Source organism: Papaver somniferum, chromosome 10 (assembly GCF_003573695.1).
Source record: "Papaver somniferum cultivar HN1 chromosome 10, ASM357369v1, whole genome shotgun sequence".
Taxonomy (NCBI): domain Eukaryota; kingdom Viridiplantae; phylum Streptophyta; class Magnoliopsida; order Ranunculales; family Papaveraceae; genus Papaver; species Papaver somniferum.
In genome coordinates, this window is record NC_039367.1 from 108,423,658 (window position 1) to 108,495,746 (window position 72,089).

At 36.9% G+C, this 72,089-nt stretch overlaps 3 protein-coding genes across 4 annotated transcripts; 1 reads left to right on the top strand and 2 right to left on the bottom strand.

Moving 5' to 3' along the window:
* Positions 1–24,718: 24,718 nt before the first annotated feature.
* Positions 24,719–32,020, top strand: LOC113318066. Of its 2 annotated transcripts, none has more exons than XM_026566194.1 (19): positions 24,719–25,371; positions 25,577–25,635; positions 25,773–25,854; positions 25,929–25,996; positions 26,146–26,215; positions 26,321–26,402; positions 26,776–26,840; positions 26,991–28,034; positions 28,306–28,368; positions 28,448–28,494; positions 28,603–28,648; positions 29,545–29,618; positions 29,953–30,066; positions 30,189–30,270; positions 30,406–30,531; positions 30,955–31,035; positions 31,174–31,299; positions 31,474–31,558; positions 31,653–32,020. In XM_026566194.1, the coding sequence occupies exons 1-19, from the start codon at positions 25,039–25,041 to the stop codon at positions 31,661–31,663; spliced, it is 2,658 nt and encodes an 885-aa protein (XP_026421979.1). In that variant the 5' UTR covers positions 24,719–25,038; the 3' UTR covers positions 31,664–32,020. The 2 variants fall into 2 exon arrangements, with proteins under 2 accessions (XP_026421979.1, XP_026421978.1); XM_026566193.1 differs by having other exon boundaries at positions 24,720–25,371; positions 29,545–29,624.
* Positions 32,021–57,075: 25,055 nt separating this feature from the next.
* Positions 57,076–58,454, bottom strand: LOC113316069 (uncharacterized protein At2g29880-like). The gene is made up of 4 exons (XM_026564301.1): positions 58,375–58,454; positions 58,164–58,246; positions 57,925–58,100; positions 57,076–57,648 (listed from the first exon to the last, which is right to left on the bottom strand). Exons 1-4 carry the CDS (start codon positions 58,452–58,454, stop codon positions 57,076–57,078), a joined length of 912 nt encoding a protein of 303 aa, XP_026420086.1.
* Positions 58,455–58,720: 266 nt separating this feature from the next.
* LOC113316070 (protein ALP1-like) lies at positions 58,721–59,845 on the bottom strand. Its single transcript, XM_026564302.1, has 3 exons — positions 59,645–59,845; positions 59,302–59,527; positions 58,721–59,199 (listed from the first exon to the last, which is right to left on the bottom strand). The coding sequence occupies exons 1-3, from the start codon at positions 59,843–59,845 to the stop codon at positions 58,721–58,723; spliced, it is 906 nt and encodes a 301-aa protein (XP_026420087.1).
* Between the last annotated feature and the right edge of the window lie 12,244 nt (positions 59,846–72,089).

The following is a 72,089-nucleotide window of genomic DNA, read 5'->3' on the forward strand; positions in this document are numbered from 1 at the left end:
ATTTGTTTATACATATGTAATAAGTGTTTTGTCACTAAAATTGACAAAGGAGGAGATTGTTAGAGCATAGCTCGGTTGAACTCACCAAGCATTGGTATGTCAAGTTTGGTTGTCATATTTTAGTGTGTCAAAACTCATCTAAAGTCGCTTGATTAAATACTAGAGTCAACTTCGTTTAGGTTAGACTAGAATGTCTAGGAATGTTGAGATATACAAGTATTACTCCAAAGACCTGAAGAATGTGAACAAATGGCGAACTACAACGAAGACATCATCTTTCCACTTGAGGTTAGTAATATTGACTTGACTGTTTTATTCCCAACGTATTTTTCAAATCGTGCTATATTGAAAATATAACTGCGAAGCTGTATATAATGTACATATTGTATAATACTCTAGTGATGTGACATGATCATACCAATTCTAAACTTATTGTTCAAAGATATTCCTTAGTAATCAAGGTGATCCTGTGCCGAAATAAATTGAGAATCTTTTAATTAAGGTTTTTGGTTTTATATGCTTTAATTACCAGCAATTAAATGCATATCTCTAGAGAATAAAAATTATTAATGTGCATTTACTAATTGGAGATTTTTTATTGAGAGATTTTGGAAATATTGGACAATCATTTATTGGAATTATGAAAACCGAATTTTGCTATTCATTGCATATCTTGAGAATATTTTCGGTTTTGGAAATTCCTTGATGTCCAAATACCCTTGGTCTATAAATACCTACGTTTGAATTTCTAGCAAACTATCACAAGAGCTAGGCAAACTTCATTTCTTGTTGTTTCTAGTGGAGCTGTCTATTTGGAGAGGAAAGTATCCTAATTAGGTGAAATCTCTTACGACCGCTCGTTTAAATACTTCTACGCAATCAAGAAGTTGTACGAGTACCGTTGGTGGGAAACTAGATAATTGCAGTGTTATTAGTTTTCGATTAATTTGATTGACTAACAGTTGTTGAAACTTTGATTTCACCTAGTTTGTTTATTCCTGAGAATCTTCTCTTCTGATATAAGATTCACTCAAACCAGATCGAAGTATCGACGAGATCTTTAGAATTGTTGTTAGATCTAAAGACATCTTGTGATAATCCATTGTTAACAGACTCCGTTCTGTGAGTGATTGATCACAAGAGATTCAAGTGTTGTTGTGCAGGTTATTGAAGATTAAAGAAGATTTGAAGACAAAAAAGATTTCTTGGTTTTGGTATCTTGTGAATTGTGTGCACAAACCTTGATCGGCAGGGATCCAACTAGAGACAGATTTATTCAACTGATTAGTTGCGTGAGATCAGCATCTCTTTATAGTTTCTCTTTGAGATCTATATTGATTGATTGCGAATCTAGACTTGACTATTTTGATAGTTAAAGTTAGATTGATCTAACCATGCAAACGAGTATATTAGATTAAACGGAACAGCCTTTGCGTATGACTTAAGATATCTTTATCTTGAAAAGAATCTAAGGAGTTGTTACCAAACAGATTTGTTGTTCCTTTACTGTTTGGAACACGATCCAAAGGAATTGTACCAGTACGTAACTCTTGAAGTCGGAAGCGCAGGGATACTGAGCGAACTTAGTAGCTAGGGGTAGTCTGCTTGGTCTCAACCATAAAAAGTTGGTTTAGATTTTGTGAGCGGATTAATTCTAAGAGTATTCAAATCTGGACTAGGTCCCGGGGTTTTTCTGCGTTTGCAGTTTCCTCGTTAAAAAAATCTTGTTGTGTCTTTTACTTTGATTTCCGCATTATAATAAAGTAAAATACACATACATTAACTCCTTCATACTTGATAGTGATCCTATAGAGTTTGGTTATCACCGAACCTATTATCAAGTATCACACTTTGATTGTCGTTTCGTCTCGATCTTGTATCCATAGTCAATCACACAAGTTATCTTGTTATCGTATTGTCTCGATCTTGTATCCATAGACGATCACAAAAATTGTGAATACCGAAGTTGTTGTATTCTCTCGACTTTTTCCATATACGATCACACTTGGTAAGAGGACTTATAGGTTGAAACAAAAAGATTGTGGTGTATTTGGGTACCCTCGTCTTTTCAAGCTCTAACTCCTAGCTTACCTTTAGGGGGAGTAAAAGCTTATGTTATTCAAATGTTAACAACGACATTTATTGGTTGAATATATGTAGGTTATTGTGATGTTGAAACTTGGACTCAAGCGTATGAAGAATGAGTTATTTTGTAATTCGTTTAGCTCGATATGTAATAAGATTTTGTCACTAAAATTGACAAATGAGGAAATTGTTAGAGCATAGCTCGGTTGAAATCACCAAGCGTTGGTATATCAAATTTGATTATCATATTTGTATCAAAACTTATCCAGGGTCGTTTGATTAAATACTATAGTCAACTTCGTTTAGGTTAGACTAGAAAGTCTAGGAATGTGGAGACATATAATTATTACTCCGAATACCCGAAGAATGTGAATAAGTAGCGAACTACAACGACGACATCTTCCTTCCACTTGATGTTAGTAATATTGACTTGAACTATTTCATTCCTAACATATCTTTCAAGTCTTGCTATATTGAAAACATAAATGCGAAGCTGTATATATTGTACATATTGTATAATACTCTAGTGATGTGACATGATCATAATAGTATGATCAAAGTATTAAGGATTTATACTAAGAAGTACAATGCTTATCTTATGAACTTTGTAGATATGACATCAACATAATCTTGTATATAGTGTTATGATTTTGTGTATGGATTATGGTGAAGATTTCATCCTAGGATACAATGTTTTACATTTTTTTAAAGGAAGTACATTCATGAACTTGTTTCGTGAATCGAAAGGGAAATCAATAGGCTTGTTGGCCCGGCTATTCATTGCATATGTTTGGATGATCAATATGAGTGAGTTGGTAGAACCAATCTTAACTCAGGTTATGTATCTTGGTATAACTAATCACAATGCCTAGACTTATGATTTGGTATGACTGGTTCTGGTAATTGGTGTAATGGATCCTAAGTAATCACCATGAGTGGTATGATCGATCCGTGTAATTGGTGTGACTGATCCTAGTAATTGGTGTGACTGATCCTTGTAATTGGTGTAACCGATCCTAGTGACTGATGTGACCGATCACAAGTGGGTACCATATTTAGGTATAACCGATCATAGTGATTAGTATAACCGATCTGAACCCATGTATGTGACTTGGAAGGACCGAACACAACTAACCATTGTAATTTGGTATGACCAATCACATAGTAGTCTCGGAATACTGGCAAACCATGTAAATATGAAATAAGGATTTGCAGTGAAAAGATGTCAACACACTTGTAACACGAGCAGTAAATCTTATCGTTTATTTTTCAATGATATTCCTTGGTACTCAAGGTGATCATGTGCCGAAATAAATTAAGAATCTTTTAATTAAGGTTTTTAGTTTTATATGCTTAATTACCAGCAATTAATGCATAACTCTTGACAACAAAATTAGTAATGTGCATTTCCTAATTGAAGATTCTCTATTGAGAGATTTCGGAAATATTGGACCAACATTTATTGGAATTATGAAAAAACGAATTTGGGCATTCATTGCATATCTTGAGAATATTTTCGGTTTTGGAAATACCTTGGTGTCCAAACATCCTGGGTCTATAGGTATTTCTAGCAAACTATCCTAAGAGCCATGCAAACTTCATTCTTGTTGTTTCTGGTGGAGCCGTCTATTCGGAGAGGAAAGTATCCTAATTAGGTGAAATCTCTTACGATCGCTCGTTTAAATATTTTTGTGGGATCAAGAAGCTCTACGAGTACCGTTGGTGGGAAACTAGATAATTGCAGTGTTATTAGTTTTCGATTTGATTTGATTGACTAACGGATGTTGAAACTTTGATTGCACCTAGTTTGTTTATGCTTGAGAATCTTCTCTTCTGATATAAGATTCACTCAGACTAGATCAAAGTATCTGTTGTTAGATCTAAAGACATCTTGTGATAATCCATTGTTAACAGACTCCGTTTTGTGCGTGATTGATCACAAAAGATTCAAGTGGTGTTGTGAAGGTATTTGAAGATAAATGAATATTTGAAGACGAAGAAGAATTCTTATTAGTTTTCGTATCTTGTGGATTTAGTGCACAAACCTTGATCGGCTGGGATCCAACTAGAATCAGTTTATATTTGATAGATCTGATTGATTAGTTGCGTGAGATCGACATTCTCTATATTTCTCTTTGAGATCTATATTGATTGAGTCTGAATCTATACTTGACTATTTCGGTAGTTATAGTTAGATTAAACATAAGACCCTTTGTCAACGACTCATATATATATATCTTGTAGCGAGATTGATTAGAGTGGTTACCAAACAGATTCTTCATTTGTTATTTGGAATACGATCCAAAGGACTTGCTATTCACGTGCGTGACTCTAGAAGTCGAAGGCGCAGGGATACTGAGGGAACTAAGTAGCTAGGGGTAGTCTGCTTGGTCTCAACTATACGAAGTTGGTATTAGATTTTGTATAGCTGCTTAATTGTGAGAGTATTCAAAACTGGACTAGGTCCCGGGGTTTTTCTGCATCTGTGGTTTCCTCGTTAACAAAATCTTTCTGTATCATTTACATTTCTATTCCGCAATTATAATTGTTTTTATTATAATTTAAAGTAAATTACACTTATACGTTAACTCGGTAATTCTTGATAGTGATCCTATAGAGTTTGGTTATTTCCGAACCTATTATCAAGTAACACACTTTGTTGTTGTATTGTCTCGATCTTGTATCCATATTCCATCACACAAGTTATCTTGTTGTCGTATTGTCTCGATCTCATATCCACCGGCGATCACACGAAGTGTGAACCGAAATGTCGTATTGTCTCGACTCTGTCCATAGACGATCACATTCGGTAGAGGACTTATAGGTTGATAAATAAAAGATTATGGTGTATTTGGGTACCCTCGTCTTTTCATCTTCTTTAGTAGGTACCGAAGTGCTGCATGATCGGAATATACAATCACTTTTGTACCCACCAAATATGATCTAAAGTTTTCTAGTGCAAACACTATAGCAAATAATTCTTTCTCGGCGGTAGAATAGTTGATTTGTGCATCATTTAGGGTCCTATATGCATAGTCAATCACCTGAGACAGCTTGTCTACTCTTTGACCCAAAAAAAAACTCTAACTGCGTAGTCACCTGCATCACACATTAATTCAAACGGTAAGCTCCAATCTGGTGACTTGATAATTGGTGCAGTTGTCAACAATTCTTTCAACTTGTCAAAGGCATCCTTGCACTCCTTGTTGAAGTCAAAAACAACCTCTTTTTGCAATAATTTGGACATTGGCATTGAGATTTTGGAAAAATCCTTGATAAGTCGCCTGTAAAAACATGCATGGCCAAAAAACGAGAGAATCTCCCTCACCGAAGTGGGATATTGTAAGTTTCTTATTAAGTCTATCTTTGCTTTGTCAACTTCGAGCCCTCGAGAGGACACAATGTGACCGAGCACTATATCATGGTTTACCAAAGTGGCATTTCTCCCAATTAAGAACAAGGTTAGTGTCTATGCATCTTTTTAGCACAAGTTCAAGATTTTGTAAACAAATATCAAATGAATTTCCATAAACACTACAATCATCCATAAATACCTCAATGATGCGTTCCACGTAGTCATAAAATATACGAACCATACACCTCCGAAATGTGACAGGTGTATTGCAAAGACCAAACGACATCCGTTTATAGGCAAACGTACCAAAAGGAAAAGTAAAAGTAGTCTTCTATTGATCCTCCGGTGCAATAATAATCTGATTGTACCCCGAATAACTGTCCAAAAAGCAATAATGTGAATGTCCCGCTAACCTCTCTAACATCTGGTCAATGAAAGGCAAGGGAAAGTGATCCTTTCCGGTTGCGGTATTAAGCTTTCTGTAGTCTATGCACGCTCTCCATCCTGTTTGAAATCTTGTAGGAACAAGTTCTTCATCTTGATTTCTAACAATAGTGACGCCTGATTTCTAAGGAACCACTTGAACCGGGCTAACCCATTTGCTTTCACAAATTGGGTAAATCACCCCCACACTTAGCCATTTGAGGATCTCTTTCTTCACGACCTCCATCATTGGGGGTTAATCCTTCACTGAGAATTACGTACCAGCTTAATATCATCTTCCATTAGCATTCTATGCATGCATATGGATGGACTAATGCCTTTGATATCAGCAATTGTCCAACCAATAGCCGTTTTTTGCTTTTTCAGAACCCTAAGTAGACGTTATTCTTGTATTAGGGTGAGGTTTTTTGCAATAATCACCGGAAGTTCTTCTTTATCACCCAAGTACACGTACCTTAAGTGGTCCGGAAGCGGCTTAAATTTTAGTTTCGGTGCCTGCACAATAGAAGGTAACAGAACCTCATTATTTATGGGTAAAGAAATATAAGAAATATTATCCGGTTTAGCTTCTTATAGTGTCGTTAAAGCGCCACAAATATCCATTAGTTCTTTGGCTAAGTCAACGTCTAGGTTCGGGTGCCCATAAATGTCCAAATCAATGCTATTCCGTAATACAACTCCAAGTTTATCTTCACCGTTCAAATCAAATATTCGTTGTGCTAACGAACCAGTAACATCAATAGAAAAAGCTGAGTGAACATCACTAGGATAGCACATGGTTTCAAATATATTGAACCGTATGATCTCCTTATCAAATTCCATAGTGAGTGTACCACTATCGACATCAATCTTCGCTTTTGTAGTTTTCATAAATGGTCTCCCGAGAAGTAACGAAGTAGATGAAGTATTTTTTCCGTCCTGCATATCCACGATATAAAAATCAGCCGGAAAGATTAACTCATTCACTTGGACTAACACGTCCTCCACGACTCATTTAGGATATATATTGGACTTGTTTGCCAATTGAATAGTAATCCTTGTATATTTTAAAGGTCAAAGATTCAAAGAATCATAAACATTGGCTGACATAACACTTATGGAAGCTTCCAAATCAAGAAAAACATGCTCAAATCGTTGTTTACCAATGGTAACCGGGACTGTGAAACCACCAGGATCTGTACACTTAGCATGCATCTTCTTCAGTATCATAGTTGTACCACTTTCTCCCACCTGAGTAATTTCATTAGCAATCAACTTATCCTTCCTTGTACACAAATCCTTCAAAACCTTGGCATACCTGGGTACCAATCTGATGGCCTTAATAAATGGAATGTTGATTTGTATCTTGCTGAAAATATCCACGATCTCCTTGTCTTGAGCGTCTTTCTTGGATTTGGCAAAACGACTAGGAAAAGGAGGTGGCATGGTAAAAATGGGTAACGTGTCCTAATGTTGTCCGTTTGGGATTTGCTTTTCCTTAGGTATGGTTTCCGGCTCTACTTCCTTCTCAATATCATCACTAGGTACACATATTGGGTACGTGTACCCACTGGATTCCGAAACCGCAGTTGTTCATGTATCCAGATTTGAATCTCCTGTTTGTCTTCCGCTACTTAATGTCACCACATTAACATGTTATCTTGGGTTCACAAAAGGATGAGATGGAAATTTTGTTGATGCTTGTGCCTCTAATCTGCTCACTGTTGTAGCCAAATTCCCCACTTGAGTTCGCAAGTCTTTAATTGCATTATCAGTATTTAATTGACTCTGTTGACTTTGTTGGAACATGGTATGAGCATGTCAAGCCTAGAGTCTTGATTCTGAGGTTGTTGTTGTTGTTGAAAACCACTATGTCGCCCATAAGGATTAGGAGATGCTGCTTACTTGTTGGCATAACTGAAATTGGGATGATCTTTCCAACCAAGGTTATAAGTATTCGAACATGGATCATACATTTGCCTCTGATTTGGGAAAACAACATTTACCTCAACATGTTCGTCGTATAAAGGAATGATACATGTTGTCATTCTTTGTACTACCTTTTTTATATTGTTCATCCGTTGCTCTGACTGTGAAGTTTCTTCTATCTCGCTAACTCTTCTGACATTTGAGTTGTTTCTGGTATAGAATTGTTGAGCATTCGAAGCCATACTTTCAATCAAAGTAGTTTCCTGCAATATTGTCTTTTCAGCAAGTGAACCACTAGCAGCTGCATCAATCAAGTTTCGTTTCTCTGGAAGTAATCCTTCGTAGAAATATTGAATAATGAGTGTTGGAGATATGTTGTGGTGAGGACAACTTGCCACTAGTCTTTTGTACCTCTCTCAATATTCATAAAGAGACTCCCTAGTAATCTACAGAATACCACTAATCTCTTTACGAACAGAGGTTGTCTTAGAAGCAGGAAAATACTTCTCTAGAAATAGATTTTTCATCTCAGTCCATGTTGTAATACTTCCTGAAATACAACCATTTTTCTGCTAGATCTATTAAAGAGAGTGGGAAATCTTGCATCATTGTCGTATCACTGTCTTCGGCACCTTGCCTGAGACTTGTCATCTTGTGCTGGAACATCTGAAGATGACGGTTCAGATCTTCCCCAGGATGTCCCTTGAACTGCGGTAGATGGTGAATACTATTCGACTTCAGCTCCACTGTGTCAGATAGGTTAATAGAAAATAGTTGTGAATCTAAGCATGAAGATGTCAACTATCGAAGCTTCTTCTCCTGAGGTTGAGGTGGTGGAGGATTTACACCGTTCGTCATGTCTAATGTAGACGGTTCTTGTTGTGGTTATTAATGCGCTTGCAGTACCGTTCCCTTACGAGTTTGAATTCCGCACCTTGGGTAATCCCAATATTTCGATGCCAGAGATTAGGTACCTGAAACCAAAAATCTAGAAAACGAAAATATAAAAACAAAATTAAAACTAATAATAATAATAATAACTAAAGCTACCGACTGCTCCCCGGAAGTGATGCCAAAATTTGATGGTTGTCATAAGTGCAATCAAATTAAATCACTTATTTCCACACAATTAACTGGTAATATAATGGAGCAAGGATCGTTCCCACGAAGATCAGTGAGTTTTAGTTGTCAAAGTGTCACAAAAGGGGGTTTGTTTTAGATTTTAAACAAAATAAAATAATCAAAGCAAATAAAGTTGAGTTGTAATCAATAGAGAGAGATATGATCGAGGAATCCTTCCTCGTTACTAAACCGTTAATGAGTTAATATATTCATCTATTCATCATTGATCATAGATTATCACCAACCGTAGGAAAGCAGCTTGAGCAGTGATATCCTCTAAAGTCCTTTGGTCACTGGATACAGAAGCGCTCGAATATCAGATTCTATTCGTCGAAACCACCAAGTAGTAGCGAACTCAAGGTGTAGCTTGATTGAATGCTTTATGTTTGTGACTTGGGTCAATCCTAGTAGTTAAACTCTTAGCGCAAGGTCCACTTTCTAGTGTTGTTTCCACACGCGATCGCTCCACAAAATCCCTCTGCAAGGTTTCACGTTCTCTACTTGTGTATATGTTATTCAACAATTACACGGATATCCTAACCCTTTACTATCTTTATATTAATCAAGAAACTGATTTAGTTGGCCACCTTGAACAATCAATTAACCAATCATAAACATTCCTTATAGTAGAAACAAACGATAATCATATGAAGAAATAAAAATAGATTCATATATTAATTTAAATCAAGTTTAGAACTATTCATCCTCAATAAATAGGTGTTTAGACACTCATGGATTTATAAACATCCATGATATACATATAACAAAACTAAAGAGATAACGTTACGAAAGAGGAACCGCTTTGAAACCCTAACTTTCGCTCCGTGTGTAGTTTCTTCTCTCCAAGCCTTATAATTTCGTGTCCCCTTTATATCTATTTATTCATGGCCTAATACCTCTTTATATAGGTTTACATTCCTTGGCCTTCAAGTATCTAAGTTGGTTCAAGAACCCGACCCTAAACTACGAAAGAAAACCCTAAAAGATAGTTCGTGAATTTTAGCCTTCATAGTTTGCGTACCAGTTTGCAAACTCTTTTAGTAGAAAAGTGTCCAGAAAATTTTTAGTTTGAAAACCGGTTTTCAAACTCTTTTTTCCACGAAATCATAGTTCACAAACCAGTTTGCGAACTTTCATGTCTTCGGTTTCGATAAAAAAGCTTGTTTTTCCCATAACTTCTTCGTCTGAACTCGGAATAACCTCATTCTTTTTGCATTCTTTTTGTAATTGAATTATATTTAAGATGGTGATGAGAAATCATTAATTTGAATGATTTAATCTTGGTATTTGGCCTGTATCTTGATTTTGAGCATCTTTGCTCCGTTTCACTTCTTCCTAGCATCTTTGACTTGGGCACTTGGGTACTAGAATAATTATCTTCTTAGATATTTTTAACACCTTTTAGTTACTTTTGAGATGATTTACATAATAGAGATAAATAAAAGAAAACAAGAGTAATAATACGAAAATATGCAAACATAATAGCTAAAACAAGTATGGAATGGACACTAAAATCATACTCCCTCTGTTCCTTTTTAATAAGATGGTTTCTCTAAATAAATGTTTCAAAAAAATAGGTTGGTTTCCTAATTGGGAAAGTCAAATGTTACTTTAATTTTCTGGGACCACTTTTTCTCTTAACTTATTTTGATGACAAGTGTCATGTAGACCATTTCACTTTACTTCTTTTGATGACAAGTGTCATGGGGACCATTTCACTTCACTTCTTTTATTGACAAGTATCATGAGGACCACTTTCAATGATTATTTATCTTAATTTCCTTAAATTTCTCTAAAAACAAAATCAGCCTATTAAAAAGGAACGGAGGGAGTATGACTTATGCACTTATCAATGAAGAATGAGTTAAGAGAACGTTATATAATGTAATATCTTCATATTTTAATTCGTGTATTCTCCATATGTATTAGTGATTTGCCACTAAAATTGACAAAGGGGTAGATTGTTAGAGCATTGCTCGGTTGAACCTGCCAAGCGTTGAAATGTCAAGGTTGGTTGTCATATTTTAGTATAAAAACTCAAAGTCGCTTGATTAGATTACTAAAACAAATTCTTTAGGTTATAATAGAAAGTCTAGAAATGTTGAGACATATAAGTATTACTCTGAAGATGTATCTACATCAATGAAGACATCATCCTTCAACTTGAGGTTAGTAATACAAGACTTGACTTGTTTCCATAAATATTTACGTTACCTTAAAGTCGTTTAGATTGAAAACATGACATGCAAATTTATATATACAAAACTCTGGTATTAAAGACTTGATCATTTTATTATGATCAAAGTGTCAAGGAAGTATATACAAGTTGTTTCACAACTTTGGTATATTGAACTACGAAGTATAACGCCTATTTATTGAACTTCGTAATAACGACATAGACATAATCTTTGTAACTTGTTACTAGATTGTATGATGAAATTAAGACTTATTTCATGCCTAAAAAACTATGTTTGGTTACATGAGTTTAAGGAAGTACACTTCCGAACTTGTTTCGTAGTTGAAATAAATCAATACGTTGGTGGTCTGGTTCATATTAGGAATCTATAGCAGGACCGATCCCTATGCTTTGGGGATCTCTAGCAGGGACTATCCCTGTTGGGATATCTAGTAGAACTGATCCCATCCTATTGGGGATCTCTAGCATAACCGATCCCCATGGTAAAACTTATTTCCGATCTCACGTACACTTTAGGGTTTTTCTGAGTTTGGAAGTTGGGTTTGCAAAATAGGAAAGTTCAATATGTCGATATTGTGAGTAATTTGAACATGTGTATAAACCTTATCTTTTATTGTTCAAAGACATTCTTTTATACCCAAGGTGAGATCCCAAACCAAAATGTTTGAGAAACTTTTATTAAGATTTCTGAATGTATATGTTTTATTTTTCCAGCAAGAAAAACTTATCTTTGGAAGATGTATTAGTTAAGTATCTTGTATGCTAGCTAATATTGAGTTGTAATCCAAGAGGGATTTCGGTATCACAGTTGGATATTGGTTGGAATAAGACAAAACCGAATTTTGGTGTTTATTGCATATCTAGAGAATATTTTAGGGTACTGAAATTCCTTGGTGTCCAAATTACCTTGGTCTATAAATAGTCAAGTTTTTCTTCTTACATACAAACTTATTCTGAGGCATACACTTCACTTTGTAGTCACTGTTGTAGGCAACTAATAGTATTACTTGTAATACTATCTTGGAGAGGAAAGTAACCTAATTAGGAGAAATCTCTTACGTCCGGTAGTTTAAAATCTCCTGTGGGATCAAGAAGCATCTAGATAGTATCATTGGTGTAAAACTAGAATTTGTTTTGTGGAACTTGAAGTTGTGGCCGACTCAAAAAAGGACGAAGCAATAAAATGAAGATCGAAAAAAGTATGAATTAGGAATTCCCTGGGGGTATTTTTGGATCAACGGTGTTAAGCTAAAGTACAAGGGGCTAACTAAACTAATACTTCGACTACTACACCAACTTGAGGCAAACTTCTAAAATTAAAGCCTGGAAATACTAACATTTGAAATTAATTTAAATAAAATACAGAAAGAGCCCTTCGGCACCATAGAAACACCAGAACAGAACTTTTTTAAAAATAAAAAAATAAAAAGGGTATTCAAATGGGAATTTAAGCTTCAAAACAAATTTTTGAACCTTCGAGAGCCACCAGAAAGAGACAAGGAAAGGGGTTTTGAAAACAATCTCTAGAAAGGGTATCATAATTTCAAAGATCTCATACTTATATTAATGAAAAACATTTAAACGACAAAATAAAAAAGATCAAACCCCAAATAAAGATTAAGATCAAGAAGACTGATCCAAATAAAAGAAAACAGAGAAAAGATGAGATATTGAGACACACAAAAGTGAGTCGATTTTACTTTTTAATTTCTTTTGAAACCAAAGACGAGGAGGTCGATACCCCAATAACAGATCAAGAAGATTCACCATGTAAGAAGGAGAAGAGGAAATAAGATTTTTGAAAACATTTTTTCTTAAAATTAAATACCACAGAGTCGGAGATCAAAAAAACAATTTCCAATAAAACACATCTTTCCTTTCTCAAGATCATTCAGGGATTGAAGAAGAAAGAGGCAACAAAATCAGGGATGAAAAGATAAAGATAAGACATGAAAACCCATTTTTAATAGCCAAAAAAGAGGATAGAAAATTAAAATGGAGGAGAAGATCAAAGATCATAAGAAGCAAAGGGGAAAGGCGAAAAGAAGCTAAAATGGATCTCAGAAAGAAAAGACCAGAGAAAACCCTTACCCAAATAATATTCCAAAGAAGGAGCAGTAATAGGGAGATTATAGAAAACATAAAATTATAACAAATCCAAGAAGAAAAGGAGTAAAGAAAGCGGAACAGAAGGAGGAAACTGATTCATAGAACAACAAAGAAGAAAAAGGAAAAAAAAAAAAAAGAACCACTCTAGCAAAGAAGAATAGAACAAAAGGAGACTAGATCAGTTTCCTCCTCCTGTTCCGCCAGAACCAGCATCACCACCCCACCACCACCGCCGCGGCCATCACCAAGACCACCGCCACCGCCAACATCTCCATCACTACCGGTGCCACCGTCGCCACCACCACTATCGTCATCACCACCACCATCGTCATCGTCGCCGCCGTCACCACCACCGCTCTCACCACCACCTAACCCTGAACCCTAAAATCCCTAACCCTCAACCCTCAAGGGATATTATTGTTTTTTTCTCACATATGTAAAGTCATATGTGTACCAAATCTACTACTTAACTTGCTAGGATGGAAAAGTTAACAGATTGGGGCATTTCTAACATTTTTTAAAAATTGGGGGAATTTCCGCAACCATGCCTCCAAATTTGGGCATTTTGACTAGTTTTCCTATTAAAAAAAGGCTTTCGACATTTGCGTACTATAGTGGTGGGTATTTGTTTTTTTTTTTTTTTGCTAAGTCCAATAGTTCATTAAAGCAAAAAAATGTAATTACAAGAATTACAAGGAGGGCTCAAGGCCCCCCACCCCCATAAACCAAAGGGGTTAAAAAAATAATTGCAAAGATAACTCAAAAAGTTCCAAAAAAGCTAACACAAAATAAATAACATCAAGAGAATACTCAAGGAAATTAATAACGTCTATATCCTACTCCTCTCAAACATCCCTTATTTCCAATTATAAAGTTTCTCCTCTTAGACGGTAACCCGAAAGAATTTCTGTCAAAAGCTCTGAATCTCCATAATCTTCATACTCTTCATAAATATCATCGTACTCATCTTCATACGAAGTGTAATTACCAGGAACAAGTTTAATAGTAGATTGAACTTTTTTCTTAGTTGAAACTCTAATAATTAGCTCCTTTTTTTCTTTAAAATAATTTTTTCTATAGGCTGGATTTCTAATGAAATTAGCACGAACCTCATCATTCTTAATATTGTTTGCTTCATCTAGCTCCTCCTTGGTGAAAATATTTTCATTCTTGTCTGATTCACGATGTTTCCTTAGGGCCTCCATTTTTGCACGAAAAGCTATTTTCTTCCCTTCATCTAAAAAAATAGCTCTTTATCACTAATTGTTGCACTAACGGAGATATCACTAACCGTGCCCTGATCATCCAAAAGAGTACCCCACTCTTTCGAGTTTCTTACTTCAGCTGCCATGTTAGTTGCCGTGTTTGTCGCGTTAATTACAATAACACCATCATCAATTTCCTTACAGGCACTTGCCTGAAAATCCTCCTACACATATCCGACCTCCTCATCATCTCGAAAGCCCAGTTCTGAGCTACGAGCTTCATAAGAATTATTGCTTACTATTTCCGACCTGAGTAACTCATTCACCAACGGAGTAAAAGTGAAAGACGTACCTTTAGTCTTATTTATTCCTGACGAGTGTTTATACTTAACCGACTACCAATCATCTGTAAGATTAGCGCTTGCTTAGAATCATCATTCCCATTACCATCAGTAATAGCAGTATTAACCTCTACAACACCAGTAAATATCACCAGCCTGTTTTCACTAGTTACCTGATTTGCATAGGCTGTATGGGCAGCTGCAGCCTTTTTAGCGTTTTCCAAATCATCAGAAGCCTTGCGCATAGCTTCAGATATCGCAATATCATCTTCAGATTGTTTGGAATTCACCAAACTCGCATGATTACCATCAACCCCTTCATTAACTTCTGGTAACACAGGTGCAGAATTATCCTTCCTTTTTTGCCACTTCTTACCAACATTTGGCTCATACCTTCCTTTGATAATAGTCTTCTCTCCCAAGACCTGATGTTGTTGTTTTCCGTTGTTCCCTTCAGTTCTAACCAACTGCTTTTTGCATTCAACATCAGATTGTCCAAAGGTGTTACACTTTGAACATAACTTAGGGTATTTTTGGATATCAATGTACTGCCAAAACTCCTTTCTACCCGCAGTTAGATGTATTCTTTCTAGAATATGTTTAGAAAAATCAATATCTATTAGGACTGAAGCAAAAACAACATAATCAAGCTATAAAGTTTTTTCATCCACATCAATTGGATTTCCCAGAATTTTCCCAATTATAAGCAAAGACTTTTCAGTCTAAAGCTCAAGAGGTAATTCCGGAAACATAACCCAAACAACAACATGGGATGTTGTGGATGGGGAAAAACGATTTGCTGGTTTTTACGGAATTGAAGAGTCGACCGTGTGGAGACTCCTTGAACCGAACGAAATGTTGAACCTCACACAGATGCACTGCAAGAAGGGAGTGCTTTAAGTTCGAGAGATCAATCTGTAAGACCCCAGCCTAAACCAAGAACAATGGTCGTTCCAGAGTCAATTCGGTCACAAGAGAGGATGGGTTGATCTGTAGGAGGGAAGCTGAGAAATACGTGAGATGAATGGTGATCTGAGATTGTAGGTGTGTTGTGAATTCAGCGTGAAAATGCTCTGAATGATTGAATTTTGCTCAATTGAGAGTAATTTCTGTGAGTTCGTGTAGACGAAAGATTGTTTGTATTAACTTTGATGAGAAATTGCTCGTCTTGGCGAATGTTGTTCGAGTGTTCGAAAACTTCTGTCTTTTCAATCAAGATTCAGAGACATTTTATAATGCCGTAGTTGAAAACACCCATGATCCCATGAAGTGTGACAGTTGCTGGAATCAGAGAATGGGAAATGGGGAAATCGTGTTAAAACCAATTACTCATCGTGCAGAGACTTGGTTAACTTTCCACCCACTACTTTGCTGACTCTTCCAACTGATTGCACGACTTGCTCACATTCTCATCGTGGGTGAACACACGTGTCGTAGACCGCCAGACCAAAACTCTAGTTAGTATCCCCCCACGTGACACGATTGAAATCTCGTGATTGTGGAGTCAGTTGATGAATTTATGGGACGATGAGTCCATGTATTGCTGAGTTGAACATGTGTGCAAATGTTTCTAAACTCATGAATTTAATGTGTCTGCTGAGACGAGGTATCATTATAACCTAAGACGAGCAAAACTGTGTTGCTAAATTGTTGAATATTGATAGTTGAACCAATATTCTTTGATTTGAGCAAATATTGCTAGTCTGAGCGAATATTGCTAATTGAGTAAATATTTCCGGTTCGAGCGAATATTGCTAGTTAGAGCAAATATTGCTAGTTTGAACAAATATTGTTCTTTTGATGAATTGTTGGTAACTGGACCAAACAAAATGTTAATTTAAGTTACTGACTGCTGAGTCGGGAAAAATAAATATGAATATCAATTATGGAATCAACATAAAATTATCAGAGTGTTCGAATCTGCACAGAATCACGTTTCTGCAGAGCTCTGGATTCAAAACCCTAATTTTACCGAAATTATGATTTATTGCAAATCAACACGGGACCGGATACATGGGATGACGGGTTCACCATATAACGCCCAGATGCTCGAATGAGCAAAAAATACCAAAGTCTCTTGAGGACCAGTTAGTGAAAGAATGATTAAATGCTGGTTTAATCATTTACTGAAATAATGCTCGTGTGAGCAACAAATCATAAAACCTGATGTACAAAATATGAGGGGACGATCAAGAGTTCATGAGACCGGATCTTGATGGTCGTGGGACCATATGGTCGTTTGATCGAACTTCCAATTGTTTGGAAAGAGTTCGAACCTAATATGAGCAACTGAGCAAATTAGGTTAAAATCATTAAAATATGCGGGACCAGTTGTTTGCAAGCCTCAGGGTCACCCTTGGTCGGTCAAGGGGATGTGCCCGTGTCACCATAGTGTCCGTGCTTCAGTCCTGAGAATTTTGATATTTTCTGATGCACGTTTGAGCAACATTTGGAGAAAATATGCAAAATCCATGGTTTTGCTGAAACCGGCAAAAATACATGAGATGATGAAAATAATAAATAAACAAGGAATCACAAGGTGTGGGACAGGCCACGGCTAGGGAATGGCCAGCCGGCTGACACGCGGTCCCACATGCTTTTCCCAGTTTTATGTGATTTTATGTATTTTTCTCTGATTTAAGGGAAATTCCATGAAACTGGAGAGTTTGGCGAAATTAGGGAACTTCCATGAGATGAGAGACATAAATTAAAATATAAAACAGGAAATGGGAGTGTGGGACCGGCAATGGCCGTCGCATGGACGGCCAGCCAATGGGCGCGACCCCCAAGGCACTCTCTTCCCAATTTTATGTAATTTTGATGATTTTAGATAATTTTTCATAAAATCAAAGGGATTTGTTGAAAACCAAGATATTTTGTTGAAATCAGGGAGTTTTCATGAAATCAGGAAACCAAACACCAAATAATAATAAAATAATAGGCGTGTGGGACCGGCTAGGGCATGGCCGGCCGGCTAGAGCCCGATCCCACAAGTTTTCCTAATTTTTTTAATATTTTCCATGATTTTAGAGAAAATACATGAAATTAGGTAATTTTAGGGAAAATTCATAAAATCAAGAAATTTTCATAATTTGATAAGGAATAATAAAATAATGGGACGTGAGGTGTGGGACCGGCCACGGCCGGCTAGTGCTCGGTCCCGCGACACCTTTCCCTAATTTTATTATTTTTGGATAAAATCATGTGATTTAGATAAGAATACATGAAATTAGGAAATTTTCATGATTTTAGGGAAAATTCATAAAATCAAGGAATTTTCATAATTTGAGAAAAATAATAAAATAATGGAGACGTGAGGAGTGGGACCGACCACAGCCAAGACATGGTCGACTGGTGCTCGGTCCCGCGACACCTTTCCCTAATTTTATTATTTTTTGATAAAATCATGTGATTTAGATAATTTCTTTGAAATAAAGGAAATTTGCTCGAACGAGAGGATTTTCATGAGATCGTGAAAATAGTAAAAATATGGTAAAATATAAAATTTGGCGCGGGACTAGTCACGGCATGACTGGCCGGCTGGTGAGCCTAGTCCCCTGGCGCTTTTGTTTAATATATTATTATTATTATTTTCCCTTCCTATTTTGCATAGGTTCCTCGTTCGTTCGTATTTTTAAAATGCTCGTTCGTGCATTCAAAATGCTGGTCTGTGTATTATTTGCTAATTACACTTGCACCATTTTTTCAGGGCTTATTCGATGCCCAGATGCCTGTTTCATTGAATATTTATTACTAACCTGTGGAATTCTGCTGGGAAGAACCACGGATTGAAGAACGAAATATAACGGGGAATCGTAGAATATTGCTGAATATTCAGGCAATTAATTGACGACTCGTAGAATATTGCTGGATATTCAGACGATAGCTCGTAGAATATTGCTGGATATTCAGACAATTTAAGATAATTAATTGCTGGCTCTGTACTAGAAGGGCTTTCTGTCTAGGAGCATTAATTATCTGAGGGTTGAGCAATATGAACTTGCTGGAGTGTCATATTCCCCTTGCATAGTCGGGGAAAACCTGGTTACATCCCGAATACGTTGTCGCTCTATACTAGCAGACATGCTGTCTAGGAGCCGCCCAATCTTTCGATTCTATACATTATGAGATGTGACGTGGCCTCAGCTGAGAGACTGCACATCTTCATCTTCTCTGAGAGACTTTCTCCATCAGAGGTGGCATGAGCTTTCATGCACAGAGACATGAGTCTCGATACTCATCCGATTGCCGGATCCGGAGTAATTACTGAAATTGCTCAGTATTCATGAGATGTGTCGTGGCCTCAGCTGAGAGACTACACATCTACATGTACTCTGAGAGACGGCCTTCTCAGTCAGAGTTTTTATGGCATGAGCTTTCATGCTTAGAGACATGAGTCTCAATACTCATCCGATTGTCGGATCCGGAGTAATTACTGAAATTTCTCATTATTCATGAGATGTGTCGTGGTCTCAGCTGAGAGACTACACATCCACATCTTCTCTGAGAGAACTTTATCAATCATAGGTTTTATGGCATGAGCTTTCATGCTTTATTGAGAGACATGAGCCTCAATACTCATCTGATTGCCGGATCCGGAGTAATTACTGAAATTGCTCAGTATTCATGAGATGTGTCGTGGTCTCAGCTGAGAGACTACACATCCACATCTTCTCTGAGAGAACTTTCTCAATCAGAGGTTTTATGGCATGAGATTTCATGCTTTATTGAGAGACATGAGCCTCAATACTCATCCGATTGCCGGATCCGGAGTATACTTTTACAATTTTACCCTTTGTCGAAAATCCACCATCTACAGATGTACGCTGTTTGTTAGGGTTGAAACCTGGATACCAATCCTGAAGCTTCAACAAGTGATTGTTAACAGTTGCGGTTGGTCCATTATGAATCTTCTCTTTATCCTCAGCACATGAAGGCATAACAATGAAAAAATCCTTATCCATTGGAAGGAACTTAACACGTTCAAGTTTCCATTGTTCCAAAAGTTGTTTTTTAACTTCAGAAAACTTCAATCCCGTGAAATCTAACCTAGCAATGGAGCTGTGCTGAAATCTTTTGCAACCTTCTTGAAAGTATTCCAATGGGATTTTTAACGCAGGTTCTCCCTCCTTTGAAGTTGGGTTATGTAACTTGGGAAGATCTACAGATTTTGGTATTAGGGTTATATTTCCCTTGAGTATATCAACAAACGAACCTTGACCACCAATTGATTTGGCAGTCCCAGATGATGTAGCAACTACAAGAGATGATTCAATCATCGAAAATGCTATATGTCCACCATTCCCTTCCACCATTAAATGTCATTGTATATATAATTTGAGTACAAATTGTTGGCCTCACATTGAAAGTTAGGCCAAAAGCTTGAATTCTAGAGCTTCTAGCCCCCCAACCAATATGAATTGAGAGTTTTGAGATCTTTTCGGTATACATGATCAATATTTAGATACCAAAACTACTCACCAAGCTAAACCGATACCCTAATTCGTGAGCACGAAAATAAAACCCTAATTTCCATTTCTGCAACCGATTTCCCTCTGCCTATTTTTCTTTGTTTCTACAATACCAAGAAACGTGTGTTGCCGATTTCCCTCTGCCGGTTCTTCTTCATTTTTATAGCACAAAGAAACGCATGCCTGCTGCTTTCTTTTTTCTTCTTATTTGGTTTTTACAACAACATCCAAACCTGTTAGCATGCGTAGAGAACAAAGGAGCTTCCGAGTTCTTTTTAATGGCATGAGACCTAAAATCTTTGCTGCTTCTTTTCTTCTTTGTATTCTTCTTCTTCTTCTTTCATTTTTACAACAACATCCAAAGGCGTCAAGGTACTCTCTTTGTCAATTTTGTTTGGTTGTCAATTTATTTCGAGATTATTAAGTTTTGAAATACATGGTACCTTTTCGTGAATTTTATTTTAGACTATTAATATTCAACTCAGCTACTTAGGATGTAGAATCCAATCGTTTTTGTCCAACATGAATCACTTTTGAGGTAATATTATTTGGGCATATCGTATTGATGTAAATTTTTGAGTTTCTATGTTTATTGATATTCTTAGTAGTCTCTTATGTAATGGAAGTTGATTATCAGGTTCCTAACTTCTATTGCAATGGTGATACGTCAAACAAATGAAAAGATGACGCTTGCTCATGCAACAAGTGCACAATGTATTTAAGGTACAAACTTATTCCGTCGGCATATGGTGAATCTTATTCCGCCAAATGTTAACACCACATATTGGTCCTTAAAGTTGCTACCAGTTAAGTCATTATTGAAGGAGTGGATGCCTGGACAGTAGTAGCTGCTATGGTTGTTAGGTGAACGAGGTGTGCTTTCTATATCCATAGAGTAACGCATACAATAGTAGATGAGCAAGATGCAAACGCTTGAATGGTATGCATGTATATCACAATCAGTATATAAAGTAGTAATCTATAGGAATTATTACTCAAAGAGGGATAACCTAAAATGACCTGACACGGTACTGAAAAAATGTCTCAAGCAGCGATGGGATAGGAATCTTTGTTTACTGAATTATTTTATAGATGTAACTTGAGATTTTTTCCCCCCCTGCGCTTTGCTATACGTAAATCATCTGGCGTGTATTGTTTTTGTAAATAGTAGATTCATATGAGTTTTTTCCCCCTTTACTTTGGTATACTTGATTACTGGCATATGAGTTTTCCCCCCTTTACTTTGCTATATTTTACCATTCATAAGTATTCGTAAGTGGTTGATCCAGATGACCTATGTTTTCTCCTTTGCTTTGATACGTAAATCATCCGGTATGTATTGTTTTTTAATATGATGTATCCATATGAGTTGTTTTTCTCCTTTTCCTTTACTGTATTTGATCATGTATTATGTATTTATTTATTTTTGAAATATTTTGTATAATATGCTTTGATTGTCGATGCGAGTTAATGTTTATGATTCACCAATGGTTGAGTTTCCATTAAATCCTATTTTCAAAAAAAATGTCAGCTCCATGTTCTCATCTTAACCTTATCTTATAGGTTGTTCTTAATAAGATATTAAGGGAAAACAAGAGCTTGCAGCCCAATGAAATATGTCAGGTAAAGGGTGTAAGTGGCGCGAAGGTACGTACTTGGGTGTTTTCATACCAGTTTATACTTGGGAAATTTAAGTTTGAGGGTGAATGTCTGAGCTGAAGTTTTGGAGAGCTTGATTGCCTCTTTCTCTGTATAACTGATGTAGCTCACGCAGATTGGAGGGTGGATGCGTGATCATATAGATCTTTCAAATCCACCCCTATAAGAACATCATTAAGCTCCCTGATTCAGGGGGTACCACAACATATTTAATATGAATGCAGTATTGGGATGCATGGATTCACTCTCCCAAATCGTGGGTCATGAACGTCATGCCTAAGCGTGTTTAATCTGATGAGTAAGTTTCTTTATATCTTTTAATCTGACGAGTAAGTTTCTTTTATCTCGAATGACAAGCTTTAGAGTGTAAAACGAGTACAAGGCTCTTTAGGCGCTTATATAATTTTTGTATTGTTGGTTAAATAATAATCATCACCCTTTTGTTCACCAACAGCAGAATTATATATGACCCGGAACTATGCACCATGGGTAAGAAGTCTTGGTTAGCTAGATAAAATTCACCATGGTTAACTATGCATCATGGGTAAGAAGTCTTGGTTAGCCAGATAAAATTCATTCTGGGATGATCCAAAGTGAATTTATTTAATATTTTTCTTCCTATGCCCCTGGTGTCATCCGCAGATTGAGTCTATTAGACATCTTTTACTTTATTGCAGTATGGAGAGAGCAGTTTGATTTGTTCTTTTACCTGAATCAGTATTTTATGTCGATTTATCCAACTCAGTTCATCAACCGATAAAGAATCGGGATAATCACGCGTACGATCAGTATATTTCATTTCAAAATCCTTATATGATCAACTTGGCATCTCTAGAAACACAAATGTTTTATAGTGTTCCAACATAAAAGTCCTGATCTGAGAGCTAAAAATTCACATTATGTTCCTCTTATAAGATGGACCTCATCTCATATCATCAACATTCTCATAATAAATCTATTAGGTCTCATCGTAATAATCTGTATTAGACTCATGCACCTCCATCCAATTGGGTAAAATTACACTTTGATGCAGCTTTTAATACTGACACTAAAAAAGCTGGTATTGGTTTGATACTTGATGACTCTGCGGATGGGTTTATGGCAGGGAAAGCAGAAACTAATACTGCTACAGCCTACAAGCGCAGAGCAGGCTGAGGAATTAGAGTTATTTGAAGCTGCACAATGGTTCAAGGATCTGAACTTACCACCATCTTCAAATACAGTCTTCTGTGAAAGAGATTGTAAATATAAATCGAACATCTGTTAGGATAGAAAACTATCTATGGCAAATTGTCGATATCGGCTGGGTAGTTTGTCCTCCGAGATTTAGTGTACGGGGAATTCACTAACGGTTAACTTCATATGACATAAGTTTGTGATATTTTTCAAATAGAAAAAAAGAAAGAAAAAACAAATGATTTACCCCCTCATCTTGCATCCGATTTTCATTGTTTTTGTTTGTTGTTGTTTTTACATTGAATTCTTCATTTGCTCAACTTGCCTCCAATTTTCATTAATTTAACGGAGAAACTCCTTAATATGATAGCGTTGTGATAAAATACAAATAAGATGATGCGATCTGTTTGGTTTAATAAGCTGATTTTATTACTCCAGAGTACAGTAGAAACTCTATAAATTAATGTTGTCGGGACCATCAAAATTTATTAATTAAACGAGATATTAATTAATCGATAAATTAATAATTAATAATTAATATTTTATTAACTTATAGATAAATTTCATATTACAAGTTAGATAAAATTGATGCTGTCGTCATTGTAAACTTCGATCAACAGATAACACAAGTTTAGACAATTTAGATGAACATACAGACAGTGAAATCACTCAAGACTTGCGAAATCTGATCGAGAAATTGGGCTATCGCAATTCAATGAATGTCGAAGATGTCCTAAATTGTCCGAAAGGAAATGAGGTTACACAGTTGTTGACTGATGAAGAAATAATCAAGAGCGTTATGGGACTTGATAAAGATGTAGAAGAAGATGATGAAAGTTCAAAAATAGAGCCCCCCTCATGAAACGAGGTTACTAAAGCGACAATAACATTGAATAATTTCTTGCTGAGCTATGAGAAAACAACACCAAAACAATGATAAGATAAATTAGAGATGAAATTCAATGCAATATTGATTAAATCATTTTTCAAAAAGTCTGCATAAATCACTAATGTATTGAATATATATATATATATATATGCATTATTAATTTATATTTCATATGGGGTCTACATAGGTCATCAAAAATGTATTATCTTATAATTATAGCGAATTATTAATTTGGCGCGTTGTCCCCGACTCGGGACCCGCCAAAAATATTATTTAAGAGAGTTTATTAAATAATCGAGTATTAATTAAAAGAATTTCTACTGTAATTAACTATTTTACTTTTACAAAGTAGATATAAATCTAATCTTGGATGACCAATTTATAAAAAAGATTAAAGTTTATGAAGTCTAATCTTGGAGTCAAATATTAGCAATTTATATGTTTTCGCCGCTATAACTATTTGATCTGCTAATACTACATTTTGACACAATCTGAGAGACCCATATCTTCATTTTTCAGCGCCAATTACACTACAATTAACTTAGCCCCGTGCAATGCACGTGCAAGACACTAGTGCAGGTAGTGGTCTAATGTCACATAAAAGAACCCCTGCTAATCTTAATCCAAGAGATTTAGGGCCAAGATCTATGCCATATAATGGTGGAAGGGAATGGGGAAGAGAGTGGAGGAAGTATAGCACGATCGATCAATCATCTTAAACCAACCGTAGTTGATTAAGATGATCAGAAACGTGAAAAAAACAAAACCCTAAACGTGAAAAAACTAAGAAAACCAAAATCGCCTATGAGAGGAAATTTCCGACATTCTCTTTCCTCATAAAATCGCCTTCTTTCCTCAGTGGCGAGTATCGGCGGCTACCGGGAAACGACAGAATTTTGATCACTCAAATTACCCCGCGAAAGTATACCATTCGCCCCACACTCCCTCTCTCTCTCTCAACATCTAGAACCTGAAGCTCCGAGGAAGAGTAGAGAGTGGCAGTGAATGTAATTTAACGGATAAGTAGAAGAATTTTTAAAGGACTTTTATCCCTCCTCTCTGAGTCTCTGAGCTACTATGGCTTCTCTGAGAAATCACCCATTTCCACTTTTACACTGCTTTTACTCTTCTTCCTCTACTTCCCCTAATAGAATTCTTCACTTTCCAAACCCTAATTTGGCATCTACGACGACCACTATCGATAAGGCGAAGGCTAGGGTTTTCAATTTAATTTATAATAGTAAAAATGTAAATTCTTCATTTTATTGCTATTGCAAACAGAATTCTACTGAAGAATTGGAACTCATAGAAGAGAAAGATGATAAAGAAGAGATTGGAAGAACTCCTTTTGATATTAGTCTTGCTGTTGTTCTCGCTGGTTTTGCATTTGAAGCCTATTCGAGTCCCCCGGTAAACTCTTAAACTCCACTTCATTACTTTTCCTAAAATTTTTAGTTTTTGCATCTTCATGTTTTTTTTTAGAAATGGCCGGGACGGTGATGTGAATTTGAATTACTGACCTCAAGGAGAGTCTGTTCCTGTCCCACTAAGCTACTCCTAATTGGTTTCATCTTCATTTTTTTTTTTTTTTTTTTTTTTTTTGTTATTGGTGCAGGAAAATTTAGGCAAGCGAGAGGTGGATGCAGCTGGGTGCCAGACGGTGTTTCTGTCCGAGTAAGCCGCTTAATTGCTTAAGTTTATCTTCTCATATATATTGGATTTTATGTCTGTAAAATAAGTTTTGTTGTTACGAGCTTTATTTTTATTGGTTCATCTGGATGAATTTTAAGCTTCAAGGATCACTTCTGTAGGTCGTTTATACGTGAGGCTTATGATGGGGAATTATTAATAAAACTTAAGAAAGGGGTTAATTTTCCTGCTATGGATCCATGGGTAGGAATGGCTGCTATATAATCTCTCTTCTTTTTATGTTATCATGCAAAAAGCTAACATAGTGGATGTCTTAGGGAACAAGCGATCCGTATGTGGTCCTGCAAATAGATGGACAAGTTGTCAAAAGCAAAGTTAAATGGGCGTAAGTGTTTCTCTTTTCCGTGTTGTAATGCTAAGCTGTACATATCGTAGTAAAGATTTAATGTTGTTTATTTTCTCATGGAGATGTTGAAGTTATTTTTGTTTATGCACCGCTCTGATTATCTCGGGTGAATAATGGAACAACTCTAGGACAAAAGACCCAACATGGAATGAAGACCTCAAGTTAAATATAAAGACACCACCAAACACAGACCTTCAGGTTTTAATCAAGCCATGTTAACTATGTTAAGTGCTTATCTTTTGGAGTTGCATTAGTTTCACCTTGTTTTCTTTAAAAAATTTGTTGTTGTCTTTCAACATTCAGGTTGCAGCTTGGGATGCAAACCTTGTGACACCCCATAAACGCATGGGTAACGCAGACGTCAGTCTGAAGTCTTTATGTGACGGTGAGAAATGCTACTGGAATGCTCTTTTAACGAACCTTATCTTGGCAACAGGAGTCCTTTAATTTCATGAATCTCCGTCCCTTTAGTTCTATAGGGTGGACGTATATATACTTCTAGTGTAAGATATTGCTCGGTTTATTTCTTGTTTTCCTATGTAGGCAAAGTAATCTGACCGAAGAAGATCTTAGTTAAAATATGGAGTGTTATATATTAGCAAGTCTATCGGTGACATGATTTTTGTTTATTTACAGATTGTAAATTAATAAGGGGGTGTAAATGATAGAGTTATTATTGCTGAGCCCATTAGTTTTGGGGAAAAAGCTGTGCGCAGCTTTTATTAGAATGTACAAGTGATAAAAATGTGTTTTACCAGGAGACTTGCATGAAGTTCTGGTAGAATTGGGGGGAATGGGAGGAGGTGGAATGATACAACTGGAGGTAAGGGTTATATGCAGAACTTTGTTTCTCCAGCAAAGTGAACGGTGTTGTGGATTCTATTATTACAATCACAGTAATGCTATCTTTAGGACATCCAAGTATGTTATTGACATGGAAAGGTTTTGTTGTTTCTGATGGGAATTTTTTCAGGTGAAGTATAAAAGCTTTGACGAAGTTGATGATGAGAAACAGCATTGGAAGATACCTTTCATTTCAGATCTTCTAGAAAAAAATAATTTGGGATCTGCTCTAGAAAACGTCCTTGGCACCGATACTGTTCAAGCACGCCAATTTGTGGAATATGCATTTGGGAAGTTTAAATCATTTGATTTTGAAAACCAGAAGAACGAAATTGTTAAGTCTGGTAATCATGATATGGAAAGCTCTGAAAATTCAAAAAGTTCAGCTGGACTGTCAGATACACTTTTGTCGCTGGAAAATGGTCTAGACAGTTCTCCAGATGGCTTGAGCACTAACAAAGGTGACAGCTTCATGGGAAGTCAAATAGATAATGATGCGAAAGGTGACGAATTTACCTCAGAGACTCAAGTTGCTAAATCTGCACAGTCAGATTACTATTTGTGGAACAATTTTGCTGATGTGCTGAATCACAATATTATCCATAAGCTGGGTATCCCCTTTCCTGATCTAATGGGATGGGATGGATCTGACTTGTTGAACAGGATTGGTTTACAGTCGAAGCGGGCTGCAGAAGCCGAGTATGTTGAATCAGGGCTTGCTGCTCCTGAACGTCGAGCTGGTGATGATGAAAAAAGTGAACAATCATCCGCAGACAGAGTAGTTCAATCTTCAGTTTCTGATATTAAGAAAGCATCATGGGATGTCTTAAGGCAAACCGATTCAATTTTAGGAGCAATAGTACTGCTGACCACAACGTTTTCTCAACAGATGAAAGAAACAGATTCTGTAGGAGAGATTGAAGCCGAGAGCGATTCTTCTACGCCACTGCTAGATGATATTCCAAAAAACTCCTCGAGTGAAAGTAGTCTTATACCTGTTGATGAATCATCATTGGATAAACAGAAAGCGGAAGAAACAAAGGCACTTTTCTCAACTGCAGAAAGTGCCATGGAAGCCTGGGCTATGCTTGCAACATCATTAGGGCAACAAAGTTTTATTAAATCTGAATTTGAGAAGATATGCTTCCTTGATAATGAATCGACCGATACTCAGGTTAGATTTCTTAAACAATCAGATACTAGTGCACGGCAATCATTTCTTATGAAGAAATTCTTTTGTAATTCTCTGGCCTTCATGGAGAGGGAGACTTGGGGTGAAGCATGAAGACCTGTAGCATGTTTTTGTTAAGACATATGAAAGTTATCCTCACTATATATTTATATTCATCGAATTTGGACACCTAACTGAGAAGATCAGACCTGTAGCCTGTATTAAACAAATAAAGTTCTCCTTGCTTGTTGTAACTAAATCCGCCTAATTGTAGGTAGCAGTATGGCGTGATACTTCACGGAGAAGATTAATCATTGCTTTCCGAGGGACTGAACAAGTAAGTTAACATTCAGTGGTCACTTGGCTAGACTCAGTTGTTCTTACTTAATATAAAAACTCTATTGATGTTTGGCCAGGTGAGATGGAAGGATTTACGAACTGATTTAATGCTGGCTCCTGCCGGGTAAATTATATAGTTTTGAAGGAAGGTTAATGTACCCTATAGGATATAGCACTATTCTCTTGTTGATATTAACTAGTATCGTCTTCATTTGTTGTGGGCAACCTACAGGCTTAATCCCGAGCGAATAGGTGGCGACTTCAAGCAAGAAATCCAAGTAAGCCCCTCTGGGATTGATTTTTTGCTTTTTATAAAAGCACTTTGAAAATCTATTTTAGCTAAACTTTTTTTCGCACATGTACGATTAGTAAACTATTTTCAAAGTGGTTTGCTTGAAAAGTATTTTTAGCCTTAGGTCCATTAACATATTTCAAATTTATAAAACTTTACCCTACATGTAATATTCATTTCTTCTCAAACTTTATACAATCGATGTTGTTTCATCTTGTTCTCCATTTATCCTATTTACTTCTCTATGACATTATCTTATTCAGTTATTCTCCATTTCGTTAAGAATAATAAATACAATATTGAGAGTTGAAAGATGATTGGAATATAATTAATATGTTTTCACAGAATTATAATCTTTATTTGATAAATGATGTTAATTTTTTTGACAATAAAAATAAAAGAAAAACTAATAATAAAAATAATAACATTGATAATAATTTTTTTCAACTTGTTGCTAGGCTCCCATCTAGTTTCTTGTAAAAGAATACTTTTCCTTTTTTAAATAAAATCCTTTTTTCATAGCATTAATTAATAATAACAATAAGACTAAATTATTTAGAAAGGCATGTCTGTTTTTATCATTTGACACAACAACAATTGAACCCAATAATTTACGAGCACTTTTTAAAATTGCTTCACTTCTTATTAGATTAGTTAACGATACACTCATCTGTTTTGCTCCCTGAATACAACACCAAACAACAGAAAAACACTTTTTCCAAAACCGCAGCATTTTCAAACTAGGCCTAAATGCTTCGGAGCTTATTGATCACAAAAATTTCTAAAACTGTTCTACTAATACTTTATATTATATTTGCTTAATATTCTAGATGTTGAATATCTTCTTTTGCAGGCATCAATGAAACTGTTTTTTTTTTCCAGGTCCATAGTGGTTTCCTAAGTGCCTATGATTCAGTCAGGAATAAGCTCATGTCTATCATAAAGCTATCAATCGGGTTTGAGTTAGTACCACTATCTTATAGATTAGCAGTCCACATTCAATTATGTCGAGTAAATTATTTAGATATCGTAAGAAGTTGGAAATCATATATGTAGAAACGACATACATAGCCATCCAGAATTTCTACAGGTGCACTCTTTTGTAGAAAACTAACTTGTGACACTAATAAAATTAGTTGCTTTTTACTTTGTTTTAGCTATATGACCATAGCATTAGAAAAGTGGTAAGGATGCTTTTCTGAGCAAAATTTCATTCTATTCCTGTCTTGAGTTTGTTGTAGTAGCATTTCTTTTTTGTTATTTTTAGAGAAGATTTTTGTTTGATTTCAGAGATGATAGTGTGGAAGGCGAGCCCAAATGGCATATTTATGCAACTGGGCACAGTTTAGGTGGTGCATTAGCTACTCTTCTCGCTCTTGAACTTTCATCTAGTCAAATGGCAAAGTAAGTGTAACTATTGGTTTTGATTATCTAATAAATACTTGTAGATAATAATTGGGAAGGGGATTGAGTAAGCTTGTAACATTTATAACTATCTAATTTCTTGTTTCAATGGCTTTATGTAGGCATGGTGCTATTTATATGACCATGTATAACTTCGGTTCTCCAAGGGTTGGTAACAGAAGATTTGTTGATATATATAATGAGGTAAAAACCTTCACGCATCCATTCCGGCTCAATACTAAACACCTCTTCCTACCTTGAGTTGCTTCTGTTTCTGTCTGTATAGAGGTGTATGCCATCTTCTATACATGTTTAATATTTTGGTATTGACATTTCCAGAAAGTTAAGGATAGCTGGAGAATTGTGAACCACAGAGACATTATACCAACAATTCCTCGGCTGATGGGCTATTGCCATGTTGCTCAACCTATATATCTCGCATCTGGTGATCTTAGTGATGCTTTTGTGAGTTAACTATGATATCTCTGACCATTTCTGTTTAGATTATATATTAGAGTTTGTAAATGCTTAGAATGCTTGTCATCTCTATGAAATGTTTTGAATTCCTTGACGCTTCCGTTCATGATTAGCATTAAGCTGCGACAAAGTAATTCTTCTTTTACGAACGTGTAGTCTTACCTATAATATTAATGGGTCAACTTTTGTTGATGATCACCAATGATTGTTCAGGACTGGTGCTTATCCAATGGATAATAATATCAAGATTGAGGAACGTGAAAGGAACTGAGATCATATTATTAGTTAGTTGACTGCAGGGTTTTGATGTTCTGATAATTGAAGACTTTGATGTGTCAATGCAATTAAATGTTTATCTATTTCCATTTCCAACCATAAGCAGGTAGTTATAAGTTGACTGTGTCATCTCAGGCAAATATGGAAAATATAGCTGATGGATACCAAGGAGACGTGATTGGAGAGTACACACCGGGCATTCTTGTCAGCGAATTTGTACGTTTCTCGACTTGAAATTCTTTTCACTTATGCTTATGTATCAGACTTATTTCATTGAACCTAAAATTGGGAAACAGATCACAAATGAATTGGTTTTTCTTACACCTGTTTATATTTGGATCTCTTTTTGTGTAGATGAAAGGTGAAAAACAACTAATCAGAAAGATACTAGAGACTGAAATTAATATCTTCCGGTCAATAAGAGATGGAAGTGCTCTTATGCAGCATATGGAGGACTTCTATTACGTAACACTACTTGAGGTACCCTATCTTTTGCTTTAGTAAATGATTAAAACTAATTCTAAATGATACATCAATTGAATGCAAAACTTCAACGCATAATTCTATTATGAGTCATACTGACACACATGTTTTAGAGCTTACATATAAACATTTCTGCTAGTTGACTTTTGATACTCCATATTTTTTTTGCAGAATGTTAAGTCAAATTTTCAAACAAGTAATTCAAACTCCAGTGGAGAAGGTAGTTTGCCAAGCAGTTCAAATTCCAGTGGAAAAGGTACTTTATCAAGCAGTCAAATTTGCTATATTATCTCGTTTTCTTAGATTTTAAATCATTTTCATTTATGATTTTCTTTTATTTCTTACTATAGCTGACACATAAATGGATAGGGAGCAAAGACTTTTGCTTTTGGCAGCACTGACAACTGAATTTCAGTTCCTGTATTTCCCATGCTGTCAAGGGAATCTCTACTTCCCTGCATATTTTCCTAGCAATTGAATCCACAACCCTCAACTGCGAAAAAAGACTTGCACATCGAATCAAATCAACAAAGCTCATTTCTATGTCTGTTTACAGTGTTACTAGTTTATATTGGGTATGTTATAATCAATTTAGTGTAAAATTTGTCATTCTGTTACAACAAGAATTAGCCCCAAAGCAGCATAAAAATTCATATTGACTCAATAAAAGTCTTGTGTAAAAACCAATTTACACATGGAATGATTTCAAGCTCATTGATCATACATCAATATCATCACACATCTGCTCTGTGGATACATCACTTCAATTTCAAGCACATCGATACACTATCCATTTCCAATTACTTGGGCATTGTAGGGTGACATTTGATATTGTTATCTGATTTATTTTCACAAGTGCAAGCGTAGAGAAATACGTTTCGCGACATTTTTACTTCTTTTTGCATGGCTCATCATTCTTGAGCTTTGCCTGAGTATATCAACTTTTGTCTTCATTTTTCTCCCCTCTTCTTCACTGGCAGCTAATTGTGCTTTTAAGACTGCGGTTGTTTCCTCCTTGGCCTTCACCTCCCTCTGGAGTTCTTCGATTGTCTCATCTTCTACTCTCCAGTATCCTCTTCCCCCTGCAAGCCGAAATGCATCATAAATTTCTTGAAGAGATAAACAGGCTAAGGAAAAATAACAAGCAGCAAAACCAAATTTTTGTTTAATCCATTGTTCATTTTATCTAATTTAGCCAAATTTGACGGAAACATGATGGAACCATGTCTTAGTAGATGTAGGATCAGAATCTCGCAGCAATGATATCTCATCGAAATTATTAACAACACAACACGACAGTGTCGCAGAATAGCTTCAGAAATGACATAATAAACGACGTCAACTAAAATCATGAGAAAAATACGATGGTCCTACGAAAATTAGAGAGTTTGTCAGATTAACATTTGTAAGGCTGCGAGAATGTCGCAAGCCATATCCGAAAATAAAGGACAGATTAGTTGTCATCCACTATGTACTTCCCTATAAATAGTCGTTCAGTTGTAAAGAAAATGAGAGATCTTTTTCTGGGTGAGAAGCAAGTAAATAGGAGAGAGAAAATCTAGAGCAGTGGTTATTCTTGATTCATTTATCTTTTCTTGGAAGATTGTTCAAAGATTCATCAATAAAATTAAGATTGTTAATCTAAAATGAGTTAAATGTTAATGAAATCATATGAGGGGTGTAGTGTAGGATTTCCTGCAACTACATAATGGCGCTAGAAACAGGGAGGCTGAAGATCGAAAGTTGAAGATTATTGTTGAAATCGTTCAAATCAAGAAAGTGATTAAATAAATCAATGAACCAGTTAAAAGAAAAATGATTAGAGTCAATGAAGATGGCAAAAGATTGGAGTGTAATATGATAACAGAAACAATGGCTAATGAATTCCATGAAAACATCAAAGGAAGAATACATAAACGAAATTTTGAAGGAAGGAAGGTTATGGCGGTAGAAAAGACATCACCCTTGAAAGATTGGGAAAAGCAAAAAATCACATTCATGGCGGCAGAAATACCAAAAGAAAATTTGAACCACACATCTCCATTGGTTATTACAGTACCTATTACGCGAAAAGAGAAGGGGACAACAACAAAATCCATGGGAGAATGGATATTGAACAGAACTTTAATCGATACAGGAAGTTCAATGAATATAATATTTTATCATGCGTTCAGGGGAATGGGATTTAAAGATGAAGAAATGTCCAGTTCAACATATCTTGTTCATGGCTTTGAAAAACCCACAACAAAACCTAAAGGAGAAATAGTGGTACGAATTCCACTAGGAGAGATCGAAACACACGTAACACTATGCGTGGTGGATATGGAATCGCCATATAATATGTTGATAGGAAGACCACATGCGATAAAAGCTGTAGTATCAACGTTGCATCAATGTATTAAATTCCCCACACCAAATGGAATAGGTGAAATCAGAGGAGATGTTGACAATGCGAAATTATGTCATCAAATTGAAGTAAAGCATTATGAAGGACGAGCAAAAAAGAAACAATTTCGCAGAAAGTTGGCAAAGGAGGCAAAGAAAGAAGAAGAATTTAGAGTGTACACGATAAGGGCAAAAGAAGGCAGGGGAATACCCAGCGAAATTTCGGAAGAAGGAGAAGGACCTGTGAAAACAATAAAAGAACCAACACCAATGGGATAACCCAAATCCAGTTACACTGCCGCGGAACCAACAAAATAGGTAAACATTGGGACTATAGAAGAACCTCTAATATTGAGAATTGGAACCCAGATGGACGTAGTAGAAGAAGAAGAAAGAATTGTTAACCTTTTGCGAGAATATAAAGACATTTTCGCAGGGAGCATGGATGAGATACCGGGAATAGATCCATCAATTGCATGTCACAAACTGGAGATTAACAAGAATGTGAGACCATTTAAACAAAGAATAAGAAAAATCGCAACAGCCTACCATTCCCAAATAGAAGAAGAACTACAGAAGATTCTTGATGCAGGAATTATAAGAGAGCAAAATACCCAGAGTGGATAGCGAACATGGTCATTGTTCCAAAGAAAAACAAAGGAATAAGGATTTGCATAGATTTCACTGATTTAAACAAAGTATGCCCTAAAGATAGCTTTCCGTTACCAGATATTCCTCAAATGGTGGAATCAGCAACGGGAAATGACAGGGTATCGTCTTTAGATGGGCACAAAGGATATAACCAGATCCCTCTCGCTGAAGAAGATCAAGAGCATACTGCTTTCTCCGCCCTAAGAGGTTTATATTGTTACACGAAAATGCCATTTGGTATGCGAAATGCGAGAGCGACATACCAAAGAATGGTAGAGAAGGTGTTCGCGAAATGGATACATAAAACATTAGAAGTATACGTGGACGACATGTTAGTAAAGAGTAAAGAATCCAAAGACCATGTACAGGACCTGAGGGATATTTTTGAACAAATGCGGCAGTATAACATTAAACTGAATCCTGAGAAGTGTACTATTGGAGTTGCATCGGGAAAAATTTTAGGCTACATTGTATCAAAGGAAGGAATACAGGTTGATCTAGAAAAAGTGCAAGCAGTTCGTGACATGCCAACACCAGCAACAATAAAAGATGTACAGAAGTTGAATGGACTTCTAGCTTCGCTGAGGAGATTCAGCGATCATCAGACAAATGCAAATATTTTTTCGATATATTCAAGAAGGGTGCGAAATTCAAATGGACTGATGAATGCGAAAAAGCTTTTCAAGGGATCAAAGAACATCTTATGAATACAACTATTTTACAAAAAGCAGAATCAAGAGAAGAATTATTGATCTATCTTGCGACGACGTCGCATGCATTAAGTGTCGTGTTATTGCGAATAGACGCAGGAGTGTAGAAACCCATCTATTACATTAGCAACTTTTAATACTGTCCGAAAAATTACTCAAGATTGAGAAGCTAATCTTAGCATTAGTTTTATGCATCATTTAAGCTCCACATATATTTTCAAGCGCATAAGATAAAGGTATTAACAAAAGTACCAATTGAATCAGTGATGAAGAATTCAAAAAGATCAGGAAGAGTGGAGAGATGGAATGCACAAGTAGGCCACTTTGATATTAAATATGAAATTTTTCTTCACCAAAATCACAAGTTGTTGCAGATTTCTTGGCAGAATTTTTTAGAAGAGATGAAGCTAGAAGAAGAATAGAAGAAATGATGGATATAGAAGAAGAACACGGAGATCCAAAAGACTTATTAACAGAACCAAATAGATGGGAGATATTGGTAGATGGATCATCAAATGGAGAAGGCAATGGAGTTGGAATTGTTTTAATTTCGCCAGAAGGAGTAAAGATGGCTTTTTCATTCAGATTGGAATTCGCATCCACTAATAACGAAACGGAATATGAAGCTGTGATACATGCCTTAAAATTCGCAATAGAAATGAAACTAGAAAATGCCAGGATCACTAGTGATTCGCAGCTAGTTATTCGCCAAATAAAGGGAGAGTACACTACAAATGAACCATCCTTGAAGAAATACAAGAAGCTCGTTGAAGAATTGTCAGCGAAAATCCCAAAAATAAAATAGAGGCACATTTCAAGGAAGGATAACAGACTCGCAGACGCTTTTGCTTTCATCTCAAGCATGATGACAGATCCAACTGCGAGATGCATAAAAATACAAACACTTCAGTCACCATTAATCAATAAAGAAGAAGAAGTGAACGTGATGATAATAGACGGTGAAGAAGAAGAACAAACGAACAATATCGCAGATTGGAGAACAGAACTTCATGCATATTTGGCGAAAGGAGGAACACCAAGAAATAGATTGGAAGCACACAAGTTAAAAATCCGCGCAACGAATTATGAATTAAGAGATGGGATGATATATCGAAAATCCTTTAATGGATCATCACTCAGATGTTTGACACGAGAGGAAGGAGAAAAAGTGCTAAAAATGTTACATAGTGGGGATGCTGGCAATCATAGCGGGGGAAGATCTTTGGCACATAGAGCAAAAATGCAAGGCTATTACTGGCCATACATGCACGAAGATGCAAAACAAATATCAAGACGTTGCGAAGATTGTCAGCGGCATGGAAAGAAAATACACGCACCTGGAGCACTATTGTCATCTTCAACCAGTGTGTGGCCTTTTGGAAAGTGGGGCTTAGATATTGTGGGGCCATTTTTACCAGGTTCTGGACAAAGAAGATACTTAATAGTCGCAACAGATTATTTCAAAAAATGGACAGAAGTGAAGGCAGTACAACATATTCGCGACAAAGATATCTTTACATTCATATTCGAAAATATCATTTGCAGATTTGGAATTCCTGCGCAGTTGGTATATGATAATGGGAAACAGTTTGAAGGACAGAACATAGAAATGTTACTTAATGCATTTAAGATAAAGTGTGGAAAGTCTACTCCTTTGTATCCACAAGCTAATGGGCAGGTAGAGGCAACAAACAAAATAATTGCAGATATATTAAAGAAGAAATTGGAAGGACATCATAGAGCATGGTGCGAACAAGTACATAATGCAGTATGGGATTATAATACAACTAGAAGAGAAGCTACTGGAATGTCACCTTTTTGTTTAACATACGGACTTGAAGCGGTGTTACCAACAGAAGTTGTTATTCCAACAACAAAGAGAGAAGCTTGGGAGAAAAATCTTAGTGCGGGTTTGATCTTAAACAAACTTGATGGATTAGAAGAAAAAAGAGAAAGAGCTTTACAACATATGGAGAATTATCAGCGAAGATTTGCCCGAGAATATAATAAACGTGTCAAAGTACGCGAAATCCAACCAGGAGATTTAGTTCTGCGAGAGACACCAATATATCAGCGAGAAAATGGTGGAAAATTAGCGAAAAAATGGGATGGACCTTACATTATTAAGGAGATAGTTGGAACATGAGCTTATAAATTAATGGATCCAGAAGGTAGAGATGTTGGTTATAGACTTGACAGACCATGGAACAGGTTGTACTTAAAAAGATATTATCCGTAAGAATCTTTGAGAAGTTATGGATTCTGAAAGAATAATTGCGAGATTATTCATATCAAGACAAGATCATGATGTGCGAAACTTTCGCAGAGATAATCATAGAACAATGACATAAAAGAAAGGGGCGAACCTTTATGGCGTACACCCTAGTTCGCGAATAAAATTTCGCAAGAGGCAAATGTAAGACCTAAAGTACGTCATATAAGGGGGTACCTGTTGCATGGCTCAGGGAAAGGCTACACCGCCACCGGAATCTGAGTCATGGAGATTTGGGGTCAATAAATCCCATCCGGGAGAGGCACCTTGGATTCTCAGCTTAAGCATATGACTTAGGTTGGGCGACTAAGGTAATAAGGACTCTCCCAAGGAGTGAAGAATCTGATCAAGGCGCCGAGGTACACGGTTGAGTCAAGAGTGCCAGGGGCGTTTGAAGCGTACCTTGCCATTCTTGACAAGTCTTGGCTTATACTGCACTCGGCCCGAAGAAAACCCCACTTAGGGTGTAGTCTCGTAACCATAAACCCTATAGGTAAAAGGGATAAGAGGTTGCGAAAAAAACTGGTTGTTGTTAAGACTGGATGAGAGGATCTAACCTTATATGGTAGAAGTACGCCTCCTTGAAGGGGCAACCAGGGGGAAGATAAGGGAGGCACCCTCCATTAGGGAGCTGATAAGTGTCTTAAGACGCAAATGTCATGATGCTTTTTACTCGCAAGGGTATTAAGGCTTGTCATATTTTTGCAACAATCCTGAAGAGGCAATAATACAAAAGAAAAAGATAAGACGAGATCAATGGGTTTTCGCATGAAAGTACGAAGACGTCCTGCGATTTCGTCGCAAGACGGCAATGTCATGGGGCTTTATTTTCGCAAGAATATTTAGGCCTGTCATATTGACGCAACATTCCTGAAGAGGCCATAATACAAAAGAAAAAGTTAAGGCAAGATCAATGGGTTCTTGCATGAAAGTGCAAGAACGTCCTGCGGTTTTGTCGCAATGACAAGAGGTGGCATAATAAGACCTTTAATTAGGAAGGAAAAATAAGACCACATGACAAAACAAAATATTTATAAGTATTCATAACAGATCATTTCTCGCAAGAAATATAATGAGAGGAAAGTATGGGAATCAATAAACAAGAGGCATTATCTTTCCCACCAGCAAAATACTAAAAGGGAAAATTGATTCCAAAGTTGGTTGAAGAATATTATTCGCAAAATAATAAAGATGAGACAATTCAAGAAGATAGAACTAGATAAGAAGCTCATGCTTCAGTATTAATTCCAGTAGAAGGAGATAATAGACGTTCTTCGCCAATGTTCTCATTATCGCCAACCTCTCCTTCATTTCGATTTTCATCTTCACCTTGATTAGCACCTTGATTATCGCCAGCAATTTCTTCTTCATAAGAGATTTCTTTTTTGTTTTCATATTGATTAGCACCAGCAATTACTTCCTTAGAAGGAATCTCTTCTTCATCTTCCAAAAGACTATCCTCTGCACCACTTTCATAATCATAATCACTGTCAGCAGGACGAGGAACTTCATCATCATCTACTTCCAAAGGTTCGATTGATGTAGGAGGAAGAGATTTAGACAATAAAATATCATTTACAAGGACTTCAGTCTGGATATGAACTTGACGAAGAAGTGCTCTCTGATGATTCCTATCTTGAATATCCTTAAAGTAAGCAAGATAATCAAGTCTTCTTTCTGCTCGGTCGCGAGAACCAGTAAGGACAGAGACGAGTAGTGCATTTTCTTTGCGAATTTTAGCATATTTAGCCTCCAAAACAGAAATGAAGGAATGAAGATTTTTCTCAGACTCTGCGAAAAGTAAAATACAAAATTTCAGTAAGATGAAGAACTCAAAAAGATATGACAAAGAAAAGATAGTTAAGGCAGTCAAACTATTATGACTACCTTCCTTTTGCGAAATAAGGTATTGAATCAAGGTCAGACAACTATTCTCCCAACGGTCCATTGCGTCGTCAAATTTATCTCCAACTAAACCTTTAAGTCGAGACTGAAGATTTTTCTCTTTAGAAATAAGAAAGGAATTTTTCTTCGCAATAGAAGAATAAGATTCTTCTAATTTGGAATATTGCTCTTTAAGTTGATTCGCCTTTACACTTAAAGCTATTCTACCTTGAATGAGTGTATCTCTTTCAGCGATAGATGACTCTGTTACTTCTTTAAGTTCATTTCTCAAAGAGCGAAGAGATTGTTCTTGGTCATCACATACTTTCTGAAGAATGCTAAGTTGTTGCGAAGATGTCGCCATCTTGTTTAAACAAGTTCGCTTCTCTTGAGATAAGGTTTTATTCTCATCTGATAAAGTTTCCATCTCTAAATTAGCTTTAGTTAAAGAATAAGAAAGGCGAGATATTTCATTACTCAATAAATTTTGCCTCTCAACTAATTGGGTATTTTCATTGGTAAGATTATTATATGATCAACAGAATATGAATAGAGGTTATCTAATTGGTTATATTGATCCATCAAAATCTCTTTATCAACACGGGCTTCTTCAACAGCAGATTCAAATTGATATCTCTCCATTATTCGTTTCTGGTTTAAGGCTTAACATGCGAAAAAGGGATTCCAAAGATAATTACATATGAAAAAGATAAAATCATTAAAAAGGCAAATTGAAGACACAGATAAGGAAATCATACCTCTCAGTTCATCATTCTTCTTGCGAAGATTGTCGCGATCCAACGAAACATTCTGGAGTTTTTGATTTTCGAGACGAAGGGCATTACACTCTAAAGTCATCATCTGGAGATCTTTATTCAATATTTCAACCTCTTTTTCCAAAGTTGTTTGCGAAGCAGCTCTATCAGGGCCAAAATACTTACTCAGAATTTCGCAAACACCAGACTTGACAGGATCAATGGAAGACTTCTTAACATCATCCAAAACCTCAGACAAGACTTTGAAAGCAATATTTAAAGGAAGAGGCTCAGGTAGAGAACTGGTAATAATAGAAGATTGGGAAACATTATCAATAGGAGGAGAAGAAGTTTCATTCATAGAAGGATTAATAAGGGGAGTTTCAATCATTGAAAGGTCAGTTGAAGGGATGAAATCCGAGGAAACCTTTTCGCAAATTGGAGATAATGGTTTAACTTGCGAAGATATCGCAGGAGATTTCGAAGGGATAAGTAAGTGAAAGGGAACAGAGGTTTCAACGGTTTTGAGGTGGCGAGATTTCTTGAGAGGTTTGTTGGCATCCTTATCACCCTGCGAATCACAATCCAGATAAGAAACAAAGGCAACTATATTGTTATTAGAAAAGAATAATGTTTCTTACTACCTTATGATCCGTAGACTTTGTTTTGTGTACAACAATCTTATGCTGCGGTTTGGGAATATTAGGGTTCTGAACCGTAAATTTGGTGTTGGAGGCGTTTTTTCTGAAATAACAACAGTATGAGAATCACATAAACAACATCAAATAAGGCAGTGAGCAAGATCAATTTCAGCAAAACCCATAAGGAAGAAAAAAGAAAACTAACTTTGATGAATCCATGGAAAACACTAGCAGGAATATTATTTCGAAGAAAATTACGAATGATGAAGATCTACAGAGGGGACAGTATGGAGATGAAGAAGAACTTAAAAAGATTGAAAGAAGAAGAAAGAAGAAAAAGTTGCAACAACGGAATTTGCAGAAAAACGATGAAGTTGCAGAGAAAATAAAAAGAGACAAAAAGAGAGTGAGAAAGAGTATATATAGAGGAAATTTTTTCTTGAGAAGATAAACACGATTAATGCGGAAAGATGTGAGCGGTTAAACAGCAGCAGTTACAAAAGACGTGTCAAGAAACAGATGGGAAAAATGATACGTGTGATAAATGCAGAATATGAAATGATGGATAACTACGGCATTTCTCACATCACTCTCTACTTCGCAGAGAAGATATGAGAAGAGGAGAGATGTAGGATCAGAATCTCGAAGCAATAATATCTCAGCGAAATTATTAACAACACAACACGACGGTGTCGCAGAATAGCTTCAGAAATGACATAATAAACGACGTCAACTAAAATCATGAGAAAAATATGATGGTCCTACGAAAATTAGAGAGTTTGCGAGATTAATATTTATAAGGTTGTGAGAATGTCGCAAGCCATATCCGAAAATAAAGGACAGATTAGCTGTCATCCACTATGTACTTCCCTATAAATAGTCGTTCAGTTGTAAAGGAAAGGAGAGATCTTTTTCTGGGTGAGAAGCAAGTAAATAGGAGAGAGAAAATCTAGAGCAGTGGTTATTCTTGATTCCTTTATCTTTTCTTGTAAGATTGTTCAAAGATTCATCAATAAAATTAAGATTGTTAATCTAAAATGAGTTAAATGTTAATGAAATCATATGAGGGGTGTAGTGTAGGATTTCCTGCAACTACAGTAAAATTGATTTATAGATGAGAAGTAGGTGAATTGTTTCTTTCACTGATTTGTGATAGCTCTAGTTTACCTATTTGTAAGAAATGTGGAACATACATACAAAAAGCACATTACATGTTAAGTCAGTACACTCATTGTTAAGCTTAAGACAAAAAAGGCAGTGGCATTTTCTCTATTTTCCTTAACTTTTTCATTTACATCATTCTGGTGGGATTTACTTAAAGTGAAAGGAATTTGTAATCATATGAGTATCTCCTACTTCGGAACTCAGTTATATGAGTACAATTTTGTTACACGACATAATTGGTTATGTCTTGAGAGATACTTAACTAGCCGGCTCCATGAACATGGAAAAGATGACCATGTGAGTAGGCATTAATGCTTTTCGAGTTTCAACTGAAAGAAAATAACTTCACATGATAGAACGAAGGATGAACGATTATGCCAGAATTCTGCAGGGAGATTTTATTTGGTTTGCTTTTTCCATGGTACATTATTTGTTGGAAAAAAGAAATTTGATAGAAAAGTGCAGGTGAAACGAATATGAAACTGAATGTCATCACCTGTTTCATGATTAGAGCTTAGTGGTGCATGTTTGTTGGTTCAATGGAACGTTAGATTTTTTTATCTTGATTTCATGATTTAATTATCACTTACCTATATGCTTCTGAAAATATCTGTAGTAGTAATAGTTGTGGTCATGCATGTAGTGTGTTACTGCAGAGATAATTGAGGATAGTAAACCTCGGCAGGTTCTCTCAATGAGGTCGTCGAGTTCTTTCTTGATAGCAAGGTAAAGTCATTTCCATTTCTCGATAGCCTCTTCTCGACGTAATTGTTCTTCTCTCATGTGCTCCATCATCAGGTAGTTATAACTAGCTTCCATATGCTGCCATTCCTTTCCTTTATGTTTTTCTTCATCAACGTTAATATTATGCTGATCATAATTAATGCTATTGTTCTCCGTTAAACCTTTGGATTCTTCCATCTTTTTCTTCCAACTCTTTTTTCAACTTTTTAATTTCTTCCCTTAATCTTTTTCTCTCATATTTCCATCCAGTTTGTTTCACCTCAAATGCTCTAACTTGTTGCTCATGAACTTCACTTCACTTTCCCTTCCTCTTTTCCTTCTTATTTCACTCATATCCTCTTCCAAGAGTATTATCTTTTCTATTAAAGCTCTTACTAAAGTCTGTCTGCGTGGTTTTTTTTCTCCTTGCTTGTTTGTTCAAGCTACAGCCCATGGTACAGTTAGAGAAGTAGGTTGGTGGTTGTCAGTTTAAATGAGAAAAAAAAGAATATTGTAATGTTGAATTCAATAGAAGAGAAGGTTAGGTTGAGTAAGTTGTTATTTAGTCTCCTTGGCTTGCACAAATAGTAGTAGTAGCTTTACTCTTGATACTACTATGTGATGCACTTTTAAAGAAAACGCCCTACTACAACAATTTTGGAAATCTGCCCCAACGTTAAAAAAAATTGGAAAAATGCCCCACTGTTAGAAAAAGCTGTTAACTCCGCATGTGCGAGTTCCCACGTGTTGGAAAAAGACAAATATACACCCTCTGCTTAGATGTTGCCACGAATGCTCATAATCCAACGGTTAAGATTAGGAATCTCATTGCACGTGAGTAGCATGTGACAACGGGACAAAAACACAGTTTTAACCCTCACCCTTTTGTTATATTAGTCACTTTTCCTGCCGCCCCAGATTGCTCCACGTGACACTGTTTCTCCCATCAAACCGTCTGTAATTAAAACCACTCAAATCGTGACACATGTCATTATCAGGAAACGGATGGTGATAGATTATGATAGATATAAAAGGTCTTCTTCTTCCCCAAATCAATTTTTACTCACTGTTACATATTGAAACACCAGAAATAAGTTGGATTTCAGTTTTAATTTTATAGATTAATGTTGTAGACAAACAAATAAGATATGGGTTAGGATAAACATGTAACCACAACAGTTTACAAACAGAGAAAAAATATGTGTTCTTTTCATCTTGTCGATTGCTTGTCTTCATTGTTTTTCTGCAACAGAGGTTTAAGCCTTTCTGGGTGAGTTGATTCCTTTGACCGGTGGTTTAGGCTCTTTAGATAATCCAGCTTCGGCTGCCCTTTCAGACTGTTATCGCAATAAAATTGGATTAACTTTGGCAGAACTCCTACCATTATGAAAAAATACTAACGTGGCTTCCTACGAACAAGATGCAAGTCATTGATGTCAAATAGCAACCACATTTGCAAAGTTTAGAAAAGTTCATATGTTACAAATAATTGCATCAACACAAAATGAATGAACAGACCATAGTATTCGATATACGAAAAGGGTGTTTTATGTGACATAAAGTTAAACATAATGACACTAACATGCCATGGGTTCATATTAAAGTCTAAAATGAGACACAATAGTCGTTTTCACATAATATGCATAAGGTAACCAAGAAATGTAAACCACTTACTTTTGGTATACAACGGGATATAAGAGCTCAATGGAACTTGAACTCTATATGAATAACAAGAATCACAACAACAGTCATGTCTTGTAATATTAAATGAATCAGTAAGCTAATGAAAGAAAATAAAACGATGAGCTGCAAGATACCGTAAAAGAAAATAATAAAAGGTTATGCAGCTGAAAATTAATCATGAAAGAGCGAGAGAAGACCTTTTGAACATCCCCAATTATGATTTCAATATCCTGTAAGACAGGTGCGTTATTCATCAACGCAAAGGAAAAACTATGTAGCTGTGAATGCCTAGGTGCACTTTTGACATCATAAACGGGTGAGTATGAGAATAGTAGTGTGTACCTAAATCATGTTGCTAAATATTAGCTACACGGTAGTAGGATTTCCACCCTAGCTTTACTAAACTAAGTTCATCTGGTTCCCTATGGTTCCATATCTATCCATATTAAAAAAGAAGTGTTGTGTGTATCCTGTCAAATCTGACCATCGATTTCGTCATCTGGCGGGGGATCGATTGTTGGGCGAGGGATATTTTCGATCGTTGGATGCCCCGGGTTTCCCGATGTTGTCACGGTCCCAATTGTAATTGTAGTTGTGTTTCCGTAAATATCGCTGTGTCCTAATTCTGATACTAAGAAGATCTATAAAATATTTTCCCTTTTATGATTATTCATCCGTCATATCTATAGGGTTTCATTACGTTAGAAAAAATCCAAAGAATATTATTTAGAAACCATCCAAAGAATATTTTCCTTGCTGGAATCTAACCTTGATTTACTAATTAAATTAGCTACCTTCGTTATTTAGATAGCTATAGCTTGCATTCCATGATACGTACGTGTGTAGTAAAACGAACTGTTTAATAGACATGTTGTATTGGAATGGGTATTTTAGGCTTCTAACCAATGGTGGTTCGCTACAGGACATGGTGAGCGAGTTTCCAAATATCTGACATAAGATGAATGACCTTCAAGCATCCCAAACCTCTAATTCCAGAAAACCATGGCACTGATAATCCCAAATGACCTTCAAGCATCCCAAACCTCTAATTCCAGAAAACCATGGCACTGATAATCCCAAACCTCTAACCCAATTTAACAAATTTCATTGCTCTCTTGAAAATCAACTTAGGTTTGTCGTGAATATACTAATTTAATTAAAAATGGACAACCTAAGTTCCGCGTATAACTTGATTAAAAATGGATAACCTTGGTGCCAAATATTAATTTCCAAAGAAACTAAGGGGTCGACAGTTGGGCTTATGGTCCTGGTTACTTGATCCGATCAACAAAATACAGGAATTTTCAAAAGAGACCACAGGGTTTGGTCCCGGATAATTTGACCCAATCAACAAGATACTAGAATTTGTGAAAGGGACCCTAGATGCCAACTAGAATTTGTGAAAGGGACCCTAGATGCCGACTAATTTGACCTGACCAACAAGATACAGGAATTTGCGTAAGGGACTACCTGACCAATAAATTACTGGAATTTGCGTAAGAGACCACGATAAGGGAATTTGGGTAAGGGACCAAGGTACCCGACCAATAATATACGGGAACTGATTAGACACGACCAACAAAACAACAGAAACACAAGTCCTAGATCGTTCGTAATGGTTGGGGTCGTAAGTCCCGACTATTATGACCCGACTAACTAAACAATATTATAACCCGGCTGGTTTAGTACAGGTTAAAGAATACAAACCGGCCAATTTACTTTAAAAATTCGATAGAGGTTGAGCCCCGGCCATAGGCCGGGATGATACCTAGTATTCTAATAAATTCCTCTTCATTCTCACATTGATAATTCATCTTATCAAACAGTTGAATATACCTATCACCTCTACTACCAGCAGTTACGTCAACAAATTATATAGGTTTATACTTCTCGTTCCCATCGACCACAGTAACTACAAAATCCCTATGGACCCTAGTCCTGATATACATACACAATTCAATACAAACATTTCAGGATCCCAATTTCTTAACCAATTTCAGAAACATAATTTTAAACAAGTCAACTAACCCCCAAATTAAAAACAATTACATGATTATGAACATGTTAAAATCTCCAATTTCAGTACAATTCACAATACAATTTTCATTTTAAATATATAAACTCACAAATTTTAAACAAAAAGAAAAAGAAAATCCCCAGATTTACATACAATTCATGTTAATTCACAATCCCGAATTTGGATTTCAACATACAAAATCTAAATCACAGAAAAAAGCATAAAACCCCCAACTTTTATGTAAACCCTAAAACTATAATTTCTTCCATTTACGAATTAACATCATGCAATTCAAACAAATAAAGCATTGGGTTCCATTTTATTACCTGTTTCGACGATCGAATTAACCCTAATCGTCATCTTCTCTTCTTTTCTTCGTTTGCAACTATTTCTTCATCATTTTTTCGAGCTTTTAATCACTGAAACAGTAAAGTGGTCGAATCTTAATCATGAACAGTTAATATTAACATCAAAATCTATCTGAAATCACCATCTTACTTAATCTTCTCCCTTTCTTTCTCTTCTCTCGACTGTTTTTTTCTTCTTCAGATCCAGAAAACGAAAATGAAAAATGTTCGAGAGAAAAGGTGAATTTAGGGCATAATTCACACATATGGGTTACTCACATGTGGGAGCTGACACATCTAACCATAAGGTGAGGCACGTATCTTGTACGGTGATAAATCTCACCATAAAATCATGTACGTCAGATTAAGAACGTACGTGGCAGGATCTTAGTGATGGGGGTATTTCTGTCTTTTTCGGGCACGTGGGAAGTCACACATGTGGAGTTAACAGCTATTTCTAATAGTGGGGCATTTTTCCAACACTTTTCAACGTTGGGGCAGATTTCCAAGATTGCAGTCCATTTTGGGGCATTTTTCCAATTTCCCTTTGTTTAATCTATTGTTCGTTTTATCTAATTTAGCCAAATTTGACGGAAACATGATGGAACCATGTCTTAGTAAAATTGATTTATAGGCGAGAAGTAGGTGAATTGTTTCTTTCACTGATTTGTGATAGCTCTAGTTACCTATTTGTAAGAAATATGGAACATACATACAAAAAGCACATTACATGTTAAGTCAGTACACATATTCTTAAGCTTAAGACAAAAAAAGGCAGGGGCATTTTCTCTATTTCCCTAACTTTTTCATTTCCATCATTCTGGTGGAATTTACTTAAAGTGACAGGAATTTATAATCATATGAGTATCTCCTGCTTCAGAACTCAGTTATATGGGTACAATTTTGTTATACGACAGAATTGGTTCTGTCTAGAAAGATACTTAACTAGCCGGCTCCATGAACATGGAATAGATGACCATGTGAGTAGGCATTAATACTTTTCGAGTTTCAAGGGAAAGAAAATAACTTCACATGATAGAACGAAGGATGAATGATTATGCCAGAATTCTGCAGGGAGATTTTATTTGGTTTGCTTTTTTCCATGGTACATTATTTGTTGGAAAAAAGAAATTTAATAGAAAATTGCAGGTGAAACGAATACGAAACTGAATGTCATCACCTGTTTCATGATTAGAGCTTAGTGGTGTCTTTTTGTTGGTTCAATGGAACGTTAGATTTTTTCATCTTGATTTCATGATTTAATTATCACTTACCTATATGCTTCTGAAAATATCTGTAGTAGTAATAGTTGTGGTCATGCATGTAGTGTGTTACTGCAGAGATAATTGAGAATAGTAAACCTCGGCAGGTTCTCTCAATGAGGTCGTCGAGTTCTGTCTTGATAGCACGGTAAAGTCGTTTCCAGTTCTCGATAGCCTCTTCTCGAAGTAATTGTTCTTCTCTCATGTGCTTCATCATCAGGTAGTTATAACTAGCTTCCATATGCTACCATTCCTTTCCTTTATGTTTTTCTTCATCAACGGTAATATTATGTTGATCATAATTAATGCTATTGTTCTCCGTTAAACCTTTGGATTCTTCCATCTTTTTCTTCCGACTCTTTTTTCAACTTTTTAATTTCTTCCCTCAATCTTTTTCTCTCATATTTCCATCCAGTTTGTTTCCCTCAAATGATCTAACTTGTTGCTCATGAACTTCACTTCACTTTCCTTTCCTCTCTTCCTTCTTATTTCACTCATATCCTCTTCCAAGAGTATTATCTTTTCTGTTAAAGCTCTTACTAAAGTCTGTCTGCGTGGTTTTTTTTCTCCTTGCTTGTTTGTTCAAGCTACAACCCATGGTACAGTTAGAGAAGTAGGTTGGTGGTTGTCAGTTTAAATGAGAAAAAAAAAGAATATTGTAATGTTGAATTCAATAGAAAAGAAGGTTAGGTTGAGTAAGTTGTTATTCCGTCTCCTTGGCTTGCACAAATAGCAGTAGTAGCTTTACTCTTGATACTACTGTGTGATGCACTTTTAAAGCAAACGCCCTACTACAATAATTTTGGAAATCTGCCCCAACGTTAAAAAAAATTGGAAAAATGCCCCACTGTTAGAAAAAGTTGTTAACTCCGCATGTGCGAGTTCCCACGTGTTGGAAAAAGACAAATATACCCCCTCTGCTTAGATGTTGCCACGTATGCTCATAATCCAACGGTTAAGATTAGGAATCTCATTGCACGCGAGTAGCATGTGACAACGGGACAAAAACACAGTTTTAACCCTCACCCTTTTATTATATTAGTCACTTTTCCTGCCGCCCCAGATTGCTCCACGTGACACTGTTTCTCCCACCAAACCGTCTTAATTAAAATCACTCAAATTGTGACACATGTCATTATCAGGAAACGGATGGTGATAGATTATGATAGATATAAAAGGTCTTCTTCTTTCCCAAATCGATTTTTACTCACTGTTACATATTGAAACACCAGAAATAAGTTGGATTTCAGTTTTAATTTTATAGATTAACGTTGTAGACAAATAGATAAGATTAGGGTTAGGATAAACATGTAACCACAACAGTTTACAAACAGAGAAAAAATATGTGTTCTTTTCATCTTGTCGATTGCTTGTCTTCATTGTTTTTCTGCAACAGAGGTTTAAGCCTTTCTGGGTGAGTTGATTCCTTTGACCGGTGGTTTAGGCTCTTTAGATAATCCAGCTTCGGCTGCCCTTTCAGATTTCTATCGCAATAAAATTGGATTAACGTTTGGCAGAACTCCTACCATTATGAAAAAATACTAACGCGGCTGCCTACGAACAACATGCAAGTCATTGATGTCAAATAGCAACCACATTTGCTAAGTTTAGAAAAGTTCATATGTTACAAATAATTGCATCAACACAAAATGAATGAACAGACCATAGTATTCGATATCCGAAAAGGGTGTTTTATGTGACATAAAGTAAAACATAATGACACTAACATGCCATGGGTTCATATTAAAGTCTAAAATGAGACACAATAGTCGTTTTCACATAATATGCATAAGGTAACCAAGAAATGTAAACCACTTACTTTTGGTATACAACGGGATATAAGAGCTCAATGGAACTTGAACTCTATATGAATAACAAGAATCACAACAACAGTCATGTCTTGTAATATTAAATGAATCAGTAAGCTAATGAAAGAAAATAAAACGATGAGCTGCAAGATACCGTAAAAGAAAATAATAAAAGGTTATGCAGCTGAAAATTAATCATGAAAGAGCGAGAGAAGACCTTTTGAACATCCCCAATTATGATTTCAATATCCTGTAAGACAGGTGCGTTATTCATCAACGCAAAGGAAAAACTATGTAGCTGTGAATGCCTAGGTGCACTTTTGACATCATAAACGGGTGAGTATGAGAATAGTAGTGTGTACCTAAATCATGTTGCTAAATATTAGCTACACGGTAGTAGGATTTCCACCCTAGCTTTACTAAACTAAGTTCATCTGGTTCCCTATGGTTCCATATCTATCCATATTATAAAAAGAAGTGTTGTATGTGTATCCTGTCAAATCTGACCATCGATTTCGTCATCTGGCGGGGGATCGATTGTTGGGCGAGGGATATTTTCGATCGTTGGATGCCCCGGGTTTCCCGATGTTGTCACGGTCCCAATTGTAATTGTAGTTGTGTTTCCGTAAATATCGCTGTGTCCTAATTCTGATACTAAGAATATCTATAAAATATTTTCCCTTTTATGATTATTCATCCGTCATATCTATAGGGTTTCATTACGTTAGAAAAAATCCAAAGAATATTATTTAGAAACCATCCAAAGAATATTTTCCTTGCTGGAATCTAACCTTGATTTACTAATTAAATTAGCTACCTTCGTTATTTAGATAGCTATAGCTTGCATTCCATGATACGTACGTGTGTAGTAAAACGAACTGTTTAATAGACATGTTGTATTGGAATGGGTATTTTAGGCTTCTAACCAATGGTGGTTCGCTACAGGACATGGTGAGCGAGTTTCCAAATATCTGACATAAGATGAATGACCTTCAAGCATCCCAAACCTCTGATTCCAGAAAACCATGGCACTGATAATCCCAAATGACCTTCAAGCATCCCAAACCTCTAATTCCAGAAAACCATGGCACTGATAATCCCAAACCTCTAACCCAATTTAACAAATTTCATTGCTCTCTTGAAAATCAACTTAGGTTTGTCGTGAATATACTAATTTAATTAAAAATGGACAACCTAAGTTCCGTGTATAACTTGATTAAAAATGGATAACCTTGGTGCCAAATATTAATTTCCAAAGAAACTAAGGGGTCGACAGTTGGGCTTATGGTCCTGGTTACTTGATCCGATCAACAAAATACAGGAATTTTCAAAAGAGACCACAGGGTTTGGTCCCGGATAATTTGACCCAATCAACAAGATACTAGAATTTGTGAAAGGGACCCTAGATGCCAACTAGAATTTGTGAAAGGGACCCTAGATGCCGACTAATTTGACCTGACCAACAAGATACAGGAATTTGCGTAAGGGACTACCTGACCAATAAATTACTGGAATTTGCGTAAGAGACCACGATAAGGGAATTTGGGTAAGGGACCAAGGTACCCGACCAATAATATACGGGAACTGATTAGACACGACCAACAAAACAACAGAAACACAAGTCCTAGATCGTTCGTAATGGTTGGGGTCGTAAGTCCCGACTATTATGACCCGACTAACTAAACAATATTATAACCCGGCTGGTTTAGTACAGGTTAAAGAATACAAACCGGCCAATTTACTTTAAAAATTCGATAGAGGTTGAGCCCCGGCCATAGGCCGGGATGATACCTAGTATTCTAATAAATTCCTCTTCATTCTCACATTGATAATTCATCTTATCAAACAGTTGAATATACCTATCACCTCTACTACCAGCAGTTACGTCAACAAATTATATAGGTTTATACTTCTCGTTCCCATCGACCACAGTAACTACAAAATCCCTATGGACCCTAGTCCTGATATACATACACAATTCAATACAAACATTTCAGGATCCCAATTTCTTAACCAATTTCAGAAACATAATTTTAAACAAGTCAACTAACCCCCAAATTAAAAACAATTACATGATTATGAACATGTTAAAATCTCCAATTTCAGTACAATTCACAATACAATTTTCATTTTAAATATATAAACTCACAAATTTTAAACAAAAAGAAAAAGAAAATCCCCAGATTTACATACAATTCATGTTAATTCACAATCCCGAATTTGGATTTCAACATACAAAATCTAAATCACAGAAAAAAGCATAAAACCCCCAACTTTTATGTAAACCCTAAAACTATAATTTCTTCCATTTACGAATTAACATCATGCAATTCAAACAAAATAAAGCATTGGGTTCCATTTTATTACCTGTTTCGACGATCGAATTAACCATAATCGTCATCTTCTTCAATTTTCTTCGTTTGCAACTATTTCTTCATCATTTTTTCGAGCTTTTAATCACTGAAACAGTAAAGTGGTCGAATCTTAATCATGAACAGTTAATATTAACATCAAAATCTATCTGAAATCACCATCTTACTTAATCTTCTCCCTTTCTTTCTCTTCTCTCGACTGTTTTTTTTCTTCTTCAGATCCAGAAAACGAAAATGAAAAATGTTCGAGAGAAAAGGTGAATTTAGGGCATAATTCACACATATGGGTTACTCACATGTGGGAGCTGACACATCTAACCATAAGGTGAGGCACGTATCTTGTACGGTGATAAATCTCACCATAAAATCATGTACGTCAGATTAAGAACGTACGTGGCAGGATCTTAGTGATGGGGGTATTTCTGTCTTTTTCGGGCACGTGGGAAGTCACACATGTGGAGTTAACAGCTATTTCTAATAGTGGGGCATTTTTCCAACACTTTTCAACGTTGGGGCAGATTTCCAAGATTGCAGTCCATTTTGGGGCATTTTTCCAATTTCCCTTTGTTTAATCTATTGTTCGTTTTATCTAATTTAGCCAAATTTGACGGAAACATGATGGAACCATGTCTTAGTAAAATTGATTTATAGGCGAGAAGTAGGTGAATTGTTTCTTTCACTGATTTGTGATAGCTCTAGTTACCTATTTGTAAGAAATATGGAACATACATACAAAAAGCACATTACATGTTAAGTCAGTACACATATTCTTAAGCTTAAGACAAAAAAAGGCAGGGGCATTTTCTCTATTTCCCTAACTTTTTCATTTCCATCATTCTGGTGGAATTTACTTAAAGTGACAGGAATTTATAATCATATGAGTATCTCCTGCTTCAGAACTCAGTTATATGGGTACAATTTTGTTATACGACAGAATTGGTTCTGTCTAGAAAGATACTTAACTAGCCGGCTCCATGAACATGGAATAGATGACCATGTGAGTAGGCATTAATACTTTTCGAGTTTCAAGGGAAAGAAAATAACTTCACATGATAGAACGAAGGATGAATGATTATGCCAGAATTCTGCAGGGAGATTTTATTTGGTTTGCTTTTTTCCATGGTACATTATTTGTTGGAAAAAAGAAATTTAATAGAAAATTGCAGGTGAAACGAATACGAAACTGAATGTCATCACCTGTTTCATGATTAGAGCTTAGTGGTGTCTTTTTGTTGGTTCAATGGAACGTTAGATTTTTTCATCTTGATTTCATGATTTAATTATCACTTACCTATATGCTTCTGAAAATATCTGTAGTAGTAATAGTTGTGGTCATGCATGTAGTGTGTTACTGCAGAGAAAATTGAGAATAGTAAATCATTACCTCGGCAGGTTCTCTCAATGAGGTCGTCGAGTTCTGTCTTGATAGCACGGTAAAGTCGTTTCCAGTTCTCGATAGCCTCTTCTCGAAGTAATTGTTCTTCTCTCATGTGCTTCATCATCAGGTAGTTATAACTAGCTTCCATATGCTACCATTCCTTTCCTTTATGTTTTTCTTCATCAACGGTAATATTATGTTGATCATAATTAATGCTATTGTTCTCCGTTAAACCTTTGGATTCTTCCATCTTTTTCTTCCGACTCTTTTTTCAACTTTTTAATTTCTTCCCTCAATCTTTTTCTCTCATATTTCCATCCAGTTTGTTTCCCTCAAATGATCTAACTTGTTGCTCATGAACTTCACTTCACTTTCCTTTCCTCTCTTCCTTCTTATTTCACTCATATCCTCTTCCAAGAGTATTATCTTTTCTGTTAAAGCTCTTACTAAAGTCTGTCTGCGTGGTTTTTTTCTCCTTGCTTGTTTGTTCAAGCTACAACCCATGGTACAGTTAGAGAAGTAGGTTGGTGGTTGTCAGTTTAAATGAGAAAAAAAAAGAATATTGTAATGTTGAATTCGATAGAAAAGAAGGTTAGGTTGAGTAAGTTGTTATTCCGTCTCCTTGGCTTGCACAAATAGCAGTAGTAGCTTTACTCTTGATACTACTGTGTGATGCACTTTTAAAGCAAACGCCCTACTACAATAATTTTGGAAATCTGCCCCAACGTTAAAAAAAATTGGAAAAATGCCCCACTGTTAGAAAAGTTGTTAACTCCGCATGTGCGAGTTCCCACGTGTTGGAAAAAGACAAATATACCCCCTCTGCTTAGATGTTGCCACGTATGCTCATAATCCAACGGTTAAGATTAGGAATCTCATTGCACGTGAGTAGCATGTGACAACGGGACAAAAACACAGTTTTAACCCTCACCCTTTTATTATATTAGTCACTTTTCCTGCCGCCCCAGATTGCTCCACGTGACACTGTTTCTCCCACCAAACCGTCTTAATTAAAATCACTCAAATTGTGACACATGTCATTATCAGGAAACGGATGGTGATAGATTATGATAGATATAAAAGGTCTTCTTCTTTCCCAAATCGATTTTTACTCACTGTTACATATTGAAACACCAGAAATAAGTTGGATTTCAGTTTTAATTTTATAGATTAACGTTGTAGACAAATAGATAAGATTAGGGTTAGGATAAACATGTAACCACAACAGTTTACAAACAGAGAAAAAATATGTGTTCTTTTCATCTTGTCGATTGCTTGTCTTCATTGTTTTTCTGCAACAGAGGTTTAAGCCTTTCTGGGTGAGTTGATTCCTTTGACCGGTGGTTTAGGCTCTTTAGATAATCCAGCTTCGGCTGCCCTTTCAGATTTCTATCGCAATAAAATTGGATTAACGTTTGGCAGAACTCCTACCATTATGAAAAAATACTAACGCGGCTGCCTACGAACAACATGCAAGTCATTGATGTCAAATAGCAACCACATTTGCTAAGTTTAGAAAAGTTCATATGTTACAAATAATTGCATCAACACAAAATGAATGAACAGACCATAGTATTCGATATCCGAAAAGGGTGTTTTATGTGACATAAAGTAAAACATAATGACACTAACATGCCATGGGTTCATATTAAAGTCTAAAATGAGACACAATAGTCGTTTTCACATAATATGCATAAGGTAACCAAGAAATGTAAACCACTTACTTTTGGTATACAACGGGATATAAGAGCTCAATGGAACTTGAACTCTATATGAATAACAAGAATCACAACAACAGTCATGTCTTGTAATATTAAATGAATCAGTAAGCTAATGAAAGAAAATAAAACGATGAGCTGCAAGATACCGTAAAAGAAAATAATAAAAGGTTATGTAGCTGAAAATTAATCATGAAAGAGAGAGAAGACCTTTTGAACATCCCCAATTATGATTTCAATATCCTGTAAGACAGGTGCGTTATTCATCAACGCAAAGGAAAAACTATGTAGCTGTGAATGCCTAGGTGCACTTTTGACATCATAAACGGGTGAGTATGAGAATAGTAGTGTGTACCTAAATCATGTTGCTAAATATTAGCTACACGGTAGTAGGATTTCCACCCTAGCTTTACTAAACTAAGTTCATCTGGTTCCCTATGGTTCCATATCTATCCATATTATAAAAAAAAGTGTTGTATGTGTAGCCTGTCAAATCTGACCATCGATTTCGTCATCTGGCGGGGGATCGATTGTTGGGCGAGGGATATTTTCGATCGTTGGATGCCCCGGGTTTCCCGATGTTGTCACGGTCCCAATTGTAATTGTAGTTGTGTTTCCGTAAATATCGCTGTGTCCTAATTCTGATACTAAGAAGATCTATAAAATATTTTCCCTTTTATGATAATTCATCCGTCATATCTATAGGGTTTCATTACGTTAGAAAAAATCCAAAGAATATTATTTAGAAACCATCCAAAGAATATTTTCCTTGCTGGAATCTAACCTTGATTTACTAATTAAATTAGCTACCTTCGTTATTTAGATAGCTATAGCTTGCATTCCATGATACGTACGTGTGTAGTAAAACGAACTGTTTAATAGACATGTTGTATTGGAATGGGTATTTTAGGCTTCTAACCAATGGTGGTTCGCTACAGGACATGGTGAGCGAGTTTCCAAATATCTGACATAAGATGAATGACCTTCAAGCATCCCAAACCTCTAATTCCATATCTATAGGGTTACTCACATGTGGGAGCTGACACATCTAACCATAAGGTGAGGCACGTGTCTTATACGGTGATACATCTCACCATAAAATCATGTACGTCAGATTAAGAACGTACGTGGCAGATTCTTAGTGATGGGGGTATTTCTGTCTTTTTCGGGCACGTGGGAAGTCACACATGTGGAGTTAACATCTATTTCTAACAGTGGGGAATTTTTCCAACACTTTTTAACGTTGGGGCAGATTTCCAAGATTGCAGTCCATTTTGGGGCATTTTCTCAATTTTCCCTTGTTTAATCCATTGTTCGTTTTATCCAATTTAACCAAATTTGACGGAAACATGATGAAATCATGTCTTAGTAAAATTGATTTATAGACGAGAAGTAGGTGAATTGTTTTTTTCACTGATTTGTGATAGCTCTAGTTTACCTATTTGTAAGAAATGTGGAACATACATACAAAAAGCACACTACATGTTAAGTCAGTTCACTCATTGTTAAGCTTAAGACAAAAAAAGGCAGTTGCATTTTTTCTATTTCCCTTACGGCTCGTTCGTTTCAAGTTTTTCAAATATCAGGAATTGGATTTTTGGGTAATCCAATTCCTAGAATTGGATTCCAGGAAATGGATTCCTTGGTATAAGAAAATATGTTCGGTTGGGGTTATTGGATTACAATGTAATTCAAATCTATCATATTACTTAAATATCCTTGAAAATTTTAATATATGACTAAAATTCAAAAATTTAAGAATTCAAAATTTCAAAACAAATTTAAACAATTTGACAATTACTCCTCCACAATCTAACTGGCAACCAAATTCTAATACACAACTAAAATTCATATTCAAATTCAAAAATTTAAGAATTCAAAATTTCAAAACAGATTTAAGATCACTATTCTTCTTCCACAATGTTACTGACAACCAACTTGTGTATAATACCTCCCTAACAAGAGCACAATAAACATACCAAGAGCTTCCCTTTTCCACTACTCTACTTGAGTATTCTATTCTTCACATAGTGAGCCCTCTTTCCTTCGTCCATCCAGAAAAACATTTTGGTATTTGTAGTCGAATCAAGTATAATCGATGCAGCATCCATCACATTATCATCATTAAGACCATCAATTTTCTGCATCTCCTCAAACAACTGCTTGTTGGTGTCTGATTCTTGAGCCAATGTACTACGAATCGCTTCAAAATGTGAAAGAGTGCCTGATACAAACTTGCTGAAATAATTAGCCATCAAATTAAGACCATTCGAATCACCACTTGATTCACCGGATCCAATATCCAAAGAAGATGATCTAACCCTTTTCCTTCTCCTACCTTTATCATTGCTATTATTGGCTTCGTCCACTGATCCAGACTGGTTACTTTGTTCATGCTCTGTTTCTTGTTCTGTTTCGTTCTCCCTTTCTTGTTCATCTTCTTTATCTATGTCTTCTAACTCTTCAGCTAAAGACGCAGGTCCTTTACCATTTGCTCTATCTTCAGCAAATATTTCAACCAATGCGTCCAAATGAGGAAAAACTTTCCCATACACTCCCTTTATACTCGGATGAGACTGCAAAATCCACAAACAAAAAAATTTCAGTCCAAAAAACAAGAAAAATGAACTGGAACTTCACAAATTTCAGTCGAAAAAAACAAAAGTGTAAGCTCCAGGTAATTCCTATAACACTTCTATGTTTATTTTCTTCTGCAATTCTAAGACATCAACCCCGTACTACTTGTATGACCTGATACTGATACCAATACCAAACCAAGGATAAAACTACATGATTAAGAGAACAAACTGACTAAACAGAAAGGAATATATTTAATAATGGTTTGAAATTACCATAGCCCATTCATCAAATAAATTCTTCTCACACACAAGCTTATTGTTGACATAATCCCATTCAAAACCACTGCCAGCATTTAGCATTTCGTTGATTGCCATTGAATGCTTCTTCAGGGTCTTGATTCTAGAATCAATGTTGGTAGTACTTAACCCGGAATTGGGTAGTTTCTCAGCTAATTTATGTTCAATCACTTTCAAATAGCCAGATTTGAATCATGTATCACTTTTCCACTTGCCATCGAGCGCAAGTTCCGTCAAAACATCAACCAATATGTCATCTTCAGCTTGTACCCAATTCCAATGAGGTGCCATTACTTGCCTGTTTACAACCAAGTTCCATCAAGATAATTTCAAAAATAGTTTAACATCAAATAAAACAAGGAATAAAAGAACACAAATTAATTGTTATTAATAGACATTTATACCTGTTGATGACGAGAATGATACATTTCATTATCAACTACTACAGACTTCTGTCTAGGAATAGTAATTCCAGAAAGCCATAAAGGAGGAAAACTGCATTTCATTTCTATAAGTAATCACATGCTCCAATGTTCTACCACCATCTAAATTTTTGTAGAGCAGTAAAAACAGTAATCATTGCTACATATAAACCCACATAGATACTAAGATAGAGATAAAAAATCAACCATTTGCAAAAATAAATCTGAAATAAACCATTTGACAAAATTATACCATTCGAAGATAAGTAATAAACCTTGTTCTTGTAACAGTACAGTACAAATGAAAGTGATAAAAAATGTAAAATAATACAGGAAAATGATGAAATCATTTAACTAACTATGCGCCTACGTCTACGTGCAGTCCATCTTTCCCACATTTGATCTGCCAACTCCTTTCTCTGAACATCCCAATAATTCGAGGAATCAACATGTTCGATCATTCGACTTTCTTGAGGAGAAACCAAATTAATTGGTCCATCTTCATATTCATCTTCCGGTAAAAATTCATCCATCGGCATTTCTCTCCTAATAAGGTTATGTATCAAACAACAAGTCATGATAAAACGACAATGTATGTTCACAGGATACCATGAGGGAACCCTAAGTATTTCCCATCTCATTTTCAACAATCCAAAAACTCTTTCAATAACATTCCTAGCCCTACAATGTTTCATATTGAATAACTCTTCAGCTGTCCTGGGTTCTAGACGATCTCTCCCCCATTCCTTCAAATGATAACGTTGACCTCTAAAGGGAGCAAGAAATCCTCCACTATTTGGATAACCGGCATCGACAAGGTAATAGTAACCTAAAAAAGTAAGCATGTAAAAAACTATCATTATCTTAATAAAAAACATGAAAAACACTCGCTAATCCGCAGATTCAAGTTATAATACTCTAACAAACTTACCATGTGGAACTTTTAAGCCATTTTTTTTGTAAATGGCTTCCCTAAGAACACGAGAATCGGCAGCTGATCCTTCCCATCCAGTATATACATATATAACCTCCAAATCTTGAGAACATACACCTAAGACATTGGTAGCAATTTCTCTTTTCCTTGTACGATACCTAGGCTTGTCTGATGTAGCAACGTGGACACTAATATGTGTTCCATCTAATGCCCCTAGGAAGTTCTAAAGGTAAACAAGGTCGTGTTAATAGTTCATTATAGATACGAAAAACCAAGCGTTAATATTCATTACAGATAAGGTTAACAAGGTTTTAATATTTCATTAGAGATAATATCATACCTTAAAGCAATTCCATCTTTGGTCAACTGAACTTGTAGCGACTGTTACCGGTTCTTTTAACAACTCTCCTTGAAGCCTAATAACTCCTTTCAACACCGTGTTCACATGTCTACTAATCGTATCTCCTGATCGGTTGAATTGAAAACCCACAACTCTATTCTTATGGTGATGCGCAATTACATATAAAAATTTCGCCACCATTTCTTCGACATCACAATTTCTATTATCTTCTAATCCACTAGTGGTGCGCAGCTTATGACAAAGAACTCTAAAAGTGCATCTATCGAGATGAAGTTGGGATTTACATTTGGTGTCACTTTTGTATACCAAATCTTCCATCACCCACAATCGTACCATAGTTAATTCAAAACGATCATTGGCTCTCAACACACAGCTTTGCTGACGGGAGACATATGAATAGAAATAAATGTAAAATAAAGTTACTGCATCCAACGTTGTTCGGATATCGTCTGTCATCATTTCAAGTTTTCTTTTTTTGGTCAAGACTAGAGGTGCCATACTGGAAGTGGGTCTGAATTTGAAAAGCATAAGAACAAAATGGTCAACCATACATGATTATAGAGAGACAGATAATAAAACTAAACGTGTTGCCATTTTTAACCTACTTGTTACTGTTAGAGAAGATTATTATTCTGCAAATTACTGCGGACCCAGTAATTCATTGAAGTCCCATCACACCACTTGAAAACACAAGATCTCAAAAATAGAAACAATAAAAAATCATACAGCCACAGGGTGACTCAATATAGGCCTCAAATCAAATCTCAAAAGTTTTTCAGGACAAAACAAGCATAATCTAAGTTATAAGTGATTATGGATTGTAAAATCATTCTCATTCAAGTAGGGAAGCATTGTCCTCAATGGCAAAATAAAATTTGATATTTTGAAGCAAGATAGTCTGAAGCAAATAGCATGACAAAAAAATTATGCCAAACCACAATGAGAGAAAAATGCAAAAACAAACTCTAAGTTAGTCTGTGTAAGCTAAAGCCAACTGCGAAATGAACCACCACCAAAGATACAGTTTTCTCTTCCTCAACACCTGATCAAAACCAAAACAAGATACAGCTTAATGAACACAAATTCCTCCAAAGCCTATAGATGGATTCTCGTACACACTTTGCTTAGGCCTATTTTCAGAAGTTATTCTCCAAATAAAGTGATTAAGGAAAAGTTCCAAAACAAGGTAAAAAATATACTAGTTTTCACATAAAAATGGTTAAAAGTTAAAAAGAATTGGAAAGTGTTATTTTCCCAACTGAAAAGGTTCCAACCAAAGCTAAGTTTTCACAAAATTCAGTACTAACAAAATGGTTAAACTCACATTAAAACTATCAACCAGTCATTCCCCAACGAGATGTTACCGTGTTTGAATGGTGAGTCAAATTTAAGAAATTGGAATCACAAAAACCAACTATCCGCTAACCAGAATACGGAGAACAAAATGAAATCGGATATCTAGAAACAGCAAAATGAGTTCCCCCCACAAAGAACATACCCAGTTGCTTAGCATTTCCTATTATAAATAGCTTTCTATCTCTTGCACCAAATTTTGTTATACATCTTTCCCTGATCATATGAGAAGACATAGAACAACCCCAATTACAACAACTACAATTATGCAGGGTACTACTACTAACAAACACAACAATCAAGAGATAGTGAAAAGATGATTTCATGGATTAATCATAAACCCAACACACTACACATGCATAAGCTAATTTTATCATAAAACCAACACTCAAATCATACTAAAAAATTACCGAAATCAATTAAATGAAATTGGTGAACAAATCATATCTTGAAAGTTCTTAATAATTGAATCAAAGGGAAAAGCTGATAATACTGTAGTTGATTGAGTCGGGAGAAGAAGAAATTGATATTGTTGAAAATGAAAATTACAGTTCTTGTGGAAGAGATTATTGTTCCTGAGTTGATGACCGATTATCACAAAGCCGCAAATCCAATTGAGATGATAATTGGTCGTTTAATTAATAACTCCTGCAACAAAATAAAAAGAAATCAAAACCCTAAAAACAAACTAAATGAGCAGTTAAAAATGAAAAGGAAATTACATACAGATAAAAGATGAAAGACATACATACCAGAAGTTAAAACCCTAACCTAATCATCGTAGATCTCAATCTCTCGTTCTTCAGTGGTTTTATTCTTCTTATCTCTCGATTACGAAGAAATGGTTAGAAATGAAAATTGAAAAACAGATCGAGATTTGGTTTTCAGATGGACAGTTTGGTAATTTAAGCTCAATTCCCCTTGTTTTCTCCGGAAACGAATTCTTTTCCACCCACCCAGCGCTACAATGGAATAGAGCTGATAGGAGGGAATCGGATTCCTTAGGAATCCAATTCTGGAAATTTTATGGCTGTTCGGTTCAAGGAAATTGGGCTTATTCCCTTGGAATCCAATTCATGGGCTCCCAATTACCCGAAACGAACACGCTATTAACTTTTTCATTTCCATCATTCTGGTGGGATTTACTTAAAGTGACAGGAATTTATAATCATATGAGTATCTCCTACTTCGGAACTCAGTTATATGAGTACAATTTTGTTACACGACATAATTGGTTCTGTCTTGAGAGATACTTAACTAGACGGCTCCATGAACATGGAAAAGATGACCATGTGAGTAGGCATTAATACTTTTCGAGTTTCAACTGAAAGAAAATAACTTTACATGATAGAACGAAGGATGAACGATTATGCCAGAATTATGCAGGGAGATTTTATTTGGTTTGCTTTTTTCCATGGTACATTATTTGTTGGAAAAAAGAAATTTGATAGAAAAGTGCAGGTGAAACGAATATGAAACTGAATGTCATCACCTATTTCATGATTAGAGCTTAGTGGTGCCTGTTTGTTGGTTCAATGGAACGTTAGGTTTTTTCATCTTGATTTCATGATTTAATTATCACTTACCTATATGCTTCTGAAAATATCTGTAGTAGTAATAGTTGTGGTCATGCATGTAGTGTGTTACTGCAGAGATAATTGAGAATAGTAAACCTCGGCAGGTTCTCTCAATGAGGTCGTCGAGTTCTTTCTTGATAGCAAGGTAAAGTCATTTCCGTTTCTCGATAGCCTCTTCTCGACATAATTGTTCTTCTCTCATGTGCTCCATCATCAGGTAGTTATAACTAGCTTCCATATGCTGCCATTCCTTTCCTTTATGTTTTTCTTCATCAACGGTAATATTATGCTGATCATAATTAATGCTATTGTTCTCCGTTAAACCTTTGGATTCTTCCATCTTTTTCTTCCGACTCTTTTTTCAACTTTTTAATTTCTTCCCTCAATCTTTTTCTCTCATATTTCCATCCAGTTTGTTTCACCTCAAATGCTCTAACTTGTTGCTCATGAACTTCACTTCACTTTCCCTTCCTCTTTTCCTTCTTATTTCACTCATATCCTCTTCCAAGAGTATTATCTTTTCTGTTAAAGCTCTTACTAAAGTCTGTCTGCGTGGTTTTTTTTCTCCTTGCTTGTTTGTTCAAGCTACAGCCCATGATACAGTTAGAGAAGTAGGTTGGTGGTTGTCAGTTTAAATGAGAAAAAAAAGAATATTGTAATGTTGAATTCAATAGAAGAGAAGGTTAGGTTGAGTAAGTTGTTATTTAGTCTCCTTGGCTTGCACAAATAGTAGTAGTAGCTTCACTCTTGATACTACTATGTGATGCACTTTTAAAGAAAACGCCCTACTACAACAATTTTGGAAATCTGTCCCAACGTTAAAAAAAATTGGAAAAATGCCCCACTGTTAGAAAAAGCTGTTAACTCCGCATGTGCGAGTTCCCACGTGTTGGAAAAAGACAAATATACACCCTCTGCTTAGATGTTGCCACGTATGCTCATAATCCAACGGTTAAGATTAGGAATCTCATTGCACGTGAGTAGCATGTGACAACGGGACAAAAACACAGTTTTAACCCTCACCCTTTTATTATATTAGTCACTTTTCCTGCCGCCCCAGATTGCTCCACGTGACACTGTTTCTCCCATCAAACCGTCTGTAATTAAAACCACTCAAATCGTGACACATGTCATTATCAGGAAACAGATGGTGATAGATTATGATAGATATAAAAGGTCTTCTTCCCCAAATCGATTTTTACTCACTGTTACATATTGAAACACCATAAATAAGTTGGATTTTAGTTTTAATTTTATAGATTAATGTTGTAGACAAACAAATAAGATATGGGTTAGGATAAACATGTAACCACAACAGTTTACAAACAGAGAAAAAATATGTGTTCTTTTCATCTTGTCGATTGCTTGTCTTCATTGTTTTTCTGCAACAGAGGTTTAAGCCTTTCTGGGTGAGTTGATTCCTTTGACCGGTGGATTAGGCTCTTTAGATAATGCAGCTTCGGCTGCCCTTTCAGACTTTTATCGCAATAAAATTGGATTAACTTTGGCAGAACTCCTACCATTATGAAAAAATACTAACGTGGCTGCCTACGAACAAGATGCAAGTCATTGATGTCAAATAGCAACCACATTTGCAAAGTTTAGAAAAGTTCATATGTTACAAATAATTGCATCAACACAAAATGAATGAACAGACCATAATATTCGATATCCGAAAAGGGTGTTTTATGTGACACAAAGTTAAACATAATGACACTAACATGCCATGGGTTCATATTAAAGTCTAAAATGAGATACAATAGTCGTGACTATACTAATTTAATTAAAAACGGACAACCTAAGTTCCGCATATAACTTGATTAAAAATGGATAACCTTGGTGCCAGATATTAATTTGCAAAGAAATAAAGGGGTCGACAGTTGGGCTTATGGTCCTGGTTAATTTGATCCTGACCAACAAGATACGGGAATTTGCGTGAGGGACCACAGCCGGGACTGTAAGCCCCGACTGATTTTACCTGACTAATAAATAACTGGAATTTGCGTAAGGGACCACGATAAGGGAATATGGGTAAGGGACCAACGTACCCGACCAATAATATACGGGAATTTGTATAAGAGACCACGGCCGGGGTCGTAAGGCCCTGGCTGATTAGACAAGTCCCAGATCGTTCGTAATGGTTGGGGTCGTAAATCCCGACTATTATGACCCGACTAACTAAAAAATATTATAACCCGGCTGGTTTAGTACAGGTTAAAGAATACAAACCGGCCAATTTACTTTAAAAATTCGATAGAGGTTGAGCGGCCGGGATGATAACTAGTATTCTAATAAATTCCTCTTCATTCTCACATTGATAATTCATCTTATCAAACAGTTGAATATACCTATCACCTCTACTACCAGCAGTTACGTCAACAAATTATATAGGTTTATACTTCTCGTTCCCATCGATCACAGTAACTACAAAATCCCTATGGGCCCTAGTCCTGATATACATACACAATTCAATACAAACATTTCAGGATCCCAATTTCTTAACCAATTTCAGAAACATAATTCTAAACAAGTCAACTAACCCCCGAATTAAAAACAATTACACGATTATGAACATGTTAAAACCTCCAATTTCATTACAATTCACAATACAATTTTCATTTTAAATATGTGTACACATATATCTCACTATCAGACACGTGTATATAAAAAGATACGTGGAAAGCATGCAGGCCAAGACATCAAAACATGATGCGCTGCGAAACACCAAATAAACCCCGAGGAGTTACTTTATCTCATCTCCAAAAGAAGCTAAGATCAACGGTGGAGAGAAAGTTAGCTGACACGGACGTGACAGGGGCAGAAGACACTTGTCTGACACGAGCAGACCTCAACTACCCCATTAAACACTCTGAGCAGTGTACGTGTCGATCAACCTGTGGAACGAGCGAGGATGTCTGCGGGATCAAGGGGCAAACGCAGACCTCTGCGTGATAGACGCAAGACACAAGAAGATAAGGTTCCAACGGCCTTCAGAGATGGGTCCCACATTCTAACCTTATAAATACCCCGTCTCCACCAAGAGGAAGGGGATCGGAAAAATCAGGAAGGGAAGGAGAGAGAGAGATTGCAAGTGTAAGTTAATCTTTAGAAGAGAGAAACATGTAAACCCAAAAGTCATTCGACTACTCGTGTAACCGTGAAGAATATAGTAAAACAACAAACCCGTGGACGTAGGCCTTAGTGCTGAACCACGTAAACCTGGTCTTGTTTACATTTCAGCACTTTATATTTAACCCCATGGATCTTTACTTATACGTTTTGCTTTCTGTTTTTACTATATCCCGTGCGCAAACGCCTCGCATGGAGTTGTTAGATGAGGCTATGATAAACCCGAAGGTTTTGAGCCAAGGAATCAACACTAGGATATCATCATCACAAAATCTCTAGATTACGATGATTGGTTGTGAGCATTCGGATGCCTTCGTGATTTGTGTGTTCACAATTTGGCGCTAGAAACAGGGACTTCGTCCCGGTAAAAGATTTATCTTGTCCTGTGATTTCATTTTAAATTGGCATATGATTGCTCTGATTTATCAGCTCGGACCGTATAGATCATTTGTTAACTGTATTGTATTCAAAAACCCACCTTTATCTTCGATAAGATTTATTGTTTTAATCCGTGGATTTACGATTTTCTTTAGATCTCGTGCGAACCCGTCTCTGGGGGGTTTTCGTAGTTTTTATACTTGTAAGGATCTCCTTTAATAAAACTTTAACCCGTGTATTGTAACTTGTGTGTATTAATCCTCTCCTGGAAGAAGTATTTCGCCAACTAACCCGATTCACGCGGATATTCCCGTTTTTTGTTTGAAATCCTTGTGCAGAAAGAACGTATTGTGAGTAGTAAAGAAGGCGAGTTTCTGCGAGATTTCATTGTCGACAAAAGGACCGTGATGGAAAAGACGCAGGAAGCAGGAAAATCCAAAGCTTTGTCAAAAGAAACACCCAGGACAACCCCGGTCATCACCCGAAGCAAGCAGAAAGGAGACAAAGCTAAAATGACCAGTCAAAGGCAAGATACTGCGGAAATCACTTCACCTATGAACGCTAATTCAGTTGCAGCGGCGGCTCTCAGAGCAGCGGCGACAAAGTACGGTGCGGCTGCGGTAGTCCCGAAGGCTGCAGAGGCTAGCAATACTTGCGCCATGAATCAACTTAATCAACCAAGAGAAAGGGTGGATGAATCCAGAACATTCCAACCCGTGCACCTTCAACTTTTGGAATGCCACCAACAAATGATCAAAATCAAACCATACCGGCGGCTCTAGCACCGCAGAGGGGCACTCACCCCATTTGGAAATGCCAGCAACCGAAGCTGAACCCTGCCACCTTTAGTGCAGACCGTAGAGGAAGGCGGCACCATGGCGTAGGCACGCGCTGGGACTCCCAATCAGGGGTCCAACCAATCACATCGACTGATGGCTGAGCTTGAGGAACTGAAGAAGAGCCAGCAGGTTTACGCAGATGTGTAGCCCTGTTGGCCAGAGAAAATCAAGATTTAAAGGAGCGGATTGCTCTAAGCACGAAGACCAGCCAACAACTTGATGAAGCAAACTCCAAAGCACCAGAGCCAAACCGAGACTGTAGAGTCGTCATAGCGGCTAATGAAGACGCGACAAGGGGAAGTAGCGTATCCGACCCGGATTATGACGACGGAGAGTCAGACGGTAACGAGCAGAAGAATTTAGGGCACCACCGCGCGATGGAAGAGCTACGAGATGAGATGATGGCCGAGATCAGGCAATTAAAAAAAACAAGGGGGGGGAGGTTAGAAGAGGTCATGAGAGAAGCTAACTCACGCCCTTAACTCATCGCTTGGCCAACACCCCTATTCCACTGAAATGCCCTGTCCCAACGTTCGAATGCTATGATGGATCCAGCGACCCTGCTGCACATATTCGGTACTACAACCGTGTCTTAGCTAGATGGGGTCAGAACGACGCCGTACTCTGCAGATACTTCCCGTCAAGCCTGAAGGGATCGGCGTTATCATGGTTCGATAATCTGCCACCAAACTCCATCCACTCATACGACCAACTCGCAGAGAAATTCTTAAGAACGTACATGTACAACAAGACTGTAAACACCGGAATGGATAAGCTCTTTTCACTAGCGATTGGCTACAAGGAAACCACGAGGGAGTACACTAACAGATGGCACAAGATCTGCCAAGCCATAGGGAGCGTGGACCCAGTGGTAAGCATCAATTGCTACAAATGGGGATTAGACCGAATGAGTCCCCTATTTGTTGAAATTCATGGGAGCGTGCCTAAGACAGAGGGAGATCTTCGAATAATTATCGAAAAGCACGCTCGACTTGAAGAAATTCAACGGGAAAACCCGAGGGCATATCCGCAGAGTCTCACCGCACCAATTCAGCGGAACAAACCAATGGGGCCAAAAGGAGTTGCTCAGGGAGAGACCTCACGAAGATAGGAAGGAACGAAGGGATGAACGAAGAACAGGTGACCGAAAATTCGAAGATCAAGTTTACACGAAACTCAACGCTAGCTATGCTCGTATCCTACGAGAGATCAAAGGGAGGGAAAACTTGGAGTGGCCATGGTCTAAGGGAAAGCAGCCCCCGAGATCCGAGAAGTCTAAAGATTACTGTGAATATCATTGTTTCAACGGACACCAGACCGAAAAGTGCAAGAACCTTAAAATAATGATCCAAAAATTAATTGATGCGGGAGAGCTCAAACATTACGTACGAAAGGATGTTACCGAGGATAGATCCAAGCGAACCAAACCAGTCCAACTTCCGGAAGGAAACCGAACAATCAACACCATCTCGTGTTCTGAAGCCACAGGCCCTCACTTACAGCGCAGATAGGAAAGAGGTTACGGAAGCAATTCGAAGACCGCTGCGAATTATATAAGGTCGATGGGATAGTGGTGGACGAACACGAAGAATGGATGGAATCTCCTATCATCTTCGATGCCGAGGATATCGAAGAAGATATGGAAGACCATAACGATCCCTTGGTCCTAACACTACCAGTAGCTGGATGTAACCTCAAAAAGATCCTCATAGACGGGGGAAGCTCCGTAAACGTCCTATTTTACGATGCATTCAAACGGATGAAGCTCCATGATGAACAGTTAATGACCTCTTATCACACCATCTACGGATTCAATGGAGCAGCCACGAAGCCCTTGGGAGACATCGTGTTGCAGGTTAACGCAGGGCCCATGAAACTGGAAACCCGATTCAGTGTGGTGGACACCCCTTCCCCCTACAACGCTATTATTGGACGAAAATGGATACATAACTCAAAGGAGTTGCGGCAACATACCACCAATATCTCAGATTTCCAACACCTGAGGGAGTAATGGAAATCAAGGGAGATCGGTCACTACGAGAGTGCCAGGCCACTCAGGATCATATCAACAACGAGCAAGAAGAGCAGCGAAAAATCCGAAGAGTAAAAAATCAAGAAACCGCGAAAGAGAAGGCCATAGACCTGTTCCTCAAGGAAACTACAGGGAAGGGCTTGACGAAAGATGATAATGTCCTAAGCACAGAACAAGTACTTCAACAACCAGCGAAGAACAGAAACACGCTAAATAGCAATTAAAGAACGTCCCAGTCCTCGGAAACCCGAAGCCTGTGTTCACACCAGTGGAGCCCGTAAAGAAATCAACATAGGAACGGAAGAAAACCCGAAGATGATCAAAATCGGGACCATAATGGACGAAGGAAGGGAACATTCCTTAACCAAATTACTTAAGGAATACGCGGATGTGTTCGCCTGGAAGCTAGGAGATATGCCGGGGATTGACCCAAAAGTAATCCAACAAGCTACGCATCAAACCGGGCACGCCCCCGTTCAGGCAGAAAATACGAAAAGTAGCTCCAGAGTATCATGAGGCAGTAGAAACAGAACTTCGGAAACTACTAGACGCAGGATTTATCAAGGAAGTCAAGTATCCTACCTGGATCTCCAACATGGTCATTGTTCCTAAGAAAAATGGAGGGGTTAGAATATGCATCGACTTTACTAATCTCAACAAGGCATGTCCAAAGGACAGCTATCCCCTGCCGAGCATAGACCAGCTGGTAGAAGCAGTAGAAGGATATGAAGAACTGTCATTCATGGATGGACATTCTGGCTACAACCAAGTAGCCCTGGCAGAAGAAGATCAGCCACACACAGCGTTCTACACCCCACATGGCCTTTATTGCTACACTAGAATGCCTTCGGACTTCGAAACGCAGGGGCAACATACCAAAGGATGGTCGATGCTATCTTCAAGCCATGGATTGGAGGAACCTAGAAGTCTACGTTGACGACATGCTCGTCAAAAGCAAGCTGCGTAAAGATCACCACCAGGACCTGAGGAATATCTTCGAAGCAATGAGAAACATCACATGAAAGTGAATCCGGAGAAATGTACTTTCGGTGTCACCTCGGGGAATTCCTCGGGTATCTGGTAACAAAAAGGGGCATCGAGGTAGACCCAGCAAAGATTCAAGCCATAGTAGAGATGCCGTCCCCAAAGAATTTAAAGGAAGTACAGAAACTCAATGGATCATAGCAGCGTTGGGCAGATTTATTGCCCGGTCTCGGACAAATGCAAACATTTCTTCAATATTCTCAAAAAAGGGAGCAGGTTCGAATGGACCGTTGAATGCGAGGAAGCATTCCAAAAAATCAAAGAACACCTAGCCTCAATCCCGATCCTGCAGAAGCCAGATCCTGACGAGGTTTTGGCACTGTACATAGCAGCAACAGAGACGCAGTCAGCGGTATTGGTCAAAACCAATACAAAGATAGAACAACCTATCTATTACGTCAGCAAGACCCTCAATTCTGCGGAAAGAACTATACTAAGATTGAACACTCATCCTCGCATTGGTATGGGCTACCAAAAACTGAGAACCTACTTCCTAACTCACCTCGTCAGGGTCCCATGCAAAGCACCATTGGAAGCAGTCCTCAAAAGCACGGGAAAAGTGGGCCGAATAGCCAAATGGAACACCCATCTGGACCAATTCAACATCATTCATGAAATTCAACATTCTCGGAAGTCCCAAGTTCTGGCGGATTTCTTAGCAGACCTCCCCCTTGACAACGACGAAGAGATTAAGGGAATACCAGAAGCCGAGGAAGAAAACAAGGATCCAATGGATATCCTCGAACCTGCGAGTCAAAGACAATGGGAAGTCTTCGTCGACGGATCCAAAAATAAGGAAGGAGCAGGAATAGGCATTGTCATTATCACCCCAACGGAGAAAGGATTATACAGGCACTTAGTTGGAATTCAAAGAGCATACCAACAACATTGTTGAATACGAAGCTGTCGTACATGCCCTCCGTATAATAATAGAGATGGGGGTAACCGATGTAAGGCTGACAAGTGATTCGCAGCTTGTCATACGGCAAATAGGGCTCGAGTATAATGTGTACGATGACACCCTCTCAGCTTACATGGCCTTGGTCCAAACATTGGCATCACAAATCCCGAACATTAAGTTCCGGCACTTATGCAGAAGGGACCTCAGGCACGCGGATGCCCTAGCATATATATCATCCATGCTGAGGGATAAAAATGTCGAAGCTATTAAAATAGCAAGGGTATACGAGCCTTCGATTGCATCTCAATTCTCCTTCGCTACCAATCAAGATACAGTGGAAGAAAATATCGAAGACCAGGTAGGAGAAGACATCCATAATGACTTTGACGAAGAGATATCCTGTCAAGAGCAAATCAAGACGAAGACTTCAGCAACGAAGATGACTGGAGAGTGACGATCCATGCCTTTCTCGAAAAGGAAGCTTACCTGCGGATCAGAAACAAGCTAGGAAGATACTCTCCAAAGTAGGAAGATATGATCTTCGGGATGGGGTCCTGTACAAGAAATCCTTCCTTGGACCATTACTACGTTGCTTGTCCCGGAAAGAGGGGCATCGAATTCTAAATGATATCCATTATGGTGACGCGGGGAATCATAGCGGCATGAGATCACTAGCTGACAAAGCAAAAACGCAAGGATATTACTGGCCGACAATGATACAGGATGCCGCGAGGATGTCCCGACGTGTGAAGAATGTCAGCGCTTCGCAAAAAGATCCACGCGCCGCGACAATGTTAAACTCCGTCGATAGCCCGTGGCCATTTGCAAAATGGGGCGTAGACATCGTCGGGCCTTTCATCGAAGGATCAGGGAAAAGACGATTTTTGATAGTAGCCACGGACTACTTCAGTAAATGGGTGGAGGCTAAGGCCTTGGCCAGGATCAGAGCGGATGTGTTTACTTTCATATTCCAGAACATCATTTGCAGATTGGTATACCCGCTGAAATTGTATCTGATAATGGCAAGCAATTACAGGGGAAAAATATAGACATGCTCTTCGATACTTTCAAAATAAGAAAGAACAAGTCCACCCCCATATACCCTCAAAGCAACGGACAAGCGGAAGCTACCAACAAGACCCTCGCCCTTATACTCAAAAAACAATTAGAC

Excerpts from the sequence above, each read along its gene's own strand:
- LOC113316070 (XM_026564302.1), bottom strand. The coding sequence starts at position 59,845 with ATGGTGGCGAAATTTTTATATGTAATTGCGCATCACCATAAGAATAGA. Across the intron at positions 59,528-59,644 it reads AAAGATGGAATTGCTTTAAG|AACTTCCTAGGGGCATTAGA; the intron begins GTATGATATTAT and ends GTTTACCTTTAG. Across the intron at positions 59,200-59,301 it reads TGGCTTAAAAGTTCCACATG|GTTACTATTACCTTGTCGAT; the intron begins GTAAGTTTGTTA and ends TTACTTTTTTAG.
- LOC113318066 (XM_026566193.1), top strand. The coding sequence starts at position 25,039 with ATGGCTTCTCTGAGAAATCACCCATTTCCACTTTTACACTGCTTTTAC. Across the intron at positions 25,372-25,576 it reads AAGCCTATTCGAGTCCCCCG|GAAAATTTAGGCAAGCGAGA; the intron begins GTAAACTCTTAA and ends TTATTGGTGCAG. Across the intron at positions 30,532-30,954 it reads GTGATCTTAGTGATGCTTTT|GCAAATATGGAAAATATAGC; the intron begins GTGAGTTAACTA and ends GTGTCATCTCAG.
- LOC113316069 (XM_026564301.1), bottom strand. The coding sequence starts at position 58,454 with ATGAAATGCAGTTTTCCTCCTTTATGGCTTTCTGGAATTACTATTCCT. Across the intron at positions 58,247-58,374 it reads GTAGTAGTTGATAATGAAAT|GCAAGTAATGGCACCTCATT; the intron begins GTATCATTCTCG and ends GGTTGTAAACAG. Across the intron at positions 57,649-57,924 it reads TATTTGATGAATGGGCTATG|TCTCATCCGAGTATAAAGGG; the intron begins GTAATTTCAAAC and ends TGGATTTTGCAG.